Here is a 68,824-nt window from a genome sequence, read left to right as displayed (position 1 = left end):
ATCGGCAAGGAAAAGCTGCATTGTACTTTTGCATTTTTCTCCCAAACGAAAGACACTAGAATGAAAATTTTAAAGCCTCCTTTTAGTGCTTCATCTACACGTTATAGCCCTGCATTTTCCAATGCCTATCTCTTTGCAAAAGAGAGATATCGGCAAGGAAAAGCTGTATTGTACCTTTGCATTTTTCTCCCAAACGAAAGACACTAGAATGAAAATTGTAAAGCCTCCTGTTAGTGCTTCATCTACACGTTATAGCCCTGAATTTTCCAATGCCTATCTCTTTGCAAAAGAGAGATATCGGCAAGGAAAAACTGTATTGTACCTTTGCATTTTTCTCCCAAACGAAAGACACTAGAATGAAAATTTTAAAGCCTCCTGTTAGTGCTTCATCTACACGTTATAGCCCTGAATTTTCCAATGCCTAGCTCTTTGCAAAAGAGAGATATCGGCAAGGAAAAGCTGTATTGTACCTTTGCATTTTTCTCCCAAACGAAGGACACTAGAATGAAAATTTTAAAGCCTCCTGTTAGTGCTTCATCTACACGTTATAGCCCTGAATTTTCCAATGCCTATCTCTTTGCAAAAGAGAGATATCGGCAAGGAAAAGCTGTATTGTACCTTTGCATTTTTCTCCCAAACGAAAGACACTAGAATGAAAATTTTAAAGCCTCCTGTTAGTGCTTCATCTACACGTTATAGCCCTGAATTTTCCAATGCCTATCTCAGTGCAAAAGAGAGATATCGGCAAGGAAATGCTGTATTGTACCTTTGCATTTTTCTCCCAAACGAAAGACACTAGAATGAAAATTTTAAAGCCTCCTGTTAGTGCTTCATCTACACGTTATAGCCCTGCATTTTCCAATGCCTATCTCTTTGCAAAAGAGAGATATCGGCAAGGAAATGCTGCATTGTACCTTTGCATTTTTCTCCCAAACGAAAGACACTAGAATGAAAATTGTAAAGCCTCCTGTTAGTGCTTCATCTACACGTTATAGCCCTGCATTTTCCAATGCCTAGCTCTTTGCAAAAGAGAGATATTGGCAAGGAAAAGCTGTATTGTACCTTTGCATTTTTCTCCCAAACGAAGGACACTAGATTGAAAATTTTAAAGCCTCCTATTAGTGCTTCATCTACACGTTATAGCCCTGAATTTTCCAATGCCTATCTCTTTGCAAAAGAGAGATATCGGCAAGGAAAAGCTGCATTGTACTTTTGCATTTTTCTCCCAAACGAAAGACACTAGAATGAAAATTTTAAAGCCTCCTTTTAGTGCTTCATCTACACGTAATAGTCCTGAATTTTCCAATGCCTATCTCTTTGCAAAAGAGAGATATCGGCAAGGAAATGCTGTATTGTACCTTTGCATTTTTCTCCCAAACGAAGGACACTAGATTGAAAATTTTAAAGCCTCCTATTAGTGCTTCATCTACACGTTATAGCCCTGAATTTTCCAATGCCTATCTCTTTGCAAAAGAGAGATATCGGCAAGGAAAAGCTGCATTGTACTTTTGCATTTTTCTCCCAAACGAAAGACACTAGAATGAAAATTTTAAAGCCTCCTTTTAGTGCTTCATCTACACGTAATAGTCCTGAATTTTCCAATGCCTATCTCTTTGCAAAAGAGAGATATCGGCAAGGAAATGCTGTATTGTACCTTTGCATTTTTCTCCCAAACGAAAGACACTAGAATGAAAATTTTAAAGCCTCCTGTTAGTGCTTCATCTACACGTTATAGCCCTGCATTTTCCAATGCCTATCTCTTTGCAAAAGAGAGATATCGGCAAGGAAAAGCTGCAATGTACTTTTGCATTTTTCTCCCAAACGAAAGACACTAGAATGAAAATTTTAAAGCCTCCTTTTAGTGCTTCATCTACACGTAATAGTCCTGAATTTTCCAATGCCTATCTCTTTGCAAAAGAGAGATATCGGCAAGGAAATGCTGTATTGTACCTTTGCATTTTTCTCCCAAACGAAAGACACTAGAATGAAAATTTTAAAGCCTCCTGTTAGTGCTTCATCTACACGTTATAGCCCTGCATTTTCCAATGCCTATCTCTTTGCAAAAGAGAGATATCGGCAAGGAAAAGCTGTATTGTACCTTTGCATTTTTCTCCCAAACGAAAGACACTAGAATGAAAATTGTAAAGCCTCCTGTTAGTGCTTCATCTACACGTTATAGCCCTGAATTTTCCAATGCCTATCTCTTTGCAAAAGAGAGATATCGGCAAGGAAAAACTGTATTGTACCTTTGCATTTTTCTCCCAAACGAAAGACACTAGATTGAAAATTTTAAAGCTTCCTATTAGTGCTTCATCTACACGTTATAGCCCTGAATTTTCCAATGCCTATCTCTTTGCAAAAGAGAGATATCGGCAAGGAAAAGCTGTATTGTACTTTTGCATTTTTCTCCCAAACGAAGGACACTAGAATGAAAATTTTAAAGCCTCCTGTTAGTGCTTAATCTACACGTTATAGCCCTGAATTTTCCAATGCCTATCTCTTTGCAAAAGAGAGATATCGGCAAGGAAAAGCTGTATTGTACCTTTGCATTTTTCTCCCAAACGAAAGACACTAGAATGAAAATTTTAAAGCCTCCTGTTAGTGCTTCATCTACACGTTATAGCCCTGCATTTTCCAATGCCTATCTCTTTACAAAAGAGAGATATCGGCAAGGAAAAGCTGCATTGTACCTTTGCATTTTTCTCCCAAACGAAAGACACTAGAATGAAAATTGTAAAGCCTCCTGTTAGTGCTTCATCTACACGTTATAGCCCTGCATTTTCCAATGCCTAGCTCTTTGCAAAAGAGAGATATTGGCAAGGAAAAGCTGTATTGTACCTTTGCATTTTTCTCCCAAACGAAGGACACTAGATTGAAAAATTTTAAAGCCTCCTATTAGTGCTTCATCTACACGTTATAGCCCTGAATTGTCCAATGCCTAGCTCTTTGCAAAAGAGAGATATTGGCAAGGAAAAGTTGTATTGTACCTTTGCATTTTTCTCCCAAACGAAGGACACTAGATTGAAAATTTTAAAGCCTCCTATTAGTGCTTCATCTACACGTTATAGCCCTGAATTTTCCAATGCCTATCTCTTTGCAAAAGAGAGATATCGGCAAGGAAAAGCTGCATTGTACTTTTGCATTTTTCTCCCAAACGAAAGACACTAGAATGAAAATTTTAAAGCCTCCTTTTAGTGCTTCATCTACACGTAATAGTCCTGAATTTTCCAATGCCTATCTCTTTGCAAAAGAGAGATATCGGCAAGGAAATGCTGTATTGTACCTTTGCATTTTTCTCCCAAACGAAAGACACTAGAATGAAAATTTTAAAGCCTCCTGTTAGTCCTTCATCTACACGTTATAGCCCTGCATTTTCCAATGCCTATCTCTTTGCAAAAGAGAGATATCGGCAAGGAAAAGCTGTATTGTACCTTTGCATTTTTCTCCCAAACGAAAGACACTAGAATGAAAATTGTAAAGCCTCCTGTTAGTGCTTCATCTACACGTTATAGCCCTGAATTTTCCAATGCCTATCTCTTTGCAAAAGAGAGATATCGGCAAGGAAAAACTGTATTGTACCTTTGCATTTTTCTCCCAAACGAAAGACACTAGAATGAAAATTGTAAAGCCTCCTGTTAGTGCTTCATCTACACGTTATAGCCCTGCATTTTCCAATGCCTAGCTCTTTGCAAAAGAGAGATATTGGCAAGGAAAAGCTGTATTGTACCTTTGCATTTTTCTCCCAAACGAAGGACACTAGATTGAAAATTTTAAAGCCTCCTATTAGTGCTTCATCTACACGTTATAGCCCTGAATTTTCCAATGCCTATCTCTTTGCAAAAGAGAGATATCGGCAAGGAAAAGCTGCAATGTACTTTTGCATTTTTCTCCCAAACGAAAGACACTAGAATGAAAATTTTAAAGCCTCCTTTTAGTGCTTCATCTACACGTAATAGTCCTGAATTTTCCAATGCCTATCTCTTTGCAAAAGAGAGATATCGGCAAGGAAATGCTGTATTGTACCTTTGCATTTTTCTCCCAAACGAAAGACACTAGAATGAAAATTTTAAAGCCTCCTGTTAGTGCTTCATCTACACGTTATAGCCCTGCATTTTCCAATGCCTATCTTTTTGCAAAAGAGAGATATCGGCAAGGAAAAGCTGTATAGTACCTTTGCATTTTTCTCCCAAACGAAAGACACTAGAATGAAAATTGTAAAGCCTCCTGTTAGTGCTTCATCTACACGTTAAAGCCCTGAATTTTCCAATGCCTATCTCTTTGCAAAAGAGAGATATCGGCAAGGAAAAACTGTATTGTACCTTTGCATTTTTCTCCCAAACGAAAGACACTAGAATGAAAATTTTAAAGCCTCCTGTTAGTGCTTCATCTACACGTTATAGCCCTGAATTTTCCAAAGCCTAGCTCTTTGCAAAAGAGAGATATTGGCAAGGAAAAGCTGTATTGTACCTTTGCATTTTTCTCCCAAACGAAGGACACTAGATTGAAAATTTTAAAGCCTCCTATTAGTGCTTCATCTACACGTTATAGCCCTGAATTTTCCAATGCCTATCTCTTTGCAAAAGAGAGATATCGGCAAGGAAAAGCTGTATTGTACCTTTGCATTTTTCTCCCAAACGAAGGACACTAGAATGAAAATTTTAAAGCCTCCTGTTAGTGCTTCATCTACACGTTATAGCCCTGAATTTTCCAATGCCTATCTCTTTGCAAAAGAGAGATATTGGCAAGGAAAAGCTGTCTTGTACCATTGCATTTTTCTCCCAAACGAAGGACACTAGAAAGAAAATTTTAAAGCCTCCTGTTAGGCCATCATCTACACGACATAGCCCTGAATTTTCCAATGCGCAGCTCTTTGCAAAAGAGAGATATTGGCAAGGAAAAGCTGTCTTGTACCATTGCATTTTTCTCCCAAACGAAGGACACTAGAAAGAAAATTTTAAAGCCTCCTTTTAGGCCATCATCTACACGACATAGCCCTGAATTTTCCAATGCGCAGCTCTTTGCAAAAGAGAGATATTGGCAAGGAAAAGCTGTCTTGTACCATTGCATTTTTCTCCCAAACGAAGGACACTAGAAAGAAAATTTTAAAGCCTCCTGTTAGGCCATCATCTACACGACATAGCCCTGAATTTTCCAATGCGCAGCTCTTTGCAAAAGAGAGATATTGGCAAGGAAAAGCTGTCTTGTACCATTGCATTTTTCTCCCAATCGAAGGACACTAGAAAGAACATTTTAAAGCCTCCTGTTAGGCCATCATCTACACGACATAGCCCTGAATTTTCCAATGCGCAGCTCTTTGCAAAAGAGAGATATTGGCAAGGAAAAGCTGTCTTGTACCTTTGCATTTTTCTCCCAAACGAAGGACACTAGAAAGAAAATTTTAAAGCCTACTGTTAGGCCATCATCTACACGACATAGCCCTGAATTTTCCAATGCGCAGCTCTTTGCAAAAGAGAGATATTGGCAAGGAAAAGCTGTCTTGTACCTTTGCATTTTTCTCCCAAACGAAGGTCACTAGAAAGAAAATTTTAAAGCCTCCTGTTAGGCCATCATCTACACGACATAGCCCTGAATTTTCCAATGCGCAGCTCTTTGCAAAAGAGAGATATTGGCAAGGAAAAGCTGTCTTGTACCATTGCATTTTTCTCCCAAACGAAGGACACTAGAAAGAATATTTTAAAGCCTCCTGTTAGGCCATCATCTACACGACATAGCCCTGAATTTTCCAATGCGCAGCTCTTTGCAAAAGAGAGATATTGGCAAGGAAAAGCTGTCTTGTACCTTTGCATTTTTCTACCAAACGAAGGTCACTAGAAAGAAAATTTTAAAGCCTCGTTAGGCCATCATCTACACGACATAGCCCTGAATTTTCCAATGCGTAGCTCTTTGCAAAAGAGAGATATTGGCAAGGAAAAGCTGTCTTGTACCATTGCATTTTTCTCCCAAACGAAGGGCACTAGAAAGAAAATTTTAAAGCCTCCTGTTAGGCCATCATCTACACGACATAGCCCTGAATTTTCCAATGCGCAGCTCTTTGCAAAAGAGAGATATTGGCAAGGAAAAGCTGTCTTGTACCTTTGCATTTTTCTCCCAAACGAAGGTCACTAGAAAGAAAATTTTAAAGCCTCCTGTTAGGCCATCATCTACACGACATAGCCCTGAATTTTCCAATGCGCAGCTCTTTGCAAAAGAGAGATATTGGCAAGGAAAAGCTGTCTTGTACCTTTGCATTTTTCTCCCAAACGAAGGTCACTAGAAAGAAAATTTTAAAGCCTCCTGTTAGGCCATCATCTACACGACATAGCCCTGAATTTTCCAATGCGCAGCTCTTTGCAAAAGAGAGATATTGGCAAGGAAAAGCTGTCTTGTACCATTGCATTTTTCTCCCAAACGAAGGACACTAGAAAGAAAATTTTAAAGCCTCCTGTTAGGCCATCATCTACACGACATAGCCCTGAATTTTCCAATGCGCAGCTCTTTGCAAAAGAGAGATATTGGCAAGGAAAAGCTGTCTTGTACCTTTGCATTTTTCTCCCAAACGAAGGTCACGTTTGGGAGAAAAATGCAAAGGTACAATACAGTTTTTCCTTGCCGATATCTCTCTTTTGCAAAGAGATAGGCATTGGAAAATTCAGGGCTTTAACGTGTAGATGAAGCACTAACAGGAGGCTTTACAATTTTCATTCTAGTGTCTTTCGTTTGGGAGAAAAATGCAAAGGTACTATACAGCTTTTCCTTGCCGATATCTCTCTTTTGCAAAGAGATAGGCATTGGAAAATGCAGGGCTATAACGTGTAGATGAAGCACTAACAGGAGGCTTTAAAATTTTCATTCTAGTGTCTTTCGTTTGGGAGAAAAATGCAAAGGTACAATACAGCATTTCCTTGCCGATATCTCTCTTTTGCAAAGAGATAGGCATTGGAAAATTCAGGACTATTACGTGTAGATGAAGCACTAAAAGGAGGCTTTAAAATTTTCATTCTAGTGTCTTTCGTTTGGGAGAAAAATGCAAAAGTACATTGCAGCTTTTCCTTGCCGATATCTCTCTTTTGCAAAGAGATAGGCATTGGAAAATTCAGGGCTATAACGTGTAGATGAAGCACTAATAGGAGGCTTTAAAATTTTCAATCTAGTGTCCTTCGTTTGGGAGAAAAATGCAAAGGTACAATACAGCTTTTCCTTGCCAATATCTCTCTTTTGCAAAGAGCTAGGCATTGGAAAATGCAGGGCTATAACGTGTAGATGAAGCACTAACAGGAGGCTTTACAATTTTCATTCTAGTGTCTTTCGTTTGGGAGAAAAATGCAAAGGTACAATACAGTTTTTCCTTGCCGATATCTCTCTTTTGCAAAGAGATAGGCATTGGAAAATTCAGGGCTATAACGTGTAGATGAAGCACTAACAGGAGGCTTTACAATTTTCATTCTAGTGTCTTTCGTTTGGGAGAAAAATGCAAAGGTACAATACAGCTTTTCCTTGCCGATATCTCTCTTTTGCAAAGAGATAGGCATTGGAAAATGCAGGGCTATAACGTGTAGATGAAGCACTAACAGGAGGCTTTAAAATTTTCATTCTAGTGTCTTTCGTTTGGGAGAAAAATGCAAAGGTACAATACAGCATTTCCTTGCCGATATCTCTCTTTTGCAAAGAGCTAGGCATTGGAAAATGCAGGGCTATAACGTGTAGATGAAGCACTAACAGGAGGCTTTACAATTTTCATTCTAGTGTCTTTCGTTTGGGAGAAAAATGCAAAGGTACAATGCAGCTTTTCCTTGCCGATATCTCTCTTTTGTAAAGAGATAGGCATTGGAAAATGCAGGGCTATAACGTGTAGATGAAGCACTAACAGGAGGCTTTAAAATTTTCATTCTAGTGTCTTTCGTTTGGGAGAAAAATGCAAAGGTACAATACAGCTTTTCCTTGCCGATATCTCTCTTTTGCAAAGAGATAGGCATTGGAAAATTCAGGGCTATAACGTGTAGATGAAGCACTAACAGGAGGCTTTAAAATTTTCATTCTAGTGTCCTTCGTTTGGGAGAAAAATGCAAAAGTACAATACAGCTTTTCCTTGCCGATATCTCTCTTTTGCAAAGAGATAGGCATTGGAAAATTCAGGGCTATAACGTGTAGATGAAGCACTAATAGGAAGCTTTAAAATTTTCAATCTAGTGTCCTTCGTTTGGGAGAAAAATGCAAAGGTACAATACAGTTTTTCCTTGCCGATATCTCTCTTTTGCAAAGAGATAGGCATTGGAAAATTCAGGGCTATAACGTGTAGATGAAGCACTAACAGGAGGCTTTACAATTTTCATTCTAGTGTCTTTCGTTTGGGAGAAAAATGCAAAGGTACAATACAGCTTTTCCTTGCCGATATCTCTCTTTTGCAAAGAGATAGGCATTGGAAAATGCAGGGCTATAACGTGTAGATGAAGCACTAACAGGAGGCTTTAAAATTTTCATTCTAGTGTCTTTCGTTTGGGAGAAAAATGCAAAGGTACAATACAGCATTTCCTTGCCGATATCTCTCTTTTGCAAAGAGATAGGCATTGGAAAATTCAGGACTATTACGTGTAGATGAAGCACTAAAAGGAGGCTTTAAAATTTTCATTCTAGTGTCTTTCGTTTGGGAGAAAAATGCAAAAGTACATTGCAGCTTTTCCTTGCCGATATCTCTCTTTTGCAAAGAGATAGGCATTGGAAAATTCAGGGCTATAACGTGTAGATGAAGCACTAATAGGAGGCTTTAAAATTTTCAATCTAGTGTCCTTCGTTTGGGAGAAAAATGCAAAGGTACAATACAGCTTTTCCTTGCCAATATCTCTCTTTTGCAAAGAGCTAGGCATTGGAAAATTCAGGGCTATAACGTGTAGATGAAGCACTAATAGGAGGCTTTAAAATTTTTCAATCTAGTGTCCTTCGTTTGGGAGAAAAATGCAAAGGTACAATACAGCTTTTCCTTGCCAATATCTCTCTTTTGCAAAGAGCTAGGCATTGGAAAATGCAGGGCTATAACGTGTAGATGAAGCACTAACAGGAGGCTTTACAATTTTCATTCTAGTGTCTTTCGTTTGGGAGAAAAATGCAAAGGTACAATGCAGCTTTTCCTTGCCGATATCTCTCTTTTGTAAAGAGATAGGCATTGGAAAATGCAGGGCTATAACGTGTAGATGAAGCACTAACAGGAGGCTTTAAAATTTTCATTCTAGTGTCTTTCGTTTGGGAGAAAAATGCAAAGGTACAATACAGCTTTTCCTTGCCGATATCTCTCTTTTGCAAAGAGATAGGCATTGGAAAATTCAGGGCTATAACGTGTAGATGAAGCACTAGCAGGAGGCTTTAAAATTTTCATTCTAGTGTCCTTCGTTTGGGAGAAAAATGCAAAAGTACAATACAGCTTTTCCTTGCCGATATCTCTCTTTTGCAAAGAGATAGGCATTGGAAAATTCAGGGCTATAACGTGTAGATGAAGCACTAATAGGAAGCTTTAAAATTTTCAATCTAGTGTCCTTCGTTTGGGAGAAAAATGCAAAGGTACAATACAGTTTTTCCTTGCCGATATCTCTCTTTTGCAAAGAGATAGGCATTGGAAAATTCAGGGCTATAACGTGTAGATGAAGCACTAACAGGAGGCTTTACAATTTTCATTCTAGTGTCTTTCGTTTGGGAGAAAAATGCAAAGGTACAATACAGCTTTTCCTTGCCGATATCTCTCTTTTGCAAAGAGATAGGCATTGGAAAATGCAGGGCTATAACGTGTAGATGAAGCACTAACAGGAGGCTTTAAAATTTTCATTCTAGTGTCTTTCGTTTGGGAGAAAAATGCAAAGGTACAATACAGCATTTCCTTGCCGATATCTCTCTTTTGCAAAGAGATAGGCATTGGAAAATTCAGGACTATTACGTGTAGATGAAGCACTAAAAGGAGGCTTTAAAATTTTCATTCTAGTGTCTTTCGTTTGGGAGAAAAATGCAAAAGTACATTGCAGCTTTTCCTTGCCGATATCTCTCTTTTGCAAAGAGATAGGCATTGGAAAATGCAGGGCTATAACGTGTAGATGAAGCACTAACAGGAGGCTTTAAAATTTTCATTCTAGTGTCTTTCGTTTGGGAGAAAAATGCAAAGGTACAATACAGCATTTCCTTGCCGATATCTCTCTTTTGCAAAGAGATAGGCATTGGAAAATTCAGGACTATTACGTGTAGATGAAGCACTAAAAGGAGGCTTTAAAATTTTCATTCTAGTGTCTTTCGTTTGGGAGAAAAATGCAAAAGTACAATGCAGCTTTTCCTTGCCGATATCTCTCTTTTGCAAAGAGATAGGCATTGGAAAATTCAGGGCTATAACGTGTAGATGAAGAACTAACAGGAGGCTTTACAATTTTCATTCTAGTGTCTTTCGTTTGGGAGAAAAATGCAAAGGTACAATACAGCTTTTCCTTGCCGATATCTCTCTTTTGCAAAGAGATAGGCATTGGAAAATGCAGGGCTATAACGTGTAGATGAAGCACTAACAGGAGGCTTTAAAATTTTCATTCTAGTGTCTTTCGTTTGGGAGAAAAATGCAAAGGTACAATACAGCATTTCCTTGCCGATATCTCTCTTTTGCAAAGAGATAGGCATTGGAAAATTCAGGACTATTACGTGTAGATGAAGCACTAAAAGGAGGCTTTAAAATTTTCATTCTAGTGTCTTTCGTTTGGGAGAAAAATGCAAAAGTACAATGCAGCTTTTCCTTGCCGATATCTCTCTTTTGCAAAGAGATAGGCATTGGAAAATTCAGGGCTATAACGTGTAGATGAAGCACTAATAGGAGGCTTTAAAATTTTCAATCTAGTGTCCTTCGTTTGTGAGAAAAATGCAAAGGTACAATTCAGCTTTTCCTTGCCAATATCTCTCTTTTGCAAAGAGCTAGGCATTGGAAAATTCAGGGCTATAACGTGTAGATGAAGCACTAATAGTAGGCTTTAAAATTTTCAATCTAGTGTCCTTCGTTTGGGAGAAAAATGCAAAGGTACAACACAGCTTTTCCTTGCCAATATCTCTCTTTTGCAAAGAGCTAGGCATTGGAAAATGCAGGGCTATAACGTGTAGATGAAGCACTAACAGGAGGCTTTACAATTTTCATTCTAGTGTCTTTCGTTTGGGAGAAAAATGCAAAGGTACAATGCAGCTTTTCCTTGCCGATATCTCTCTTTTGCAAAGAGATAGGCATTGGAAAATTCAGGGCTATAACGTGTAGATGAAGCACTAACAGGAGGCTTTAAAATTTTCATTCTAGTGTCCTTCGTTTGGGAGAAAAATGTAAAGGTACAATACAGCTTTTCCTTGCCGATATCTCTCTTTTGCAAAGAGATAGGCATTGGAAAATTCAGGGCTATAACGTGTAGATGAAGCACTAATAGGAGGCTTTAAAATTTTCAATCTAGTGTCCTTCGTTTGGGAGAAAAATGCAAAGGTACAATACAGCTTTTCCTTGCCAATATCTCTCTTTTGCAAAGAGCTAGGCTTTGGAAAATTCAGGGCTATAACGTGTAGATGAAGCACTAACAGGAGGCTTTAAAATTTTCATTCTAGTGTCTTTCGTTTGGGAGAAAAATGCAAAGGTACAATACAGTTTTTCCTTGCCGATATCTCTCTTTTGCAAAGAGATAGGCATTGGAAAATTCAGGGCTTTAACGTGTAGATGAAGCACTAACAGGAGGCTTTACAATTTTCATTCTAGTGTCTTTCGTTTGGGAGAAAAATGCAAAGGTACTATACAGCTTTTCCTTGCCGATATCTCTCTTTTGCAAAGAGATAGGCATTGGAAAATGCAGGGCTATAACGTGTAGATGAAGCACTAACAGGAGGCTTTAAAATTTTCATTCTAGTGTCTTTCGTTTGGGAGAAAAATGCAAAGGTACAATACAGCATTTCCTTGCCGATATCTCTCTTTTGCAAAGAGATAGGCATTGGAAAATTCAGGACTATTACGTGTAGATGAAGCACTAAAAGGAGGCTTTAAAATTTTCATTCTAGTGTCTTTCGTTTGGGAGAAAAATGCAAAAGTACATTGCAGCTTTTCCTTGCCGATATCTCTCTTTTGCAAAGAGATAGGCATTGGAAAATTCAGGGCTATAACGTGTAGATGAAGCACTAATAGGAGGCTTTAAAATTTTCAATCTAGTGTCCTTCGTTTGGGAGAAAAATGCAAAGGTACAATACAGCTTTTCCTTGCCAATATCTCTCTTTTGCAAAGAGCTAGGCATTGGAAAATGCAGGGCTATAACGTGTAGATGAAGCACTAACAGGAGGCTTTACAATTTTCATTCTAGTGTCTTTCGTTTGGGAGAAAAATGCAAAGGTACAATACAGTTTTTCCTTGCCGATATCTCTCTTTTGCAAAGAGATAGGCATTGGAAAATTCAGGGCTATAACGTGTAGATGAAGCACTAACAGGAGGCTTTACAATTTTCATTCTAGTGTCTTTCGTTTGGGAGAAAAATGCAAAGGTACAATACAGCTTTTCCTTGCCGATATCTCTCTTTTGCAAAGAGATAGGCATTGGAAAATGCAGGGCTATAACGTGTAGATGAAGCACTAACAGGAGGCTTTAAAATTTTCATTCTAGTGTCTTTCGTTTGGGAGAAAAATGCAAAGGTACAATACAGCATTTCCTTGCCGATATCTCTCTTTTGCAAAGAGATAGGCATTGGAAAATTCAGGACTATTACGTGTAGATGAAGCACTAAAAGGAGGCTTTAAAATTTTCATTCTAGTGTCTTTCGTTTGGGAGAAAAATGCAAAAGTACAATGCAGCTTTTCCTTGCCGATATCTCTCTTTTGCAAAGAGATAGGCATTGGAAAATTCAGGGCTATAACGTGTAGATGAAGCACTAATAGGAGGCTTTAAAATTTTCAATCTAGTGTCCTTCGTTTGGGAGAAAAATGCAAAGGTACAATACAACTTTTCCTTGCCAATATCTCTCTTTTGCAAAGAGCTAGGCATTGGACAATTCAGGGCTATAACGTGTAGATGAAGCACTAATAGGAGGCTTTAAAATTTTTCAATCTAGTGTCCTTCGTTTGGGAGAAAAATGCAAAGGTACAATACAGCTTTTCCTTGCCAATATCTCTCTTTTGCAAAGAGCTAGGCATTGGAAAATGCAGGGCTATAACGTGTAGATGAAGCACTAACAGGAGGCTTTACAATTTTCATTCTAGTGTCTTTCGTTTGGGAGAAAAATGCAAAGGTACAATGCAGCTTTTCCTTGCCGATATCTCTCTTTTGTAAAGAGATAGGCATTGGAAAATGCAGGGCTATAACGTGTAGATGAAGCACTAACAGGAGGCTTTAAAATTTTCATTCTAGTGTCTTTCGTTTGGGAGAAAAATGCAAAGGTACAATACAGCTTTTCCTTGCCGATATCTCTCTTTTGCAAAGAGATAGGCATTGGAAAATTCAGGGCTATAACGTGTAGATTAAGCACTAACAGGAGGCTTTAAAATTTTCATTCTAGTGTCCTTCGTTTGGGAGAAAAATGCAAAAGTACAATACAGCTTTTCCTTGCCGATATCTCTCTTTTGCAAAGAGATAGGCATTGGAAAATTCAGGGCTATAACGTGTAGATGAAGCACTAATAGGAAGCTTTAAAATTTTCAATCTAGTGTCTTTCGTTTGGGAGAAAAATGCAAAGGTACAATACAGTTTTTCCTTGCCGATATCTCTCTTTTGCAAAGAGATAGGCATTGGAAAATTCAGGGCTATAACGTGTAGATGAAGCACTAACAGGAGGCTTTACAATTTTCATTCTAGTGTCTTTCGTTTGGGAGAAAAATGCAAAGGTACAATACAGCTTTTCCTTGCCGATATCTCTCTTTTGCAAAGAGATAGGCATTGGAAAATGCAGGGCTATAACGTGTAGATGAAGCACTAACAGGAGGCTTTAAAATTTTCATTCTAGTGTCTTTCGTTTGGGAGAAAAATGCAAAGGTACAATACAGCATTTCCTTGCCGATATCTCTCTTTTGCAAAGAGATAGGCATTGGAAAATTCAGGACTATTACGTGTAGATGAAGCACTAAAAGGAGGCTTTAAAATTTTCATTCTAGTGTCTTTCGTTTGGGAGAAAAATGCAAAAGTACATTGCAGCTTTTCCTTGCCGATATCTCTCTTTTGCAAAGAGATAGGCATTGGAAAATGCAGGGCTATAACGTGTAGATGAAGCACTAACAGGAGGCTTTAAAATTTTCATTCTAGTGTCTTTCGTTTGGGAGAAAAATGCAAAGGTACAATACAGCATTTCCTTGCCGATATCTCTCTTTTGCAAAGAGATAGGCATTGGAAAATTCAGGACTATTACGTGTAGATGAAGCACTAAAAGGAGGCTTTAAAATTTTCATTCTAGTGTCTTTCGTTTGGGAGAAAAATGCAAAAGTACAATGCAGCTTTTCCTTGCCGATATCTCTCTTTTGCAAAGAGATAGGCATTGGAAAATTCAGGGCTATAACGTGTAGATGAAGCACTAATAGGAGGCTTTAAAATTTTCAATCTAGTGTCCTTCGTTTGGGAGAAAAATGCAAAGGTACAATACAGCATTTCCTTGCCGATATCTCTCTTTTGCAAAGAGATAGGCATTGGAAAATTCAGGACTATTACGTGTAGATGAAGCACTAAAAGGAGGCTTTAAAATTTTCATTCTAGTGTCTTTCGTTTGGGAGAAAAATGCAAAAGTACAATGCAGCTTTTCCTTGCCGATATCTCTCTTTTGCAAAGAGATAGGCATTGGAAAATTCAGGGCTATAACGTGTAGATGAAGCACTAATAGGAGGCTTTAAAATTTTCAATCTAGTGTCCTTCGTTTGGGAGAAAAATGCAAAGGTACAATACAGCTTTTCCTTGCCAATATCTCTCTTTTGCAAAGAGCTAGGCATTGGAAAATGCAGGGCTATAACGTGTAGATGAAGCACTAACAGGAGGCTTTACAATTTTCATTCTAGTGTCTTTCGTTTGGGAGAAAAATGCAAAGGTACAATGCAGCATTTCCTTGCCGATATCTCTCTTTTGCAAAGAGATAGGCATTGGAAAATGCAGGGCTATAACGTGTAGATGAAGCACTAACAGGAGGCTTTAAAATTTTCATTCTAGTGTCTTTCGTTTGGGAGAAAAATGCAAAGGTACAATACAGCATTTCCTTGCCGATATCTCTCTTTTGCACTGAGATAGGCATTGGAAAATTCAGGGCTATAACGTGTAGATGAAGCACTAACAGGAGGCTTTAAAATTTTCATTCTAGTGTCTTTCGTTTGGGAGAAAAATGCAAAGGTACAATACAGCTTTTCCTTGCCGATATCTCTCTTTTGCAAAGAGATAGGCATTGGAAAATTCAGGGCTATAACGTGTAGATGAAGCACTAACAGGAGGCTTTAAAATTTTCATTCTAGTGTCCTTCGTTTGGGAGAAAAATGCAAAGGTACAATACAGCTTTTCCTTGCCGATATCTCTCTTTTGCAAAGAGCTAGGCATTGGAAAATTCAGGGCTATAACGTGTAGATGAAGCACTAACAGGAGGCTTTAAAATTTTCATTCTAGTGTCTTTCGTTTGGGAGAAAAATGCAAAGGTACAATACAGTTTTTCCTTGCCGATATCTCTCTTTTGCAAAGAGATAGGCATTGGAAAATTCAGGGCTATAACGTGTAGATGAAGCACTAACAGGAGGCTTTACAATTTTCATTCTAGTGTCTTTCGTTTGGGAGAAAAATGCAAAGGTACAATACAGCTTTTCCTTGCCGATATCTCTCTTTTGCAAAGAGATAGGCATTGGAAAATGCAGGGCTATAACGTGTAGATGAAGCACTAAAAGGAGGCTTTAAAATTTTCATTCTAGTGTCTTTCGTTTGGGAGAAAAATGCAAAAGTACAATGCAGCTTTTCCTTGCCGATATCTCTCTTTTGCAAAGAGATAGGCATTGGAAAATTCAGGGCTATAACGTGTAGATGAAGCACTAATAGGAGGCTTTAAAATTTTCAATCTAGTGTCCTTCGTTTGGGAGAAAAATGCAAAGGTACAATACAGCTTTTCCTTGCCAATATCTCTCTTTTGCAAAGAGCTAGGCATTGGAAAATGCAGGGCTATAACGTGTAGATGAAGCACTAACAGGAGGCTTTACAATTTTCATTCTAGTGTCTTTCGTTTGGGAGAAAAATGCAAAGGTACAATGCAGCTTTTCCTTGCCGATATCTCTCTTTTGCAAAGAGATAGGCATTGGAAAATGCAGGGCTATAACGTGTAGATGAAGCACTAACAGGAGGCTTTAAAATTTTCATTCTAGTGTCTTTCGTTTGGGAGAAAAATGCAAAGGTACAATACAGCTTTTCCTTGCCGATATCTCTCTTTTGCAAAGAGATAGGCATTGGAAAATTCAGGGCTATAACGTGTAGATGAAGCACTAACAGGAGGCTTTAAAATTTTCATTCTAGTGTCCTTCGTTTGGGAGAAAAATGCAAAGGTACAATACAGCTTTTCCTTGCCGATATCTCTCTTTTGCAAAGAGATAGGCATTGGAAAATTCAGGGCTATAACGTGTAGATGAAGCACTAATAGGAGGCTTTAAAATTTTCAATCTAGTGTCCTTCGTTTGGGAGAAAAATGCAAAGGTACAATACAGCTTTTCCTTGCCAATATCTCTCTTTTGCAAAGAGCTAGGCATTGGAAAATTCAGGGCTATAACGTGTAGATGAAGCACTAACAGGAGGCTTTAAAATTTTCATTCTAGTGTCTTTCGTTTGGGAGAAAAATGCAAAGGTACAATACAGTTTTTCCTTGCCGATATCTCTCTTTTGCAAAGAGATAGGCATTGGAAAATTCAGGGCTATAACGTGTAGATGAAGCACTACCAGGAGGCTTTAAAATTTTCATTCTAGTGTCTTTCGTTTGGGAGAAAAATGCAAAGGTACAATACAGCATTTCCTTGCCGATATCTCTCTTTTGCAAAGAGCTAGGCATTGGAAAATGCAGGGCTATAACGTGTAGATGAAGCACTAACAGGAGGCTTTACAATTTTCATTCTAGTGTCTTTCGTTTGGGAGAAAAATGCAAAGGTACAATGCAGCTTTTCCTTGCCGATATCTCTCTTTTGCAAAGAGATAGGCATTGGAAAATGCAGGGCTATAACGTGTAGATGAAGCACTAACAGGAGGCTTTAAAATTTTCATTCTAGTGTCTTTCGTTTGGGAGAAAAATGCAAAGGTACAATACAGCTTTTCCTTGCCGATATCTCTCTTTTGCAAAGAGATAGGCATTGGAAAATTCAGGGCTATAACGTGTAGATGAAGCACTAACAGGAGGCTTTAAAATTTTCATTCTAGTGTCTTTCGTTTGGGAGAAAAATGCAAAGGTACAATACAGCTTTTCCTTGCCGATATCTCTCTTTTGCAAAGAGATAGGCATTGGAAAATGCAGGGCTATAACGTGTAGATGAAGCACTAACAGGAGGCTTTAAAATTTTCATTCTAGTGTCTTTCGTTTGGGAGAAAAATGCAAAGGTACAATACAGCATTTCCTTGCCGATATCTCTCTTTTGCAAAGAGATAGGCATTTGAAAATTCAGGACTATTACGTGTAGATGAAGCACTAAAAGGAGGCTTTAACATTTTCATTCTAGTGTCTTTCGTTTGGGAGAAAAATGCAAAAGTACAATGCAGCTTTTCCTTGCCGATATCTCTCTTTTGCAAAGAGATAGGCATTGGAAAATTCAGGGCTATAACGTGTAGATGAAGCACTAATAGGAGGCTTTAAAATTTTCAATCTAGTGTCCTTCGTTTGGGAGAAAAATGCAAAGGTACAATACAGCTTTTCTTGCCAATATCTCTCTTTTGCAAAGAGCTAGGCATTGGAAAATGCAGGGCTATAACGTGTAGATGAAGCACTAACAGGAGGCTTTACAATTTTCATTCTAGTGTCTTTCGTTTGGGAGAAAAATGCAAAGGTACAATGCAGCATTTCCTTGCCGATATCTCTCTTTTGCAAAGAGATAGGCATTGGAAAATGCAGGGCTATAACGTGTAGATGAAGCACTAACAGGAGGCTTTAAAATTTTCATTCTAGTGTCTTTCGTTTGGGAGAAAAATGCAAAGGTACAATACAGCATTTCCTTGCCGATATCTCTCTTTTGCACAGAGATAGGCATTGGAAAATTCAGGGCTATAACGTGTAGATGAAGCACTAACAGGAGGCTTTAAAATTTTCATTCTAGTGTCTTTCGTTTGGGAGAAAAATGCAAAGGTACAATACAGCTTTTCCTTGCCGATATCTCTCTTTTGCAAAGAGATAGGCATTGGAAAATTCAGGGCTATAACGTGTAGATGAAGCACTAACAGGAGGCTTTAAAATTTTCATTCTAGTGTCCTTCGTTTGGGAGAAAAATGCAAAGGTACAATACAGCTTTTCCTTGCCGATATCTCTCTTTTGCAAAGAGCTAGGCATTGGAAAATTCAGGGCTATAACGTGTAGATGAAGCACTAACAGGAGGCTTTAAAATTTTCATTCTAGTGTCTTTCGTTTGGGAGAAAAATGCAAAGGTACAATACAGTTTTTCCTTGCCGATATCTCTCTTTTGCAAAGAGATAGGCATTGGAAAATTCAGGGCTATTACGTGTAGATGAAGCACTAACAGGAGGCTTTACAATTTTCATTCTAGTGTCTTTCGTTTGGGAGAAAAATGCAAAGGTACAATACAGCTTTTCCTTGCCGATATCTCTCTTTTGCAAAGAGATAGGCATTGGAAAATGCAGGGCTATAACGTGTAGATGAAGCACTAAAAGGAGGCTTTAAAATTTTCATTCTAGTGTCTTTCGTTTGGGAGAAAAATGCAAAAGTACAATGCAGCTTTTCCTTGCCGATATCTCTCTTTTGCAAAGAGATAGGCATTGGAAAATTCAGGGCTATAACGTGTAGATGAAGCACTAATAGGAGGCTTTAAAATTTTCAATCTAGTGTCCTTCGTTTGGGAGAAAAATGCAAAGGTACAATACAGCTTTTCCTTGCCAATATCTCTCTTTTGCAAAGAGCTAGGCATTGGAAAATGCAGGGCTATAACGTGTAGATGAAGCACTAACAGGAGGCTTTACAATTTTCATTCTAGTGTCTTTCGTTTGGGAGAAAAATGCAAAGGTACAATGCAGCTTTTCCTTGCCGATATCTCTCTTTTGCAAAGAGATAGGCATTGGAAAATGCAGGGCTATAACGTGTAGATGAAGCACTAACAGGAGGCTTTAAAATTTTCATTCTAGTGTCTTTCGTTTGGGAGAAAAATGCAAAGGTACAATACAGCTTTTCCTTGCCGATATCTCTCTTTTGCAAAGAGATAGGCATTGGAAAATTCAGGGCTATAACGTGTAGATGAAGCACTAACAGGAGGCTTTAAAATTTTCATTCTAGTGTCCTTCGTTTGTAAGTAGGAGTTGGGCTAGAGCTGGGGAGGGTCGCTGCTCGAGCATCCCCCTGTCAAGTAAAGGAGATTCAACTGAGGCAGCACAAGGGAACTCTCATCTGGGGACAACAACTACTTACCTGCCAGGTGAGATACTATGATCATGAAGATGCTTCTCCCAGGGCAAGGCTCACCCATTGCACTCTGGGTGTGCTGCCCCTGCGATTTCCCCAAATGTGGGAAACTTGACTGCATAATTTGTGTTTCCCCTGGTCGGCTCTCATATAATTCAGATCTCTTTGTCTCAGGTCTCTCTCCAGCCTAGTTTGCTGTCTGTTTCCACTTCTTTTTTCTTGAGCCCCTCCCTTCTATACCCTTGTGCACTATCCTGACTTCTCCCGTCTGCTTACTTTGTGCCTTCCAACGCACAATGCAAACTACAGGTAGTGCTGCAGGGCCCACACCCTTTTACTTGCTTTACAGAGCAGCTCTGGAGCTGTTACAGTGCCCAGCTGCTGCAAGAAATCAGCTTGAATGCTTCAGGGGCTGGGGCATAGCCAACATGAGCCCCACACCGAAGGAGGGTGGAGGTGTTTAATGCGAACTAGGGGTCATCCAAGCACCGCAAAAGGCTGCCATGCCCTGCACGCCCCTTTTCTCTTTTCATAAGCAGATGAGGGTTGAAGCCAACTTTGACCCACTGCTTGGATGACATCACCATATTCAAATCCATCTGCTGCAGGCCTTCCCCCAGGAATGCTTGCACTAGTTGTTGCATTTGGTTTGTTGTTTGGGGGTGCTTCAGTATTAGGCAGCCTTCTGCCCTCCCATGTTCATCTGAAAATATGTGTTCTCCCTGCAGTTGTTGTCCCCAGATGAGAGTTCCCTTGTGCTGCCTCAGTTGAATCTCCTTTACTTGACAGAGATGTGCCTGAGCAGCGGCCCTCCCCAGCCCTATCCCAAATCATACTTATTTTGCATAGGAGATACCATGGTCATGAAGATTGTTCTCCCAGGGTGAGGTTCATTCATTGCATTCTGGGTATGCTGACCCCTGTGATTTCCCCAAATGTGGGAAACTCGACTGCATTATTTGTGGTAGTGGGGGACTGTGTTTGTGCTTTCCTCTGGTCAGCTCTGGTAAAAGTCAGATTTCTTTGTCTCAGATCTTCCTCTAGCCTTGTTCTTCTTTCGAGAGTTCCCTTGTGCTGCCTCAGTTGGATCTCCTTCACTTGACAGGGGGTGCCCAAGCAGCAATCCTCCACAGCTCTAGCCCAACTCCTACTTACCTGCCAGGTGAGATACTATGATCTTCACTGTTAGGGCAATCAGGATGTGGAATTCCCTGCCAGGGAAGGTGGTAATGGTGGACTCTGTAATTGGATTTAAAAAAGGAATGGATACATTTCTGAATGAAAAAGCTATCCAAGGTTATAATACTTAAAATATCAACATGGTTAATCCAGGGGGAACATGAGTTGTAGTAGTTAACTAGTCATAAAACATTGTGACAGCTCCAGAGCTGTAACAGCTCCAGAGCTGCTCTGTAAAGCAAGTAAAAGGGTGTGGGCCCTGCAGCACTACCTGTAGTTTGCATTGTGCGTTGGAAGGCACAAAGTAAGCAGACGGGAGAAGTCAGGATAGTGCACAAGGGTATAGAAGGGAGGGGCTCAAGAAAAAAGAAGTGGAAACAGACAGCAAACTAGGCTGGAGAGAGACCTGAGACAAAGAGATCTGAATTATATGAGAGCCGACCAGGGGAAACACAAATTATGCAGTCAAGTTTCCCACATTTGGGGAAATCGCAGGGGCAGCACACCCAGAGTGCAATGGGTGAGCCTTGCCCTGGGAGAAGCATCTTCATGATCATAGTATCTCACCTGGCAGGTAAGTAGGAGTTGGGCTAGAGCTGGGGAGGGTCGCTGCTCGGGCACCCCCCTGTCAAGTGAAGGAGATCCAACTGAGGCAGCACAAGGGAACTCTCGAAAGAAGAACAAGGCTAGAGGAAGATCTGAGACAAAGAAATCTGACTTTTACCAGAGCTGACCAGAGGAAAGCACAAACACAGTCCCCCACTACCACAAATAATGCAGTTGAGTTTCCCACATTTGGGGAAATCACAGGGGTCAGCATACCCAGAATGCAATGAATGAACCTAACCCTGGGAGAACAATCTTCATGACCATGGTATCTCCTATGCAAAATAAGTATGATTTGGGATAGGGCTGGGGAGGGCCGCTGCTCAGGCACATCTCTGTCAAGTAAAGGAGATTCAACTGAGGCAGCACAAGGGAACTCTCATCTGGGGACAACAACTGCAGGGAGAACACATATTTTCAGATGAACATGGGAGGGCAGAAGGCTGCCTAATACTGAAGCACCCCCAAACAACAAACCAAATGCAACAACTAGTTCAAGCATTCCTGGGGGAAGGCCTGCCGCAGATGGATTTGCATATGGTGATGTCATCCATGCAGTGGGTCAAAGTTGGTTCAAACACCTTTGCAAAGTTCTATAAGTTTGATACCCTGGCTGAGGAGGACCTCCTGTTTGCTCAATCAGTGCTGCAGAGTCATCCGCACTCTCCTGCCCGTTTGGGAGCTTTGGTATAATCCCCATGGTCCTTACGGAGTCCCCAGCATCCTCTAGGACGTAAGAGAAAATAAGATTTTAAACCTACCGGTAAATCTTTTTCTCGTAGTCCGTAGAGGATGCTGGGTGCCCGTCCCAAGTGCGGTCTACTTCTGCAAGACTTGTATATAGTTATTGCTTACATAAGGGTTATATGTTAGTTTTCATCGGTCTTGGACTGATGCTATGTTGTTTTCATACTGTTAACTGGGTAGTATATCACAAGTTATACGGTGTGATTGGTGTGGCTGGTATGAATCTTGACCTTGGATTAACAAAAATCCTTTCCTCGTACTGTCCGTCTCCTCTGGGCACAGTTTCTCTAACTGAGGTATGGAGGAGGGGCATAGAGGGAGGAGCCAGTGCACACCCAGATCAAAAGTCTTTTTTAAAGTGCCCATGTCTGCTGCGGAGCCCGTCTATCCCCCATGGTCCTTACGGAGTCCCCATCATCCTCTACGGACTACGAGAAAAAAAAATTACCGGTAGGTTTAAAATGTTATTTTTTTCTCTGCAACCCACTGCTAAATTGTGCTTCCTAGCTGTTTTTTATAAAATCACTTAATTAAATCTAACTCTGATTACGTCAGAGAAGGCCAGGTACCCTACACCATAAGAGGGGGTATGAAATTTTGACTTGTCTTCTTAAAGATCACCAAAATCTGTTGACAAGGTCAATTACATCCCTGGGTGGGATTGAACCACCAACCTTTTGGTTAATAGCCCATGTAAGTGCAAGAAATCCTGAAGCACTCACTCATCATGGGAAAGTACCAATGTGTTTCTTACAAAAATTCTCCAGATTATTGACTTTTTAAAGTTTTTCTAGGAAACGTTCTAGATGAATGCTTATTAGCCTTTGTCAGTATTGACTTTTGCAAGGTGTCTCTGTGGCGCAATCGGTTAGCATGTTTGGCTATTAACCAAAAGGTTGGTGGTTCAATCCCACCCAGGGATGTAATTGACCTTGTAATCAGATTTTGGTGATCTTTAAGTAGACAAGTCAAAATTTCAAAAAACCCCCTTATGGTGTAGGGTACCTGGCCTTCTCTGATGTAATCAGAGTTAGATTTGATTAAGTGATTTTATAAAAAAACAGCTAGGAAGCACAATTTAGCAGTGGGTTGCAGAGAAAAAAAATTATGCTGGCAGAAAAGTACAATTGAGTGATTAAACAGCTCTTCATTTTCTGATTTTATGTTTATGCTAACAAATTTGCTCTCTGAAAAGTGTCCACAAAGCCAAGTCTCTGATTAACACCTTTGTAGGAATGGTTTTTCACCTATTACTGAATTAAACTTGCTTCATTGGAAAGGCATCAAAGATGCATCCTCATTTCAATGTCTACTGAAATAATACAGGTTGACACCAGGAAACGTCACTGCATCATTGCTGCTTCCTCATGGGGAAGTCTGTTTAATGTGAAAACAAGGTGATATCTAATCAGCACACAGGTAAGGAATTAAGAAAATCTTTCTTTATGGGTGAAGATGTTTCTCACAAATTGTTGTCCCAATGCATCATTGAAATTCAAGATGGAAGATGATTTTCATATATCACTTGTACATTTTGCATTGCTCTTCTGGTGACAATGTAGTTTGTTTTTGTCAATTACCATTTCAGTAATAGGGTAAAGAAAATTAAGTGGATTTTTTAAAGAAAACAATGCTGTCAATATACTATTAAAACAAATTAAAATGATAAAAGTTATTGTACTTTAAGTAAAAATAAAAGAGCCAAAATATCAATCCCAGTTTTTGATTACTTTAATTATAAAAAAAAAAATGCACATAGCAGAGGATAGTTTCGATCAATCGACCTCTGGGGTATGGGCCCAGCATGCTTCCATTGCACTACTCTGCTGCTCATGGAAGTGTAAGAGATCCTGAAGACTAAATTGATTAAAGGCCTAAAAGTACTTGACTATAAGGAAAGACTTACTAGGCTGAATATTTATACACTAGAAAAGAGGTGCCTAAGAGGAGATATTATTAATATCTTCAAATATGTAAAGATACATAACAAAGAGTTATCAGAGGAATTATTTATTAAAAGAACACGTGGTCACTCGCTGCGACTGGAGGAAAGTTCAGAACGCAATGGAGGAAAGGATTCTTCACTGTTAGGGCAATCAGGATGTGGAATTCCCTGCCAGGGAAGGTGGTAATGGCGGACTCTGTAATTGGATTTAAAAAAGGAATGGATACATTTCTGAATGAAAAAGCTATCCAAGGTTATAATACTTAAAATATCAACATGGTTAATCCGGGGGTAACATGAGTTATAGTAGCTAACTAGTCATAAAACATTATTCAGCAAGTATGTAGAATCATCACAACTTAAAACAGGTTGAACACGATGGGCAATTTGCCTCTATTCAACCTCAAAAACTATGTTACTATATTACTATGTTACTGTAGTATACAGAACACCACAATGTAATGAGCAGTGATAGTGAGCACTGATGAGGATACTAGAACTGACACTGAGCAGCAAGATGCAGCACTGGACTATTAGTAATGTACTGTAGTATGCTGAGCACCACAATGCAGCACAAGACAATGAGCAGTGATACTGAGCACTGATGAGGATACTACTGAGAACTGACACTGAGCAGGAGAGACACACTACTAGTATTACTGAGCAGCAATAAGTAACCACTGATACTGAGCACTGATATTGAGATTTCCACTGAGAGAACATAGCCACGTCCTCTCCGCTCTCTCTTCAATGCACGAGTAAAAATGGCAGCAACGCGCAGCTCTTTATATGGAATCCGAATCTCGCGAGAATCCGACAGCGGGATGATGACATTTTCCCTTGTTCAGGTTTTCCGAGTCAGGCGGGAACAACCGAGCCTGCCTTGGACCAGTGTAAACCACGTGGAGTTTGTGGGGAATTCGGTTCTCGGAGAACCGAACCCGCTCCTCTCTACCTTATACCCATCAATTTTTTTATTTTCAATCTAAGCCCCTGCAGTTTTCTGTAAGCATATGCTTCGCTATGATGATCAACAAGTCACAAGGGCAAACACTCAGGGTTTGAGGCGTAGATCTTAGGACCAGCTGCTACAAGCATGGCAGAGGTGTCACTATCACTGGTGACACCCAGAGAGGTGGCGAGGGAGATTGTAATGCAGTGCGCGCAGATAAGCAGCGCAATGGTAAAAAGGAGGCATGGTTTCATAGGTAGGGGCGTGGCCTGGTGGCCTGAATCTACATTTTGTTGCTCCGGGTGTCCCGGGGGTTGGGGGCTGCACCCGGGGACTAGTGTGTGAGCGGTGCTGGCTCCTGCACAGTGACAGGGCATGGCCACCCAGCATGACGCCTCCCTTCTTGACCATGCTGTAATTGCAGTCGCACTGCAGTTCAGCGTGATCATAAAAAATGGTGTAGGCTCCTGCTGGGGCAGACTGTATGTGCGCGCAGGAAGCCGCCACCATTTTTGTGATCACAGCGGCTGAATGTGATGTCATACAGCCGCTGTGACCATGCCTCCTGTGTCTCCTCTGTTGCAGACCCCATTTTGAAGCCTTGCCCCCGCACCGCTCCATCTCTGACTTGGAAATGGAGTGTTGCTGACCCACCTCTCCCCCCCTTCCCCGCCCCGATTGACAGGCAGAGGCGATCACATTCTCTGCGGGGTGCCGCAGAAAATGCAGGCACATGCGTATGCTCTTAGCAATTTTTGCAGTTGGATCGCTTATTGTGATTGCAATCCAACCTGAATCAGGCCCTATTACCTATCACAATGCGCTGCGGGCAGTACAAAATTGGGTTAATATAGGAGAAAAACCCCCAGACCTGTGCTCCTTAACTGTACCTGGTGGCTAGTGGAGCGGCTGCCCAGTAATCAGTATCCACCGCAGTGCGCACACGGCCCACCCCCTACGGCCTCGCTCCCCTTCATCAGCGGCCTCGTGATCCGGAAGGGTGGTGTGTGTGTGACTGACCTTAGGATGAAACCGGAGCCTCCGCTGCAGTGACCCAGCAACCAGGGCACGGGAGTATACAGCGCCGCTGGGAGTGATGAAGCTGCAGTAAAGATGTCTATTAGACCTAGCCTGCTGCAGCCCTTGTAGATTCTCATAAAACAAGTTCTTCTTTTCTTGTCAAAATTAATAGCTAAGAATAGGCTGCTTGAGGCAGGCCCCTGTTAAGTGGCCTGCTACTGAAGGCACCAACTACAAACTGAGCTCCCTGTTCATGGAAGCGGGGTTATAGAGGAGAATGCACTGAGCTTCTTGGGAACAGTCAAAAGCTTTGAGCCGGTTGGTGCCTCAGATCAAGATCCTACTCTACACCCCAATGTGAATCCTTGTGGAGTCCAGTGTACCCCACAGAAGAAATTAATGTGTCACACCCATTGGCAGCAACCTTAGAATAGCTGCTGACGGGCACAATTGAGAAAGGAAGGGGGGGGGGGACATTTGAATCCAGCACATAGATGCAATTCAAATATGTAATTTGTACCTTCCTATTTTAAAATATAATGGATGAACCTCACCCTGTGAGAACAATCTTCATGATCAAGAGATCTCATATGCAAAATAAGGATGAGTTGGGATAGGGCTGGGGAGGGTGGCTGCTCGGGCAGCCCCTCCCCCGTCAAGTTAAGGAGATTCAACTGAGGAAGCACAAGGGAACTCTCGTCTGGGGACAACAACTGCAGGGAGACCACATCTTTTCAGATGAACATGGGAGGGCGGAAGGCTGCCTAATACTGAAGCACCATATGCAACAACTAGTACAAGCATTCCTGGGGGAAGGTCTGCAGCAGACGGATTTGCATACGGTGATGTTATCCAAGCAGTGGGCCAAAGTTGACTGGAACCCTCATCTGCATATGAAAAGAGAAAAGGGGCATGCAGGGCATGGCGGCCTTTTGCAGTGCTTGGATGACCCCTAGTTCACATTAAACACCCCCACCCTCCTTTGGTGTGGGGCTCATGTTGGCCATGCCCCATCCCCTGAAGCATTCAAGCTGATTTCTTGCAGCAGCTGGGCACTGTAACAGCTCCAGAGCTGTTCTGTAAGGCAAGTAAAAGGGTGTGGGCCCTGCAGCACCACCTGTAGTTCGCATTGTGCGTTGGAAGGCACAAAGTAAGCAGACGGGAGGAGAAGTCAGGATAGTGCGCAAGGGCATTCTTTTCTCTTAGTCCGTAGAGGATGCTGGGGTCACATTAAGAACCATGGGGTATAGACGGGATCCGCAAGAGACATGGGCACTTTAAGACTTTCAAAGGGTGTGAACTGGCTCCTCCCTCTATGCCCCTCCTCCAGACTCCAGTTATAGGAACTGTGCCCAGGGAGACGGACATTTCGAGGAAAGGATTTATTGTTAAACTAAGGTGAGCATCTTACCAGCTCACACCTTAAGCATGCCGCAGAAAGTGGCATTCAACAGAACACAAGCCAACGGCATGAACAATTGCAGCAAAAAGCTGACCAGAACCATAACACAACATGTGTATAACCACAAGTAATAACTGCAGACACAGTATGGACTGGGACGGGTGCCCAGCATCCTCTACAGACTAAGAGAAAAGGATTTACCGGTAGGTATTAAAATCCTATTTTCTCATACGACCTAGAGGATGCTGGGGTCACATTAAGAACCATGGGGTTATACCAAAGCTCTTGAACGGGTGGGAGAGTGCGTACGACTCTGCAGCACCGAATGACCCAACTTAAGGTTATCATCAGCCAAGGTATCAAACTTGTAAAACTTAGCAAAAGTGTTTACTAAATAGCTGCTCGGCAAAGTTGCAATGCCGAGACTCCCCGACCAGCTGCCAAGGATGAACCCACCTTTCTAGTAGAATGGGTCTTCACCTACTTCAGTAACGGCAATCCTGCCGTGGAACGAGCATGCTGAATCTTACCACAGATCCAGCGCATAATGGTCTACATGGAAGCAGGACACCCAATCCTGATGGGAGCATACAGGACAAACAGAGCCTCTGTTTTCCTAATCTGAACCGTTCTGGTGACATAAATTTTCAAAGTTCTGACCACAGCCAGAGACTTTGACTCAACGAAGGTGTCAGTGGCCAAAGGCACCATGTGGAAAGATGAACCACCTTCGGCAGAAATTGTTGACGTGTCCTCAATTCTGCTCTATCTTCATGAAAGATCAAATAAAGGCTCTTGTGATACTGCATGGTTTGTACTGTTTTCCATGTGCTCCCAGATCTTTCAAGCAAGTAGCATGGTCAAGAAAGTTCTGTTTGAAAAGAAACAAACATTTACTGTCATTGTTATGCAAATAAACTTACATTAAAGCTAACAAGAAAGCACACTCGTTCTGTCTTTAAACTGATAAAAGAAACCCCAATAATATGGGGCATGCAAAAATTGAGATAAAACTCAGTTTTGCTCCTCTCCACGGAAATCTTTAATAAAAGGCGAAATATTTGTTAGTTCTGAAGAGAAACCAGAGCATGACCAAGATTCCACCTGTCGCCTGAGTGCCATGCCAGCAGTTCTCATTCAGATCAAAGTGAGCACCCAATTTGAATGAAAGAAAGCAGATTTCTCACCAGGCTTCCCCTTGCTATAAACATGGTTTGTACTCTTTTCCATGTGCTCCCAGATCTTTCAAGCAATTAGTATGGTCAAGAAAGTTCTGCTTGAAAAGAAACAGACATTTATAGTCATTGTTATGCAAATAAACTTACATTAAAGCTAACAAGAAAGCACACTCGTTCTGTCTTTAAACTGATAAAAGAAACCCCAATAATATGGGGCATGCAAAAATTGAGATAAAACTCAGTTTTGCTCCTCTCCACAGAAATCTTTAATAAAAGGCGAAAGATTTGTTCGTTCTGAAGAGAAACCAGAGCATGACCAAGATTCCACCTGTCGCCTAAATGCTGTGCCAGCAGTCCTCATTCAGATCAAAGTGAGCGCCCAACTTGAAAGAAAGCAGATTTCTCACCTGGCTTCTCCTTGCTATAAGCATGGTTTGTACTGTATTCCATGTGCTCCCAGATCTTTCAAGCAAGTAGCATGGTCAAGAAAGTTCTGTTTGAAAAGAAACAAACATTTACTGTCATTTCTATGCAAATGAGCTTACATTAAAGCTAACAAGAAAGCACACTCGTTCTGTCTTTAAACTGATAAAAGAAACCCCAATAATATGGGGCATGCAAAAATTGAGATAAAACTCGGTTTTGCTCCTCTCCACGGAAATCTTTAGTAAAAGGCGAAAGATTTGTTCGTTCTGAAGAGAAACCAGAGCATGACCAAGATTTTCATCTGAAAATATGTGTTCTCCCTGCAGTTGTTGTCCCCAGATGAGAGTTCCCTTGTGCTGCCTCAGTTGAATCTCCTTTACTTGACAGAGATGTGCCTGAGCAGCGGCCCTCCCCAGCCCTATCCCAAATCATACTTATTTTGCATAGGAGATACCATGGTCATGAAGATTGTTCTCCCAGGGTGAGGTTCATTCATTGCATTCTGGGTATGCTGACCCCTGTGATTTTCCCAAATGTGGGAAACTCGCTTTTATACCCTTGTGCACTATCCTGACTTCTCCTCCTGTCTGCTTACTTTGTGCCTTCCAATGCACAATGCAAACTACAGGTAGTGCTGCAGGGCCCACACCCTTTTACTTGCCTTACAGAGCAGCTCTGGAGCTGTTACAGTGCCAAGCTGCTGCAAGAAATCAGCTTGAATGCTTCAGGGGATGGGGCATGGCCAACATGAGCCCCACACCGAAGGAGGGTGGGGGTGTTTAATGCGAACTAAGGGTCATCCAAGCGCCGCAAAAGGCCGCCATGCCCTGCACACCCCTTTTCTCTTTTCATATGCAGATGAGGGTTCCAGCCAACTTTGGCCCACTGCTTGGATGACATCACCGTATGCAAATCCGTCTTCTGCAGAACTTCCCCCAGGAATGCTTGTACTAGTTGTTGCATTTGGTTTGTTGTTTGGGGGTGCTTCAGTATTAGGCAGCCTTCTGCCCTCCCATGTTCATCTGAAAAAATGTGTTCTCCCTGCAGTTGTTGTCCCCAGATGAGAGTTCCCTTGTGCTGCCTCAGTTGAATCTCCTTTACTTGACAGAGATGTGCCTGAGCAGCGGCCCTCCCCAGCCCTATCCCAAATCATACTTATTTTGCATAGGAGATACCATGGTCATGAAGATTGTTCTCCCAGGGTGAGGTTCATTCATTGCATTTTGGGTATGCTGACCCCTGTGATTTACCCAAATGTGGGAAACTCAACTGCATTATTTGTGGTAGTGGGGGACTGTGTTTGTGCTTTCCTCTGGTCAGCTCTGGTAAAACTCAGATTTCTTTGTCTCAGATTTTCCTCTAGCCTTGTTCTTCTTTCGAGAGTTCCCTTGTGCTGCCTCAGTTGGATCTCCTTCACTTTACAGGGAAGTACCCGAGCAGCGACCCTCCCCAGCTCTCGCCCAACTCCTACTTACCTGCCAGGTGAGATACTATGATCATGAAGGTGCTTCTCCCAGGGCAAGGCTCACCCATTGCACTCTGGGTGTGCTGCTCCTGCGATTTCCCCAAATGTGGGAAACTTGACTGCATAATTTGTGTTTCCCCTGGTCGGCTCTCGTATAATTCAGATCTCTTTGTCTCAGGTCTCTCTCCAGCCTAGTTTGCTGTCTGTTTCCACTTCTCTTTTCTTGAGCCGCTCCCTTCTATGCCCTTGCGCACTATCCTGACTTCTCCTCCTTTCTGCTTACTTTGTGCCTTCCAACGCACAATGCGAACTATAGGTAGTGCTGCAGGGCCCACACCCTTTTACTTGCCTTACAGAGCAGCTCTGGAGCTGTTACAGTGCCCAGCTGCTGCAAGAAATCAGCTTGAATGCTTCAGGGGCTGGGGCATAGCCAACATGAGCCCCACACCGAAGGAGGGTGGAGGTGTTTAATGCAAACTAGGGGTCATCCAAGCGCCGCAAAAGGCCGCCATGCCCTGCATAACCCTTTTCTCTTTTTATATGCAGATGAGGGTTCCAGCCAACTTTGGCCCACTGCTTGGATGACATCACCGTATGCAAATCCGTCTTCTGCAGACCTTCACCCTGGAATGCTTTTACTAGTTGTTGCATTTGGTTTGTTGTTTGGGGATGCTTCAGTATTAGGCAGCCTTCTGCCCTCCCATGTTCATCTGAAAATATGTGTTCTCCCTGCAGTTGTTGTACCCAGATGAGAGTTCCCTTGTGCTGCCTCAGTTGAATCTCCTTTACTTGACAGAGATGTGCCTGAGCAGCGGCCCTCCCCAGCCCTATCCCAAATCATACTTATTTTGCATAGGAGTTACCATGGTCATGAAGATTGTTCTCCCAGGGTGAGGTTCATTCATTGCATTCTGGGTATGCTGACCCCTGTGATTTCCCCAAATGTGGGAAACTCGACTGCATTATTTGTGGTAGTGGGGGACTGTGTTTGTGCTTTCCTCTGGTCAGCTCTGGTAAAAGTCAGATTTCTTTGTCTCAGATCTTCCTCTAGCCTTGTTCTTCTTTCGAGAGTTTCTTTGTGCTGCCTCAGTTGGATCTCCTTCACTTGACAGGGGGGTGCCCGAGCAGCGACCCTCCCCAGCTCTAGCCCAACTCCTACTTACCTGCCAGGTGAGATACTATGATCAGGAAGTTGCTTCTCCCAGGGCAAGGCTCACCCATTGCACTCTGGGTGTGCTGCTCCTACGATTTCCCCAAATGTGGGACACTTGACTGCATAATTTGTGTTTCCTCTGGTCGGCTCTCGTATAATTCAGATCTCTTTGTCTCAGGTCTTTCTCCAGCCTAGTTTGCTGTCTGTTTCCACTTCTTTTATCTTGAGCCCCTCCCTTCTATACCCTTGTGCACTATCCTGACTTCTCCTCCCGTCTGCTTACTTTGTGCCTTCCAATGCACAATGCAAACTACAGGTAGTGCTGCAGGGCCCACACAATCTTTTACTTGCCTTACAGAGCAGCTCTGGAGCTGTTACAGTGCCCAGCTGCTGCAAGAAATCAGCTTGAATGCTTCAGGGGATGGGGCATGGCCAACATGAGCCCCACACCAAAGGTGGGTGGGGGTGTTTAATGCGAACTAGGGGTCATCCAAGCACCGCAAAAGGCCGCCATGCCCTGCACGCCCCTTTTCTCTTTTCATATGCAGATGAGGGTTGAAGCCAACTTTGACCCACTGCTTGGATGACATCACCATATGCAAATCCATCTGCGGCAGGCCTTCCCCCAGGAATGCTTGCACTAGTTGTTGCATTTGGTTTGTTGTTTGGGGGTGCTTCAGTTTTAGGCAGCCTTCTGCCCTCCCATGTTCATCTGAAAATATGTGTTCTCCCTGCAGTTGTTGTCCCCAGATGAGAGTTCCCTTGTGCTGCCTCAGTTGAATCTCCTTTACTTGACAGAGATGTGCCTGAGCAGCGGCCCTCCCAGCCCTATCCCAAATCATACTTATTTTGCATAGGAGACACCATGGTCATGAAGCTTGTTCACCCAGGGTGAGGTTCATTCATTGCATTCTGGGTATGCTGACCCCTGTGATTTCCCCAAATGTGGGAAACTCGCCTGCATTTTTTGTGGTAGTGGGGGACTGTGTTTGTGTTTTCCTCTTGTCAGCTCTGGTAAAAGTCAGATTTCTTTGTCTCATATATTCCTCTAGCCTTGTTCTTCTTTCGAGAGTTCCCTTGTGCTGCCTCAGTTGGATCTCCTTCACTTGACAGGGGGGTGCCCGAGCAGTGACCCTCCCCAGCTCTAGCCCAACTCCTACTTACCTGCCAGGTGAGATACTATGATCATGAAGGTGCTTCTCCCAGGGCAAGGCTCACCCATTGCACTCTGGGTGTGCTGCTCCTGCGATTTCCCCAAATGTGGGAAACTTGATTGCATAATTTGTGTTTCCCCTGGTCGGCTCTCGTATAATTCAGATCTCTTTGTCTCAGGTCTCTCTCCAGCCTAGTTTGCTGTCTGTTTCCACTTCTCTTTTCTGGAGCCACTGCCTTCTATGCCCTTGCGCACTATCCTGACTTCTCCCGTCTGCTTACTTTGTGCCTTCCAACACACAATGCGAACTACAGGTAGTGCTGCAGGGCCCACACCCTTTTAGTTGCCTTACAGAGCAGCTCTGGAGCTGTTACAGTGCCCAGCTGCTGCAAGAAATCAGCTTGAATGCTTCAGGGGCTGGGGCATAGCCAACATGAGCCCAACACCAAAGGAGGGTGGGGGTGTTTAATGCGAACTAGGGGTCATCCAAGCACCGCAAAAGGCCGCCATGCCCTGCATGCCCCTTTTCTCTTTTCATATGCAAATGAGGGTTCCAGCCAACTTTGGCCCACTGCTTGGATGACATCACCGTATGCAAATCCGTCTGCTGCAGACCTTCCCCCAGGAATGCTTGTACTAGTTGTTGCATATGGTTTGATATTTGATGGTGCTTCAGTATTAGGCAGCCTTCTGCCCTCCCATGTTCATCTGAAAAGATGTGGTCTCCCTGCAGTTGTTGTCCCCAGACGAGAGTTCCCTTGTGCTTCCTCAGTTGAATCTCCTTAACTTGACGGGGGAGGGGCCGAGCAGCCACCCTCCCCAGCCCTATCCCAACTCATACTTATTTTGCATATGAGATCTCTTGATCATGAAGATTGTTCTCACAGGGTGAAGTTCATCCATTATATTTTAAAATAGGAAGGTACAAATTACATATTTGAATTGCATCTATGTGCTGGATTCAAATGTCCCCCCCCCCTTCCTTTCTCAATTGTGCCCATCAGCAGCTATTCTAAGGTTGCTGCCAATGGGTGTGACACATTAATTTCTTCTGTGGGGTACACAGGACTCCACAAGGATTCACATTGGGGTGTAGAGTAGGATCTTGATCTGAGGCACCAACCGGCTCAAAGCTTTTGACTGTTCCCAAGATGCTCAGTGCATCCTCCTCTATAACTCCGCTTCCATGAACAGGGAGCTCAGTTTGTAGTTGGTGCCTTCAGTAGCAGGCCACTTAACAGGGGCCTGCCTCAGGCAGCCTATTCTTAGCTATTCATTTTGACAAGAAAAGAAGAACTTGTTTTATGAGAATCTACAAGGGCTGCAGCAGGCTAGGTCTAATAGACATCTTTACTGCAGCTTCATCACTCCCAGCGGCGCTGTATACTCCCGTGCCCTGGTTGCTGGGTCACTGCAGCGGAGGCTCCGGTTTCTTCCTAAGGTCAGTCACACACACACCGCCCTTCCGGATCACGAGGCCGCTGATGAAGGGGAGCGTGGCCGTAGGGGGTGGACCGTGTGCGCACTGGCGTGGACACTGATTACTGGGCAGCCGCTCCACTAGCCACCAGGTACAGTTAAGGAGCACAGGTCTGGGGGTTTTTCTCCTATATTAAACCAATTTTGTACTGCCCGCAGCGCATTGTGATAGGTAATAGGGCCTGATTCAGGTTGGATTGCAATCACAATAAGTGATCCAACTGCAAAAATTGCTAAGAGCATACGCATGTGCCTGCATTTTCTGCGGCACCCCGCAGAGAATGCGATCGCCTCTGCCTGTCAATCGGGGCAGGGGGGGAGAGGGGGGTCAGCAACACTCCATTTCCAAGTCAGGGATGGAGCGGTGCGGGGGCAAGGCTTCAAAATGGGGTCTGCAATGGAGGAGACACAGGGGGCGTGGTCACAGCGGCTGTATGACATCACATTCAGCCGCTGTGATCACAAAAATGGTGGCGGCTTCCTGCGCGCACATACAGTCTGCACCAGCAGGAGGCTACACCATTTTTTATGATCACGCTGAACTGCAGTGCGACTGCAATTACAGCATGGTCAAGAAGGGAGGCGTCATGCTGGGTGGCCATAAGAGATGAGCGGGTTCGGTTCCTCGGAATCCGAACCCGCCCGAACTTCACCCTTTTTTGCACGGGTCCGAGCAGACTCGGATCCTCCCGCCTTGCTCGGTTAACCCGAGTGCGCCCGAACGTCATCATCCCGCTGTCGGATTCTCACGAGACTTGGATTCTATATAAGGAGCCGCGCGTCGCCGCCATTTTCACACGTGCATTGAGATTGATAGGGAGAGGACGTGGCTGGCGTCCTCTCCGTTTAGATTAGAAGATAGAGACGAGTGACATTTGATTTACTACTAATTTGGGGAGCAGTTGAACTTGTCAGGAGTACTCAGTAGTGCAGAGTTTTGCTGATAGTGACCACCAGTTTTATTATTTATAATCCGTTCTCTGCCTGAAAAAAAACGATACACATACCATATCTGTGCTCAGCCTCAGTGTGCTGCATGATATATCATCTATGTATATCTGACTGTGCTGAGTGCTCACTGCTCACACAGCTTAATTGTGGGGGAGACTGGGGAGCAGTTATAGCAGGAGTACAGTGCACACTTTTGCTGCCAGTGTGACCACCAGTATATTGTCTGCCTGAAAAAGTTAAACACTCCTGTGGTGTTTTTTTTTTATTCTATAAACGCATTCTGCTGACAGTGTCCAGCAGGTCCGTCATACATATATTATATAAATATTTATCTGCAGTAGTGTTATATTTTTTTTTTCATCTTTATCATCTCTATATTAGCAGACGCAGTACGGTAGTCCACGGCTGTGGCTATCTCTGTGTCGTCAGTGCTCGTCCATAATTGTATACCTACCTACCTGTGGTGGTTTTTTTTTTTCTATCTTCTTCATACTAGTAGTTTAGGAGTCTACTGACAGTGTCCACCAGGTCCATCATTATATTATATACCTACAGTAGTAATATATTTATTATATTATCTATACTAGCAGACGCAGTACGGTAGTCCACGGCTGTGGCTATATCTGTGTCGTCAGTGCTCGTCCATAATTGTATACCTACCTACCTGTGGTGGGGTTTTTTTTTTATCTTCTTCATACTAGTAGTTTAGCAGTCTGCTGACAGTGTCCACCAGGTCCGTCATTATATTATATACCTACAGTAGTAATATATTTATTATATTATCTATACTAGCAGACGCAGTACGGTAGTCCACGGCTGTACCTACCTCTGTGTCGTCAGTGCTCGTCCATAATTGTATACCTACCTGTGGTGGGGTTTTTTTTTCTATCTTCTTCATACTAGTAGTTTAGGAGTCTGCTGACAGTGTCCACCAGGTCCGTCATTATATTATATACCTACAGTAGTAATATATTTAGTATATTATCTATACTAGCAGACGCAGTACGGTAGTTCACGGCTGTACCTACCTCTGTGTCGTCACTCGTCCATAATTGTATACCTAACTGTGGTGGGGTTTTTTTTCTATCTTCTTCATACTAGTAGTTTAGCAGTCTGCTGACAGTGTCCACCAGGTCCATCATTATATTATATATACCTACAGTAGTTATATATATTTTTTTTTATATCATTAATTATCATCTCTATACTAGCAGACGCAGTACGGTAGGCCACGGCTGTGGCTATCTCTGTGTCGTCAGTGCTCGTCCATAATTGTATACCTACCTACCTGTGGTGGAAGTTTTTTTCTATCTTCTTCATACTAGTAGTTTAGCAGTCTGCTGACAGTGTCCACCAGGTCCGTCATTATATTATATATACCTACAGTAGTTATATATATATTTTTTTATATCATTAATTATCATCTCTATACTAGCAGACGCAGTACGGTAGTCCACGGCTGTAGCTACCTCTGTGTCGTCAGTCACTCGTCATCCATAAGTATACTAGTATCCATCCATCTCCATTGTTTACCTGAGGTGCCTTTTAGTTGTGCCTATTAAAATATGGAGAACAAAAATGTTGAGGTTCCAAAAATAGGGAAAGATCAAGATCCACTTCCACCTCGTGCTGAAGCTGCTGCCACTAGTCATGGCCGAGATGATGAAATTCCATCAACGTCGTCTGCCAAGGCCGATGCCCAATGTCATAGTACAGAGCATGTAAAATCCAAAACACAAAAGATCAGTAAAAAAAGGACTCAAAAATCTAAATAAAAATCGTCGGAGGAGAAGCGTAAACTTGCCAATATGCCATTTACCACACGGAGTGGCAAGGAACGGCTGAGGCCCTGGCCTATGTTCATGGCTAGTGGTTCAGCTTCACATGAGGATGGAAGCACTCAGCCTCTCGCTAGAAAAATGAAAAGACTTAAGCTGGCAAAAGCACAGCAAAGAACTGTGCGTTCTTCAAAATCACAAATCCACAAGGAGAGTCCAATTGTGTCGGTTGCGATGCCTGACCTTCCCAACACTGGACGTGAAGAGCATGCACCTTCCACCATTTGCACGCCCCCTGCAAGTGCTGGAAGGAGCACCCGCAGTCCAGTTCCTGATAGTCAGATTGAAGATGTCAGTGTTGAAGTACACCAGGATGAGGAGGATATGGGTGTTGCTGGCGCTGGGGAGGAAATTGACAAGGAGGATTCTGATGGTGAGGTGGCTTGTTTAAGTCAGGCACCCGGCGAGACACCTGTTGTCCGTGGGAGGAATATGGCCATTGACATGCCTGGTGAAAATACCAAAAAAATCAGCTCTTCGGTGTGGAAGTATTTCAACAGAAATGCGGACAACAGGTGTCAAGCCGTGTGTTGCCTTTGTCAAGCTGTAATAAGTAGGGGTAAGGACGTTAACCACCTCGGAACATCCTCCCTTATACGTCACCTGCAGCGCATTCATCATAAGTCAGTGACAAGTTCAAAAACTTTGGGCGACAGCGGAAGCAGTCCACTGACCAGTAAATCCCTTCCTCTTGTAACCAAGCTCACGCAAACCACCCCACCAACTCCCTCAGTGTCAATTTCCTCCTTCCCCAGGAATGCCAATAGTCCTGCAGGCCATGTCACTGGCAATTCTGACGAGTTCTCTCCTGCCTGGGATTCCTCCGATGCATCCTTGAGTGTAACGCCTACTGCTGCTGGCGCTGCTGTTGTTGCTGCTGGGAGTCGATGGTCATCCCAGAGGGGAAGTCGTAAGACCACTTTTACTACTTCCACCAAGCAATTGACTGTCCAACAGTCCTTTGCAAGGAAGATGAAATATCACAGCAGTCATCCTGCTGCAAAGCGGATAACTGAGGCCTTGGCATCCTGGGCAGTGAGAAACGTGGTTCCGGTATCCATCATTACTTCAGAGCCAACTATAGACTTGATTGAGGTACTGTGTCCCCGGTACCAAATACCATCTAGGTTCCATTTCTCTAGGCAGGCGATACCGAAAATGTACACAGACCTCAGAAAAAGACTCACCAGTGTCCTAAAAAATGCAGTTGTACCCAATGTCCACTTAACCACGGACATGTGGACAAGTGGAGCAGGGCAGACTCAGGACTATATGACTGTGACAGCCCACTGGGTAGATGTATTGACTCCCGCCGCAAGAACAGCAGCGGCGGCACCAGTAGCAGCATCTCGCAAACGCCAACTCTTTCCTAGGCAGGCTACGCTTTGTATCACCGCTTTCCAGAATACGCACACAGCTGAAAACCTCTTACGGCAACTAAGGAAGATCATCACAGAATGGCTTACCCCAATTGGACTCTCCTGTGGATTTGTGGCATCGGACAACGCCAGCAATATTGTGCGTGCATTATATCTGGGCAAATTCCAGCACGTCCCATGTTTTGCACATACCTTGAATTTGGTGGTGCAGAATTATTTAAAAAACGACAGGGGCGTGCAAGAGATGCTGTCGGTGGCCACAAGAATTGCGGGACACTTTCGGCGTACAGGCACCACGTACAGAAGACTGGAGCAACACCAAAAACGCCTGAACCTGCCCTGCCATCATCTGAAGCAAGAAGTGGTAACGAGGTGGAATTCAACCCTCTATATGCTTCAGAGGATGGAGGAGCAGCAAAAGGCCATTCAAGCCTATACATCTGACCACGATATAGGAGGTGGAATGCACCTGTCTCAAGCGCAGTGGAGAATGATTTCAACGTTGTGCAAGGTTCTGCAACCTTTTGAACTTGCCACACGTGAAGTCAGTTCAGACACTGCCAGCCTGAGTCAGGTCATTCCCCTCATCAGGCTTTTGCAGAAGAAGCTGGAGACATTGAAGGAGGAGCTAAGACAGAGCGATTCCGCTAGGCATGTGGGACTTGTGGATGGAGCCCTTCATTCGCTTAACCAGGATTCACGGGTGGTCAATCTGTTGAAATCAGAGCACTACATTTTGGCCACCGTGCTCGATCCTAGATTTAAAACCTACGTTGTATCTCTCTTTCCGGCAGACACAAGTCTGCAGGGGTTCAAAGACCTGCTGGTGAGAAAATTATCAAGTCAAGCGGAACTTGATCGGTCAACAGCTCCTCCTTCACATTCTCCCGCAATTGGGGGTGCGAGGAAAAGGCTCAGAATTCCGAGCCCACCCGCTGGCGGTGATGCAGGGCAGTCTGGAGCGACTGCTGATGCTGACATCTGGTCCGGACTGAAGGACCTGCCAACGATTACGGACATGTCGTCTACTGTCACTGCATATGATTCTCTCACCATTGAAAGAATGGTGGAGGATTATATGAGTGACCGCATCCAAGTAGGCATGTCAGACAGTCCGTACGTATACTGGCAGGAAAAAGAGGCAATTTGGAGGCCCTTGCACAAACTGGCTTTATTCTACCTAAGTTGCCCTCCCACAAGTGTGTACTCCGAAAGAGTGTTTAGTGCCGCCGCTCACCTTGTCAGCAATCTGCGTACGAGGTTACTTCCAGAAAATGTGGAGAAGATGATGTTCATTAAAATGAATTATAATCAATTTCTCCGTGGAGACATTGACCAGCAGCAATTGCCTCCACAAAGTACACAGGAAGCTGAGATGGTGGATTCCAGTGGGGACGAATTGATAATCTGTGAGGAGGGGGATGTACACGGTGATGAATCGGAGGATGATGATGAGGTGGACATCTTGCCTCTATAGAGCCAGTTTGTGCAAGGAGAGATTAATTGCTTCTTTTTTGGTGGGGGTCCAAACCAACCCGTCATTTCAGTCACAGTCGTGTGGCAGACCCTGTCACTGAAATGATGGGTTGGTTAAAGTGTGCATGTCCTGTTTATACAACATAAGGGTGGGTGGGAGGGCCCAAGGCAATTCCACCTTGCACCTCTTTTTTCTTTTATTTTTCTTTGCGTCATGTGCTGTTTGGGGAGTGTTTTTTGGAAGGGCCATCCTGCGTGACACTGCAGTGCCACTCCTAGATGGGCCAGGTGTTTGTGTCGGCCACTTGGGTCGCTGAGCTTAGTCACACAGCTACCTCATTGCGCCTCTTTTTTTCTTTGCGTCATGTGCTGTTTGGGGAGTGTTTTTTGGAAGGGCCATCCTGCGTGACACTGCAGTGACACTCCTAGATGGGCCAGGTGTTTGTGTCGTCCACTTGGGTCGCTGAGCTTAGTCACACAGCTACCTCATTGCGCCTCTTTTTTTCTTTGCGTCATGTGCTGTTTGGGGAGTGTTTTTTGGAAGGGCCATCCTGCGTGACACTGCAGTGCCACTCCTAGATGGGCCAGGTGTTTGTGTCGGCCACTTGGGTCGCTGAGCTTAGTCACACAGCTACCTCATTGCGCCTCTTTTTTTCTTTGCGTCATGTGCTGTTTGGGGAGTGTTTTTGGAAGGGCCATCCTGCGTGACACTGCAGTGCCACTCCTAGATGGGCCAGGTGTTTGTGTCGGCCACTTGGGTCGCTGAGCTTAGTCACACAGCTACCTCATTGCACCTCTTTTTTTCTTTGCGTCATGTGCTGTTTGGGGAGTGTTTTTTGGAAGGGCCATCCTGCGTGACACTGCAGTGCCACTCCTAGATGGGCCAGGTGTTTGTGTCGGCCACTTGGGTCGCTGAGCTTAGTCACACAGCTACCTCATTGCGCCTCTTTTTTTCTTTGCATCATGTGCTGTTTGGGGAGTGTTTTTTGGAAGGGCCATCATGCGTGACACTGCAGTGCCACTCCTAGATGGGCCAGGTGTTTGTGTCGGCCACTTGGGTCACTGAGCTTAGTCATCCAGCGACCTCGGTGCAAATTTTAGGACTAAAAATAATATTGTGAGGTGTGAGGTGTTAAGAATAGACTGAAAATGAGTGGAAATTATGGTTATTGAGGTTAATAATACTTTGGGATCAAAATGACTCCCAAATTCTATGATTTAAGCTGTTTTTTAGGGTTTTTTGAAAAAAACACCCGAATCCAAAACACACCCGAATCCGACAAAAAAAATTCGGTGAGGTTTAGCCAAAACGCGTTCGAACCCAAAACACGGCCGCGGAACCGAACCCAAAACCAAAACACAAAACCCGAAAAATTTCCGGTGCACATCTCTAGTGGCCATGCCATGTCACTGTGCAGGAGCCAGGACCGCTCACACACTAGTCTCCGGTGCAGCCCCCAACCCCCGGGACACCCGGAGCAGCAAAATGTAGATTCAGGCCACCAGGCCACGCCCCTACCTATGAAACCATGCCTCCTTTTTACCATTGCGCTGCTTATCTGCGCGCACTGCATTACAATCTCCCTCGCCACCTCTCTGGGTGTCACCAGTGATAGTGACACCTCTGCCATGCTTGTAGCAGCTGGTCTTAAGATCTACGCCTCAAGCCCTGAGTGTTTGCCCTTGTGACTTGTTGATCATCATAGCAAAGCAGATGCTTACAGAAAACTGCAGGGGCTTAGATTGAAAATAAAAAAAATTGATGGGTATAAGGTAGAGAGGAGCGGGTTCGGTTCTCCGAGAACCGAATTCCCCACGAACTCCACGTGGTTTACACTGGTACGAGGCAGGCTCGGTTGTTCCCGCCTGACTCGGAAAACCTGAACAAGGGAAAATGTCATCATCCCGCTGTCGGATTCTCGCGAGATTCGGATTCCATATAAAGAGCTGCGCGTTGCCGCCATTTTTACTCGTGCATTGAAGAGAGAGCGGAGAGGACGTGGCTATGTTCTCTCAGTGGAAATCTCAATATCAGTGCTCAGTATCAGTGGATACTTATTGCTGCTCAGTAATACTAGTAGTGTGTCTCTCCTGCTCAGTGTCAGTTCTCAGTAGTATCCTCATCAGTGCTCAGTATCACTGCTCATTGTCTTGTGCTGCATTGTTGTGCTCAGCATACTACAGTACATTACTAATAGTCCAGTGCTGCATCTTGCTGCTCAGTGTCAGTTCTAGTATCCTCATCAGTGCTCACTATCACTGCTCATTGCATTGTGGTGTTCTGTATACTACAGTAACATAGTAATATAGTAACATATAGTAACATAGTTTTTGAGGTTGAATAGAGGCAAATTGCCCATCGTGTTCAACCTGTTTTAAGTTGTGATGATTCTACATACTTGCTGAATAATGTTTTATGACTAGTTAGCTACTACAACTCATGTTACCCCCGGATTAACCATGTTGATATTTTAAGTATTATAACCTTGGATAGCTTTTTCATTCAGAAATGTATCCATTCCTTTTTTAAATCCAATTACAGAGTCCGCCATTACCACCTTCCCTGGCAGGGAATTCCACATCCTGATTGCCCTAACAGTGAAGATCATAGTATCTCACCTGGCAGGTAAGTAGGAGTTGGGCCAGAGCTGTGGAGGATTGCTGCTCGGGCACCCCCTGTCAAGTGAAGGAGATCCAACTGAGGCAGCACAAGGGAACTCTCGAAAGAAGAACAAGGCTAGAGGAAGATCTGAGACAAAGAAATCTGACTTTTACCAGAGCTGACCAGAGGAAAGCACAAACACAGTCCCCCACTACCACAAATAATGCAGTCGAGTTTCCCACATTTGGGGAAATCACAGGGGTCAGCATACCCAGAATGCAATGAATGAACCTCACCCTGGGAGAACAATCTTCATGACCATGGTATCGCCTATGCAAAATAAGTATGATTTGGGATAGGGCTGGGGAGGGCCGCTGCTCAGGCACATCTCTGTCAAGTAAAGGAGATTCAACTGAGGCAGCACAAGGGAACTCTCATCTGGGGACAACAACTGCAGGGAGAACACATATTTTCAGATGAACATGGGAGGGCAGAAGGCTGCCTAATACTGAAGCACCCCCAAACAACAAACCAAATGCAACAACTAGTACAAGCATTCCTGGGGGAAGTTCTGCAGAAGACGGATTTGCATACGGTGATGTCATCCAAGCAGTGGGCCAAAGTTGTCTGGAACCCTCATCTGCATATGAAAAGAGAAAAGGGGTATGCAGGGCATGGCGGCCTTTTGCGGCGCTTGGATGACCCTTAGTTCGCATTAAACACCCCCACCCTCCTTCGGTGTGGGGCTCATGTTGACAATGCCCCAGCCCCTGAAGCATTCAAGCTGATTTCTTACAGCAGCTTGGCACTGTAACAGCTCCAGAGCTGCTCTGTAAGGCAAGTAAAAGGGTGTGTAGTTTGCATTGTGCATTGGAAGGCACAAAGTAAGCAGACAGGAGGAGAAGTCAGGATAGTGCACAAGGGTATAAAAGGGAGGGGCTCAAGAAAAAAGAAGTGGAAACAGACAGCAAACTAGGCTGGAGAGAGACCTGAGACAAAGAGATCTGAATTATACGAGAGCCGACCAGGGGAAACACAAATTATGCAGTCAAGTTTCCCACATTTGGGGAAATCGCAGGGGCAGCACACCCAGAGTGCAATGGGTGAGCCTTGCCCTGGGAGAAGCACCTTCATGATCATAGTATCTCACCTGGCAGGTAAGTAGGAGTTGGGCTTGAGCTGGGGAGGGTCGCTGCTCGGGCACCCCCCTGTCAAGTGAAGGAGATCCAACTGAGGCAGCACAAGGGAACTCTCGAAAGAAGAACAAGGCTAGAGGAAGATCTGAAACAAAGAAATCTGACTTTTACCAGAGCTGACCAGAGGAAAACACAAACACAGTCCCCCACTACCACAAATAATGCAGTCGAGTTACCCACATTTGGGGAAATCACAGGGGTCAGCATACCCAGAATGCAATGAATGAACCTCACCCTGGGAGAATAATCTTCATGACCATGGTATCTCCTATGCAAAATAAGTATGATTTGGGATAGGGCTGGGGAGGGCCGCTGCTCAGGCACATCTCTGTCAAGTAAAGGAGATTCAACTGAGGCAGCACAAGGGAACTCTCATCTGGGGACAACAACTGCAGGGAGAACACATATTTTCAGATGAACATGGGAGGGCAGAAGGCTGCCTAATACTGAAGCACCCCCAAACAACAAACCAAATGCAACAACTAGTGCAAGCATTCCTGGGGGAAGGCCTGCCGCAGATGGATTTGCATATGGTGATGTCATCCAAGCAGTGGGTCAAAGTTGGCTACAACCTTCGTCTGCATATGAAAAGAGAAAAGGGGCGTGCAGGGCATGGCGGCCTTTTGCGGTGCTTGGATGACCCTTAGTTTGCATTAAACACCCCCACCCTCCTTCGGTGTGGGTCGCATGTTGGCCATGCCCCAGCCCCTGAAGCATTCAAGCTGATTTCTTGCAGCAGCATGGCACTGTAACAGCTCCAGAGCTGCTCTGTAAGGCAAGTAAAAGGGTGTGGGCCCTGCAGCACTACCTGTAGTTTGCATTGTGCATTGGAAGGCACAAAGTAAGCAGACAGGAGGAGAAGTCAGGATAGTGCACAAGGGTATAAAAGGGAGGGGCTCAAGAAAAAAGAAGTGGAAACAGACAGCAAACTAGGCTGTAGAGAGACCTGAGACAAAGAGATCTGAATTATACGAGAGCCGACCAGGGGAAACACAAATTCTGCAGTCAAGTTTCCCACATTTGGGGAAATCGCAGGGGCAGCACACCCAGAGTGCAATGGGTGAGCCTTGCCCTGGGAGAAGCACCTTCATGATCATAGTATCTCACCTGGCAGGTAAGTAGGAGTTGGGCTAGAGCTGTGGAGGGTCGCTGCTCGGGCACCCCCCTGTCAAGTGAAGGAGATCCAACTGAGGCAGCACAAGGGAACTCTCGAAAGAAGAACAAGGCTAGAGGAAGATCTGAGACAAAGAAATCTGACTTTTACCAGAGCTGACCAGAGGAAAACACAAACACAGTCCCCCACTACAACAAATAATGCAGTCGAGTTACCCACATTTGGGGAAATCACAGGGGTCAGCATACCCAGAATGCAATGAATGAACCTCACCCTGGGAGAACAATCTTCATGACCATGGTATCTCCTATGCAAAATAAGTATGATTTGGGATAGGGCTGGGGAGGGCCGCTGCTCAGGCACATCTCTGTCAAGTAAAGGAGATTCAACTGAGGCAGCACAAGGGAACTCTCATCTGGGGACAACAACTGCAGGGAGAACACATATTTTCAGATGAACATGGGAGGGAAGAAGGCTGCCTAATACTGAAGCACCCCCAAACAACAAACCAAATGCAACAACTAGTGCAAGCATTCCTGGGGGAAGGCCTGCAGCAGATGGATTTGCATATGGTGATGTCATCCAAGCAGTGGGTCAAAGTTGGCTTCAACCCTCGTCTGCATATGAAAAGAGAAAAGGGGCGTGCAGGGCATGGCGGCCTTTTGCGGCGCTTGGATGACCCCTAGTTCGCATTAAACACCTCCACCCTCCTTCGGTGTGGGGCTCATGTTGGCTATGCCCCAGCCCCTGAAGCATACAAGCTGATTTCTTGCAGCAGCTGGGCACTGTAACAGCTCTAGAGCTGCTCTGTACGGCAAGTAAAAGGGTGTGGGCCCTGCAGCACTACCTGTAGTTTGCATTGTGCATTGGAAGGCACAAAGTAAGCAGACGGGAGAAGTCAGGATAGTGCGCAAGGGCATAGAAGGGAGCAGCTCAAGAAAAGAGAAGTGGAAACAGACAGCAAACTAGGCTGGAGAGAGACCTGAGACAAAGAGATCTGAATTATACGAGAGCCGACCAGGGGAAACACAAATTATGCAGTCAAGTTTCCCACATTTGCGGAAATCTGTCACCAGAAGAGCAATGCAAAATGTACAAGTGATATATTAAAATCATCTTCCATCTTGAATTTCAATGATGCATTGGGACAACAATTTTGTGAGAAACATCTTCACCCATAAAGAAAGATTTTCTTAATTCCTTATCTGTGTGCTGATTAGATATTACCTTGTTTTCACATTAAACAGACTTCCACATGAGAAAGCAGCAAGGATGCAGTAACGTTTATGTTTCCTGGTGTCAACCTGTATTATTTCAGTAGACATTGAAATGAGGATGCATCTTGCTGCCTTTCCAATGTAGCAAGTTTAATTCAGTAATAGGTGAAAAAACATTCCTACAAAGGTGTTAATCAGAGACTTGGCTTTGTGGACACTTTTCAGAGAGCAAATTTGTTAGCATAAAAATAAAGTCAGAAAATGAAGAGCTGTTTAATCACTCAATTGGACTTTTCTGCCAGCATAATTTTTTTTTCTCTGCAACCCACTGCTAAATTGTGCTTCCTAGCTGTTTTTTATAAAATCACTTAATCAAATCTAACTCTGATTACATCAGAGAAGGCCAGGTACCCTACACCATAAGAGGGGGTTTGAAATTTTGACTTGTCTACTTAAAGATCACCAAAATCTGATCACAAGGTCAATTACATCCCTGGGTGGGATTGAACCACCAACCTTTTGGTTAATAGCCAAACATGCTAACCGATTGCACCACAGAGACACCTCGTAAAAGTCCATTCTGACAAAGGCTAATAAGCATTCATCTAGAACGTTTCCTAGAAAAACTTTAAAAAGTCAATAATCTGGAGAGTTTTTGTAAGAAACACATTGCTACTTTCCCATGATGAGTGAGTGCTTCAGGATCTCTTGCACTTACATGAGCAGCAGAGTACTGCAACGGAAGCATGCTGGGCCCATAACCCAGAGGTAGGCAGATTGAAACTATCTTCTGCTATATGCATTGTTTTTTGTTAATTAAAGTAATCCAAAACTGGGATTGATATTTTGGCTCTTTTATTTTTACTTAAAGTACAATAACTTTTACCATTTTAATTTGTTTTAATAGTATATTGACAGTATTGTTTTCTTTCAAAAATCCACTTAATTTTCTTTACCCTATTATTAAAATGGTAATTGACAAAAACAAACTACATTGTCACCAGAAGAGCAGTACAAAATGTACAAGTGATATATTAAAATCATCATTCCAGCTTGAATTTCAATGATGCTTTGGTGCAACAATTTTGTGAGAAACATCTTCACCCATAAAGAAAGATTTTCTTAATTCCTTACCTGTGTGCTGATTAGATATCACCTTGTTTTCACATTAAACAGACTTCCCCATGAGGAAGCAGCAAGGATGCAGTGACGTTTATGTTTCCTGGTGTCAACCTGTATTATTTCAGTAGACATTGAAATGAGGATGCATCTTGCTGCCTTTCCAATGAAGCAAGTTTAATTCAGTAATAGGTGAAAAACCATTCCTACAAAGGTGTTAATCAGAGACTTTACTTTGTGGACACTTTTCAGAGAGCAAATTTGTTAGCATAAACATAAAATCAGAAAATGAAGAGCTGTTTAATCACTCAATTGGACTTTTCTGCCAGCATAGTTTTTTTTCTCTGCAACCCACTGCTAAATTGTGCTTCCTAGCTGTTTTTTATAAAATCACTTAATCAAATCTAACTCTGATTACATCAGAGAAGGCCAGGTACCCTACACCATAAAAGGGAGTTTGACATTTTGACTTGTCTACTTAAAGATTACCAAAATCTAATCACAAGGTCAATTACATCCATGGGTGGGATTGAACCACCAACCTTTTGGTTAATAGCCAAACATGCTAACCGATTGCACCACAGAGACACCTCGTAAAAGTATATACTGACAAAGGCTAATAAGCATTCATCTAGAACGTTTCCTAGAAAAACTTTAAAAAGTCAATAATCTGGAGAGTTTTTGTAAGAAACACATTGGTACTTTCCCATGATGAGTGAGTGCTTCAGGATCTCTTGCACTTACATGAGCAGCAGAGTACTGCAACGGAAGCATGCTGGGCCCATAACCCAGAGGTAGGCAGATTGAAACTATCCTCTGCTATATGCATTGTTTTTTGTTAATTAAAGTAATCCAAAACTGGGATTGATATTTTGGCTCTTTTATTTTTACTTAAAGTACAATAACTTTTACCATTTTAATTTGTTTTAATAGTATATTGACAGTATTGTTTTCTTTCAAAAATCCACTTAATTTTCTTTACCCTATTATTAAAATGGTAATTGACAAAAACAAACTACATTGTCACCAGAAGAGCAGTACAAAATGTACAAGTGATATATTAAAATCATCTTTCCAGCTTGAATTTCAATGATGCTTTGGTGCAACAATTTTGTGAGAAACATCTTCACCCATACCCAAGACTTACTAGGCTGAATATGTATACACTAGAAAAGAGGTGCCTAAGAGGAGATATTATTAATATCTTCAAATATGTAAAGATACATAACAAAGAGTTATCAGAGGAATTATTTATTAAAAGAACACGTGGTCACTCGCTGCGACTGGAGGAAATTCAGAATGCAATGGAGGAAAGGGTTCTTCACTGTTAGGGCAATCAGGATGTGGAATTCCCTGCCAGGGAAGGTGGTAATGGCGGACTCTGTAATTGGATTTAAAAAAGGAATGGATACATTTCTGAATGAAAAAGCTATCCAAGGTTATAATACTTAAAATATCAACATGGTTAATCCGGGGGTAACATGAGTTATAGTAGTTAACTAGTCATAAAACATTATTCAGCAAGTATGTAGAATCATCACAACTTAAAACAGGTTGAACACGATGGGCAATTTGCCTCTATTCAACCTCAAAAACTATGTTACTATATGTTACTATATTACTGTAGTATACAGAACACCACAATGCAATGAGCAGTGATAGTGAGCACTGATGAGGATACTAGAACTGACACTGAGCAGCAAGATGCAGCACTGGACTATTAGTAATGTACTGTAGTATGCTGAGCACCACAATGCAGCACAAGACAATGAGCAGTGATACTGAGCACTGATGAGGATACTACTGAGAACTGACACTGAGCAGGAGAGACACACTACTAGTATTACTGAGCAGCAATAAGTAACCACTGATACTGAGCACTGATATTGAGATTTCCACTGAGAGAACATAGCCACGTCCTCTCCGCTCTCTCTTCAATGCACGAGTAAAAATGGCGGCAACGCGCAGCTCTATATATAATATCCGAATCTCGCGAGAATCCGACAGCGGGATGATGACATTTTCCCTTGTTCAGGTTTTCCGAGTCAGGCGGGAACAACCGAGCCTGCCTCAGACCAGTGTAAACCACGTGGAGTTCGTGGGGAATTCGGTTCTCGGAGAACCGAACCCGCTCCTCTCTACCTTATACCCATCAATTTTTTTTATTTTCAATCTAAGCCCCTGCAGTTTTCTGTAAGCATCTGCTTCGCTATGATGATCAACAAGTCACAAGGGCAAACACTCAGGGCTTGAGGCATAGATCTTTGGACCAGCTGCTACAAGCATGGCAGAGGTGTCACTATCACTGGTGACACCCAGAGAGGTGGCGAGGGAGATTGTAATGCAGTGCGTGCAAATAAGCAGCGCAATGGTAAAAAGGAGGCATGATTTCATAGGTAGGGGCGTGGCCTGGTGGCCTGAATCTACATTTTGTTGCTCCGGGTGTCCCGGGGGTTGGGGGCTGCACCCGGGGACTAGTGTGTAAGCGGTGCTGGCTCCTGCACAGTGACAGGGCATGGCCACCCAGTATGACACCTCCCTTCTTGACCATGCTGTAATTGCAGTCGCACTGCAGTTCAGCGTGATCATAAACAATGGTGTAGCCTCCTGCTGGTGCAGACTGTATGTGCGCGCAGGAAGCCGCCACCATTTTTGTGATCACAGCGGCTGAATGTGATGTCATACAGCCGCTGTGACCACGCCCCCTGTGTCTCCTCCATTGCAGACCCCATTTTGAAGCCTTGCCCCCGCACTGCTCCATCCCTGACTTGGAAATGGAGTGTTGCTGACCCCACTCTCCCCCCCTGCCCCGATTGACAGGCAGAGGCGATCGCATGCAGGCACATGCGTATGCTCTTAGCAATTTTTGCAGTTGGATTGCTTATTGTGATTGCAATCCAACCTGAATCAGGCCCTATTACCTATCACATAGCGCTGCGGGCAGTACAAAATTGGGTTAATATAGGAGAAAAACCCCCAGACCTGTGCTCCTTAACTGTACCTGGTGGCTAGTGGAGCGGCTGCCCAGTAATCAGTGTCCACCCCAGTGCGCACACGGCCCACCCCCTACGGCCACGCTCCCCTTAATCAGCGGCCTCGTGATCCGGAAGGGCGGTGTGTGTGTGACTGACCTTAGGAAGAAACCGGAGCCTCCGCTGCAGTGACCCAGCAACCAGGGCACGGGAGTATACAGCGCCGCTGGGAGTGATGAAGCTGCAGTAAAGATGTCTATTAGACCTAGCCTGCTGCAGCCCTTGTAGATTCTCATAAAACAAGTTCTTCTTTTCTTGTCAAAATTAATAGCTAAGAATAGGCTGCCTGAGGCAGGCCCCTGTTAAGTGGCCTGCTACTGAAGGCACCAACTACAAACTGAGCTCCCTGTTCATGGAAGCGGGGTTATAGAGGAGGATGCGCTGAGCATCTTGGGAACAGTCAAAAGCTTTGAGCCGGTTGGTGCCTCAGATCAAGATCCTACTCTACACCCCAATGTGAATCCTTGTGGAGTCCAGTGTACCCCACAGAAGAAATTAATGTGTCACACCCATTGGCAGCAACCTTAGAATAGCTGCTGACGGGCACAATTGAGAAAGGAAGGGGGGGGCATTTGAATCCAGCACATAGATGCAATTCAAATATGTAATTTGTACCTTCCTATTTTAAAATATAATGGATGAACCTCACCCTGTGAGAACAATCTTCATGATCAAGAGATCTAATATGTAAAATAAGTATGAGTTGGGATAGGGCTGGGGAGGGTGGCAGCTCGGGCAGCCCCTCCCCCGTCAAGTTAAGGAGATTCAACTGAGGAAGCACAAGGGAACTCTCGTCTGGGGACAACAACTGCAGGGAGACCACATCTTTTCAGATGAACATGGGAGGGCGGAAGGCTGCCTAATACTGAAGCACCATCAAATATCAAACCATATCCAACAACTAGTACAAGCATTCCTGGGGGAAGGTCTGCAGCAGACGGATTTGCATACGGTGATGTCATCCAAGCAGTGGGCCAAAGTTGGCTGGAACCCTCATCTGCATATAAAAAGAGAAAAGGGGCATGCAGGGCATGGCGGCCTTTTGCAGTGCTTGGATGACCCCTAGTTCGCATTAAACACCCCCACCCTCCTTTGGTGTGGGGCTCATGTTGGCCATGCCCCATCCCCTGAAGCATTCATGCTGATTTCTTGCAGCAGCTGGGCACTGTAACAGCTCCAGAGCTGCTCTGTAAGGCAAGTAAAAGGGTGTGGGCCCTGCAGCACCACCTGTAGTTCGCATTGTGCGTTGGAAGGCACAAAGTAGGCAGACGGGAGGAGAAGTCAGGATAGTACACAAGGGCATCCTTTTCTCTTAGTCCGTAAAGGATGCTGGGGTCACATTAAGAACCATGGGGTATAGACGGGATCCGCAAGAGACATGGGCACTTTAAGACTTTCAAAGGGTGTGAACTGGCTCCTCCCTCTATGCCCCTCCTCCAGACTCCAGTTATAGGAACTGTGCCCAGGGAGACGGACATTTCGAGGAAATGATTTATTGTTAAACTAAGGTGAGCATCTTACCAGCTCACACCTTAAGCATGCCGCAGAACGTGGCAGAACGTGGCATTCAACAGAACACAAGCCAACGGCATGAACAATTGCAGCAAGAAGGCCAGGTACCCTACACCATAACAGGGGTTTTCGAAATTTTGACTTGTCTACTTAAAGATCACCAAAATCTGATAACAAGGTCAATTACATCCCTGGGTGGGATTGAACCACAAACCTTTTGGTTAATAGCCGTACACACTAACTGATTGCGCCACAGCGACACTTTGCAAAAGTACATACTGACAAAGGCTAATAAGCATTCTCATGCTGCTTTCTCATGTGGAAGTCTGTTTAATGTGAAAACAAGGTGATATCTAATTAGCACACAGGTAAGGAATTAAGAAAATCTTTATTTAAGGGTGAAGATGTTTCTCACAAAATTGTTGCCCCAATGCATCATTGAAATTCAAGCTGGAAAGATGATTTTAATATATCACTTGTACATTTTGTATTGCTCTTCTGGTGACAATGTAGTTTGTTTTTGTCAATTACCATTTTAATAATAGGGTAAAGAAAATTAAGTGGATTTTTGAAAGAAAACAATACTGTCAATATACTATTAAAACAAATTAAAATGGTAAAAGTTATTGTACTTTAAGTAAAAATAAAAGCTAAAATATCAATCCCAGTTTTGGATTACTTTAAATGGACTGCAGATCTCTCTTGGCCTGGACCTATGGGGGTCAAATGCAGGACATTGCATGTCAGCCATGTTGTCACATCTCGGCTGAAAGAATACAAAATTATATATATACAGTCACTTGAAAACATTATTGGTGATTATTCCTGCAGGTAATCACCACACCTTAGATCACATATAATTTGTGATCCTCCTTTCTCTATTCAAACGTGACAGCAAGGCTCACCCATTGCACTCTGGGTGTGCTGCTCCTGCGATTTCCCCAAATGTGGGAAACTTGACTGCATAATTTGTGTTTCCCCTGGTCGGCTCTCGTATAATTCAGATCTCTTTGTCTCAGGTCTCTCTCCAGCCTAGTTTGCTGTCTGTTTCCACTTCTCTTTTCTTGAGCTGCTCCCTTCTATGCCCTTGCGCACTATCCTGACTTCTCCCGTCTGCTTACTTTGTGCCTTCCAATGCACAATGCAAACTACAGGTAGTGCTGCAGGGCCCACACCCTTTTACTTGCCGTACAGAGCAGCTCTGGAGCTGTTACAGAGCCCAGCTGCTGCAAGAAATCAGCTTGAATGCTTCAGGGGCTGAGGCATAGCCAACATGAGCCCCACACCGAAGGAGGGTGGAGGTGTTTAATGCGGACTAGGGGTCATCCAAGCGCCGCAAAAGGCCGCCATGCCCTGCACGCCCCTTTTCTCTTTTCACATGCAGACGAGGGTTGAAGCCAACTTTGACCCACTGCTTGGATGACATCACCATATGCAAATCCATCTGCTGCAGGCCTTCCCCCAGGAATGCTTGCACTAGTTGTTGCATTTGGTTTGTTGTTTGGGGTTGCTTCAGTATTAGGCAGCCTTCTGCCCTCCCATGTTCATCTGAAAATATGTGTTCTCCCTGCAGTTGTTGTCCCCAGATGAGAGTTCCCTTGTGCTGCCTCAGTTGAATCTCCTTTACTTGACAGAGATGTGCCTGAGCAGCGGCCCTCCCCAGCCCTATCCCAAATCATACTTATTTTGCATAGGCGATACCATGGTCATGAAGATTGTTTTCCCAGGGTGAGGTTCATTCATTGCATTCTGGGTATGCTGACCCCTGTGATTTCCCCAAATGTGGGAAACTCGACTGCATTATTTGTGGTAGTGGGGGACTGTGTTTGTGCTTTCCTCTGGTCAGCTTTGGTAAAAGTCAGATTTCTTTGTCTCAGATCTTCCTCTAGCCTTGTTCTTCTTTCGAGAGTTCCCTTGTGCTGCCTCAGTTGGATCTCCTTCACTTGACAGGGGGGTACCCGAGCAGCGACCCTCCCCAGCTCTAGCCCAAATCCTACTTACCTGCCAGGTGAGATACTATGATCATGAAGGTGCTTCTCCCAGGGCAAGGCTCACCCATTGCACTCTGGGTGTGCTGCTCCTGCGATTTCCCCAAATGTGGGAAACTTGACTGCATAATTTGTGTTTCCCCTGGTCGGCTCTCGTATAGTTCAGATCTCTTTGTCTCAGGTCTCTCTCCAGCCTAGTTTGCTGTCTGTTTCCACTTCTCTTTTTTTGAGCTGCTCCCTTCTATGCCCTTGCGCACTATCCTGACTTCTCCCGTCTGCTTACTTTGTGCCTTCCAATGCACAATGCAAACTACAGGTAGTGCTGCAGGGCCCACACCCTTTTACTTGCCGTACAGAGCAGCTCTAGAGCTGTTTCAGTGCCCAGCTGCTGCAAGAAATCAGCTTGTATGCTTCAGGGGCTGGGGCATAGCCAACATGAGCCCCACACCGAAGGAGGGTGGAGGTGTTTAATGCGAACTAGGGGTCATCCAAGCGCCGCAAAAGGCCGCCATGCCCTACACGCCGCTTTTCTCTTTTCATATGCAGACGAGGGTTGAAGCCAACTTTGACCGACTGCTTGGATGACATCACCATATGCAAATCCATCTGCTGCAGGCCTTCCCCCAGGAATGCTTGCACTAGTTGTTGCATTTGGTTTGTTGTTTGGGGGTGCTTCAGTATTAGGCAGCCTTCTTCCCTCCCATGTTCATCTGAAAATATGTGTTCTCCCTGCAGTTGTTGTCCCCAGATGAGAGTTCCCTTGTGCTGCCTCAGTTGAATCTCCTTTACTTGACAGAGATGTGCCTGAGCAGCGGCCCTCCCCAGCCCTATCCCAAATCATACTTATTTTGCATAGGAGATACCATGGTCATGAAGATTGTTCTCCCAGGGTGAGGTTCATTCATTGCATTCTGGGTATGCTGACCCCTGTGATTTCCCCAAATGTGGGTAACTCGACTGCATTATTTGTTGTAGTGGGGGACTGTGTTTGTGTTTTCCTCTGGTCAGCTCTGGTAAAAGTCAGATTTCTTTGTCTCAGATCTTTCTCTAGCCTTGTTCTTCTTTCGAGAGTTCCCTTGTGCTGACTCAGTTGGATCTCCTTCACTTGACAGGGGGGTGCCCGAGCAGCGACCCTCCCCAGCTCTAGCCCAACTCCTACTTACCTGCCAGGTGAGATACTATGATCATGAAGGTGCTTCTCCCAGGGCAAGGCTCACCCATTGCACTCTGGGTGTGCTGCCCCTGCGATTTCCCCAAATGTGGGAAACTTGACTGCAGAATTTGTGTTTCCCCTGGTCGGCTCTCGTATAATTCAGATCTCTTTGTCTCAGGTCTCTCTACAGCCTAGTTTGCTGTCTGTTTCCACTTCTTTTTTCTTGAGCCCCTCCCTTTTATACCCTTGTGCACTTTCCTGACTTCTCCTCCTGTCTGCTTACTTTGTGCCTTCCAATGCACAATGCAAACTACAGGTAGTGCTGCAGGGCCCACATCCTTTTACTTGCCTTACAGAGCAGCTCTGGAGCTGTTACAGTGCCAAGCTGCTGCAAGAAATCAGCTTGAATGCTTCAGGGGCTGGGGCATGGCCAACATGAGACCCACACGGAAGGAGGGTGGGGGTGTTTAATGCAAACTAAGGGTCATCCAAGCACCGCAAAAGGCCGCCATGCCCTGCACGCCCCTTTTCTCTTTTCATATGCAGACGAAGGTTGAAGCCAACTTTGACCCACTGCTTGGATGACATCACCATATGCAAATCAATCTGCGGCAGGCCTTCCCCCAGGAATGCTTGCACTAGTTGTTGCATTTGGTTTGTTGTTTGGGGGTGCTTCAGTATTAGGCAGCCTTCTGCCCTCCCATGTTCATCTGAAAATATGTGTTCTCCCTGCAGTTGTTGTCCCAGATGAGAGTTCCCTTGTGCTGCCTCAGTTGAATCTCCTTTACTTGACAGAGATGTGCCTGAGCAGCGGCCCTCCCCAGCCCTATCCCAAATCATACTAATTTTGCATAGGAGATACCATGGTCATGAAGATTATTCTCCCAGGGTGAGGTTCATTCATTGCATTCTGGGTATGCTGACCCCTGTGATTTCCCCAAATGTGGGTAACTCGACTGCATTATTTGTGGTAGTGGGGGACTGTGTTTGTGTTTTCCTCTGGTCAGCTCTGGTAAAAGTCAGATTTCTTTGTTTCAGATCTTCCTCTAGCCTTGTTCTTCTTTCGAGAGTTCCCTTGTGCTGCCTCAGTTGGATCTCCTTCACTTGACAGGGGGGTGCCCGAGCAGCGACCCTCCCCAGCTCAAGCCCAACTCCTACTTACCTGCCAGGTGAGATACTATGATCATGAAGGTGCTTCTCCCAGGGCAAGGCTCACCCATTGCACTCTGGGTGTGCTGCCCCTGCGATTTCCCCAAATGTGGGAAACTTGACTGCATAATTTGTGTTTCCCCTGGTCGGCTCTCGTATAATTCAGATCTCTTTGTCTCAGGTCTCTCTCCAACCTAGTTTGCTGTCTGTTTCCACTTCTTTTTTCTTGAGCCCCTCCCTTTTATACCCTTGTGCACTATCCTGACTTCTCCTCCTGTCTGCTTACTTTGTGCCTTCCAATGCACAATGCAAACTACACACCCTTTTACTTGCCTTACAGAGCAGCTCTGGAGCTGTTACAGTGCCAAGCTGCTGTAAGAAATCAGCTTGAATGCTTCAGGGGCTGGGGCATTGGCAACATGAGCCCCACACCGAAGGAGGGTGGGGGTGTTTAATGCGAACTAAGGGTCATCCAAGCGCCGCAAAAGGCCGCCATGCCCTGCATACCCCTTTTCTCTTTTCATATGCAGATGAGGGTTCCAGCCAACTTTGGCCCACTGCTTGGATGACATCACCGTATGCAAATCCGTCTTCTGCAGAACTTCCCCCAGGAATGCTTGTACTAGTTGTTGCATTTGGTTTGTTGTTTGGGGGTGCTTCAGTATTAGGCAGCCTTCTGCCCTCCCATGTTCATCTGAAAATATGTGTTCTCCCTGCAGTTGTTGTCCCCAGATGAGAGTTCCCTTGTGCTGCCTCAGTTGAATCTCCTTTACTTGACAGAGATGTGCCTGAGCAGCGGCCCTCCCCAGCCCTATCCCAAATCATACTTATTTTGCATAGGCGATACCATGGTCATGAAGATTGTTCTCCCAGGGTGAGGTTCATTCATTGCATTCTGGGTATGCTGACCCCTGTGATTTCCCCAAATGTGGGAAACTCGACTGCATTATTTGTGGTAGTGGGGGACTGTGTTTGTGCTTTCCTCTGGTCAGCTCTGGTAAAAGTCAGATTTCTTTGTCTCAGATCTTCCTCTAGCCTTGTTCTTCTTTCGAGAGTTCCCTTGTGCTGCCTCAGTTGGATCTCCTTCACTTGACAGGGGGTGCCCGAGCAGCAATCCTCCACAGCTCTGGCCCAACTCCTACTTACCTGCCAGGTGAGATACTATGATCTTCACTGTTAGGGCAATCAGGATGTGGAATTCCCTGCCAGGGAAGGTGGTAATGGCGGACTCTGTAATTGGATTTAAAAAAGGAATGGATAAATTTCTGAATGAAAAAGCTATCCAAGGTTATAATACTTAAAATATCAACATGGTTAATCCGGGGGTAACATGAGTTGTAGTAGCTAACTAGTCATAAAACATTATTCAGCAAGTATGTAGAATCATCACAACTTAAAACAGGTTGAACACGATGGGCAATTTGCCTCTATTCAACCTCAAAAACTATGTTACTATATGTTACTATATTACTATGTTACTGTAGTATACAGAACACCACAATGCAATGAGCAGGGATAGTGAGCACTGATGAGGATACTAGAACTGACACTGAGCAGCAAGATGCAGCACTGGACTATTAGTAATGTACTGTAGTATGCTGAGCACAACAATGCAGCACAAGACAATGAGCAGTGATACTGAGCACTGATGAGGATACTACTGAGAACTGACACTGAGCAGGAGAGACACACTACTAGTATTACTGAGCAGCAATAAGTATCCACTGATACTGAGCACTGATATTGAGATTTCCACTGAGAGAACATAGCCACGTCCTCTCCGCTCTCTCTTCAATGCACGAGTAAAAATGGCGGCAACGCGCAGCTCTTTATATGGAATCCGAATCTCGCGAGAATCCGACAGCGGGATGATGACATTTTCCCTTGTTCAGGTTTTCCGAGTCAGGCGGGAACAACCGAGCCTGCCTCGTACCAGTGTAAACCACGTGGAGTTCGTGGGGAATTCGGTTCTCGGAGAACCGAACCCGCTCCTCTCTACCTTATACCCATCAATTTTTTTTATTTTCAATCTAAGCCCCTGCAGTTTTCTGTAAGCATCTGCTTTGCTATGATGATCAACAAGTCACAAGGGCAAACACTCAGGGCTTGAGGCGTAGATCTTAGGACCAGCTGCTACAAGCATGGCAGAGGTGTCACTATCACTGGTGACACCCAGAGAGGTGGCGAGGGAGATTGTAATGCAGTGCGCGCAGATAAGCAGCGCAATGGTAAAAAGGAGGCATGGTTTCATAGGTAGGGGCGTTGCCTGGTGGCCTGAATCTACATTTTGTTGCTCCGGGTGTCCCGGGGGTTGGGGGCTGCACCGGGGACTAGTGTGTGAGCGGTGCTGGCTCCTGCACAGTGACATGGCATGGCCACTAGAGATGTGCACCGGAAATTTTTCGGGTTTTGTGTTTTGGTTTTGGGTTCGGTTCCGCGGCCGTGTTTTGGGTTCGAACGCGTTTTGGCTAAACCTCACCGAATTTTTTTTGTCGGATTCGGGTGTGTTTTGGATTCGGGTGTTTTTTTCAAAAAACCCTAAAAAACAGCTTAAATCATAGAATTTGGGAGTCATTTTGATCCCAAAGTATTATTAACCTCAATAACCATAATTTCAACTCATTTTCAGTCTATTCTTAACACCTCACACCTCACAATATTATTTTTAGTCCTAAAATTTGCACCGAGGTCGCTGGATGACTAAGCTCAGTGACCCAAGTGGCCGACACAAACACCTGGCCCATCTAGGAGTGGCACTGCAGTGTCACGCATGATGGCCCTTCCAAAAAACACTCCCCAAACAGCACATGACGCAAAGAAAAAAAGAGGCGCAATGAGGTAGCTGTGTGACTAAGCTCAGCGACCCAAGTGGCCGACACAAACACCTGGCCCATCTAGGAGTGGCACTGCAGTGTCACGCAGGATGGCCCTTCCAAAAAACACTCCCCAAACAGCACATGACGCAAAGAAAAAAAGAGGCGCAATGAGGTAGCTGTGTGACTAAGCTCAGCGACCCAAGTGGCCGACACAAACACCTGGCCCATCTAGGAGTGGCACTGCAGTGTCACGCAGGATGGCCCTTCCAAAAACACTCCCCAAACAGCACATGACGCAAAGAAAAAAAGAGGCGCAATGAGGTAGCTGTGTGACTAAGCTCAGCGACCCAAGTGGCCGACACAAACACCTGGCCCATCTAGGAGTGGCACTGCAGTGTCACGCAGGATGGCCCTTCCAAAAAACACTCCCCAAACAGCACATGACGCAAAGAAAAAAAGAGGCGCAATGAGGTAGCTGTGTGACTAAGCTCAGCGACCCAAGTGGACGACACAAACACCTGGCCCATCTAGGAGTGTCACTGCAGTGTCACGCAGGATTGCCCTTCCAAAAAACACTCCCCAAACAGCACATGACGCAAAGAAAAAAAGAGGCGCAATGAGGTAGCTGTGTGACTAAGCTCAGCGACCCAAGTGGCCGACACAAACACCTGGCCCATCTAGGAGTGGCACTGCAGTGTCACGCAGGATGGCCCTTCCAAAAAACACTCCCCAAACAGCACATGACGCAAAGAAAAATAAAAGAAAAAAGAGGTGCAAGGTGGAATTGCCTTGGGCCCTCCCACCCACCCTTATGTTGTATAAACAGGACATGCACACTTTAACCAACCCATCATTTCAGTGACAGGGTCTGCCACACGACTGTGACTGAAATGACGGGTTGGTTTGGACCCCCACCAAAAAAGAAGCAATTAATCTCTCCTTGCACAAACTGGCTCTATAGAGGCAAGATGTCCACCTCATCATCATCCTTCGATTCATCACCGTGTACATCCCCCTCCTCACAGATTATCAATTCGTCCCCACTGGAATCCACCATCTCAGCTCCCTGTGTACTTTGTGGAGGCAATTGCTGCTGGTCAATGTCTCCACGGAGAAATTGATTATAATTCATTTTAATGAACATCATCTTCTCCACATTTTCTGGAAGTAACCTCGTACGCCGATTGCTGACAAGGTGAGCGGCGGCACTAAACACTCTTTCGGAGTACACACTTGTGGGAGGGCAACTTAGGTAGAATAAAGCCAGTTTGTGCAAGGGCCTCCAAATTGCCTCTTTTTCCTGCCAGTATACGTACGGACTGTCTGACGTGCCTACTTGGATGCGGTCACTCATATAATCCTCCACCATTCTTTCAATGGTGAGAGAATCATATGCAGTGACAGTAGACGACATGTCCGTAATCGTTGGCAGGTCCTTCAGTCCGGACCAGATGTCAGCATCAGCAGTCGCTCCAGACTGCCCTGCATCACCGCCAGCGGGTGGGCTCGGAATTCTGAGCCTTTTCCTCGCACCCCCAATTGCGGGAGAATGTGAAGGAGGAGCTGTTGACCGATCAAGTTCCGCTTGACTTGATAATTTTCTCACCAGCAGGTCTTTGAACCCCTGCAGACTTGTGTCTGCCGGAAAGAGAGATACAACGTAGGTTTTAAATCTAGGATCGAGCACGGTGGCCAAAATGTAGTGCTCTGATTTCAACAGATTGACCACCCGTGAATCCTGGTTAAGCGAATGAAGGGCTCCATCCACAAGTCCCACATGCCTAGCGGAATCGCTCTGTCTTAGCTCCTCCTTCAATGTCTCCAGCTTCTTCTGCAAAAGCCTGATGAGGGGAATGACCTGACTCAGGCTGGCAGTGTCTGAACTGACTTCACGTGTGGCAAGTTCAAAAGGTTGCAGAACCTTGCACAACGTTGAAATCATTCTCCACTGCGCTTGAGACAGGTGCATTCCACCTCCTATATCGTGGTCAGATGTATAGGCTTGAATGGCCTTTTGCTGCTCCTCCATCCTCTGAAGCATATAGAGGGTTGAATTCCACCTCGTTACCACTTCTTGCTTCAGATGATGGCAGGGCAGGTTCAGGCGTTTTTGGTGTTGCTCCAGTCTTCTGTACGTGGTGCCTGTACGCCGAAAGTGTCCCGCAATTCTTGTGGCCACCGACAGCATCTCTTGCACGCCCCTGTCATTTTTTAAATAATTCTGCACCACCAAATTCAAGGTATGTGCAAAACATGGGACGTGCTGGAATTTGCCCAGATATAATGCACGCACAATATTGCTGGCGTTGTCCGATGCCACAAATCCACAGGAGAGTCCAATTGGGGTAAGCCATTCTGTGATGATCTTCCTCAGTTGCCGTAAGAGGTTTTCAGCTGTGTGCGTATTCTGGAAAGCGGTGATACAAAGCGTAGCCTGCCTAGGAAAGAGTTGGCGTTTGCGAGATGCTGCTACTGGTGCCGCCGCTGTTGTTCTTGCGGCGGGAGTCAATACATCTACCCAGTGGGCTGTCACAGTCATATAGTCCTGAGTCTGCCCTGCTCCACTTGTCCACATGTCCGTGGTTAAGTGGACATTGGGTACAACTGCATTTTTTAGGACACTGGTGAGTCTTTTTCTGAGGTCTGTGTACATTTTCGGTATCGCCTGCCTAGAGAAATGGAACCTAGATGGTATTTGGTACCGGGGACACAGTACCTCAATCAAGTCTATAGTTGGCTCTGAAGTAATGATGGATACCGGAACCACGTTTCTCACTGCCCAGGATGCCAAGGCCTCAGTTATCCGCTTTGCAGCAGGATGACTGCTGTGATATTTCATCTTCCTTGCAAAGGACTGTTGGACAGTCAATTGCTTGGTGGAAGTAGTAAAAGTGGTCTTACGACTTCCCCTCTGGGATGACCATCGACTCCCAGCAGCAACAACAGCAGCGCCAGCAGCAGTAGGCGTTACACTCAAGGATGCATCGGAGGAATCCCAGGCAGGAGAGAACTCGTCAGAATTGCCAGTGACATGGCCTGCAGGACTATTGGCATTCCTGGGGAAGGAGGAAATTGACACTGAGGGAGTTGGTGGGGTGGTTTGCGTGAGCTTGGTTACAAGAGGAAGGGATTTACTGGTCAGTGGACTGCTTCCGCTGTCGCCCAAAGTTTTTGAACTTGTCACTGACTTATGATGAATGCGCTGCAGGTGACGTATAAGGGAGGATGTTCCGAGGTGGTTAACGTCCTTACCCCTACTTATTACAGCTTGACAAAGGCAACACACGGCTTGACACCTGTTGTCCGCATTTCTGTTGAAATACTTCCACACCGAAGAGCTGATTTTTTTGGTATTTTCACCAGGCATGTCAATGGCCATATTCCTCCCACGGACAACAGGTGTCTCGCCGGGTGCCTGACTTAAACAAACCACCTCACCATCAGAATCCTTCTTGTCAATTTCCTCCCCAGCGCCAGCAACACCCATATCCTCCTCATCCTGGTGTACTTCAACACTGACATCTTCAATCTGACTATCAGGAACTGGACTCCTGTGGTGTTTTTTTTTTATTCTATAAACGCATTCTGCTGACAGTGTCCAGCAGGTCCGTCATACATATATTATATAAATATTTATCTGCAGTAGTGTTATATTTTTTTTTTCATCTTTATCATCTCTATATTAGCAGACGCAGTACGGTAGTCCACGGCTGTGGCTATCTCTGTGTCGTCAGTGCTCGTCCATAATTGTATACCTACCTACCTGTGGTGGGTTTTTTTTTTCTATCTTCTTCATACTAGTAGTTTAGGAGTCTACTGACAGTGTCCACCAGGTCCATCATTATATTATATACCTACAGTAGTAATATATTTATTATATTATCTATACTAGCAGACGCAGTACGGTAGTCCACGGCTGTGGCTATCTCTGTGTCGTCAGTGCTCGTCCATAATTGTATACCTACCTACCTGTGGTGGGGTTTTTTTTTTATCTTCTTCATACTAGTAGTTTAGCAGTCTGCTGACAGTGTCCACCAGGTCCGTCATTATATTATATACCTACAGTAGTAATATATTTATTATATTATCTATACTAGCAGACGCAGTACGGTAGTCCACGGCTGTACCTACCTCTGTGTCGTCAGTGCTCGTCCATAATTGTATACCTACCTGTGGTGGGGTTTTTTTTTCTATCTTCTTCATACTAGTAGTTTAGGAGTCTGCTGACAGTGTCCACCAGGTCCGTCATTATATTATATACCTACAGTAGTAATATATTTAGTATATTATCTATACTAGCAGACGCAGTACGGTAGTTCACGGCTGTACCTACCTCTGTGTCGTCACTCGTCCATAATTGTATACCTAACTGTGGTGGTTTTTTTTTTCTATCTTCTTCATACTAGTAGTTTAGCAGTCTGCTGACAGTGTCCACCAGGTCCGTCATTATATTATATATACCTACAGTAGTTATATATATTTTTTTTTATATCATTAATTATCATCTCTATACTAGCAGACGCAGTACGGTAGTCCACGGCTGTGGCTATCTCTGTGTCGTCAGTGCTCGTCCATAATTGTATACCTACCTACCTGTGGTGGAAGTTTTTTTCTATCTTCTTCATACTAGTAGTTTAGCAGTCTGCTGACAGTGTCCACCAGGTCCGTCATTATATTATATATACCTACAGTAGTTATATATATATATTTTTTATATCATTAATTATCATCTCTATACTAGCAGACGCAGTACGGTAGTCCACGGCTGTAGCTACCTCTGTGTCGTCAGTCACTCGTCATCCATAAGTATACTAGTATCCATCCATCTCCATTGTTTACCTGAGGTGCCTTTTAGTTGTGCCTATTAAAATATGGAGAACAAAAATGTTGAGGTTCCAAAAATAGGGAAAGATCAAGATCCACTTCCACCTCGTGCTGAAGCTGCTGCCACTAGTCATGGCCGAGACGATGAAATTCCATCAACGTCGTCTGCCAAGGCCGATGCCCAATGTCATAGTACAGAGCATGTAAAATCCAAAACACAAAAGATCAGTAAAAAAAGGACTCAAAAATCTAAATAAAAATCGTCGGAGGAGAAGCGTAAACTTGCCAATATGCCATTTACCACACGGAGTGGCAAGGAACGGCTGAGGCCCTGGCCTATGTTCATGGCTAGTGGTTCAGCTTCACATGAGGATGGAAGCACTCAGCCTCTCGCTAGAAAAATGAAAAGACTTAAGCTGGCAAAAGCACAGCAAAGAACTGTGCGTTCTTCAAAATCACAAATCCACAAGGAGAGTCCAATTGTGTCGGTTGCGATGCCTGACCTTCCCAACACTGGACGTGAAGAGCATGCACCTTCCACCATTTGCATGCCCCCTGCAAGTGCTGGAAGGAGCACCCGCAGTCCAGTTCCTGATAGTCAGATTGAAGATGTCAGTGTTGAAGTACACCAGGATGAGGAGGATATGGGTGTTGCTGGCGCTGGGGAGGAAATTGACAAGAAGGATTCTGATGGTGAGGTGGTTTGTTTAAGTCAGGCACCCGGCGAGACACCTGTTGTCCGTGGGAGGAATATGGCCATTGACATGCCTGGTGAAAATACCAAAAAAATCAGCTCTTCGGTGTGGAAGTATTTCAACAGAAATGCGGACAACAGGTGTCAAGCCGTGTGTTGCCTTTGTCAAGCTGTAATAAGTAGGGGTAAGGACGTTAACCACCTCGGAACATCCTCCCTTATACGTCACCTGCAGCGCATTCATCATAAGTCAGTGACAAGTTCAAAAACTTTGGGCGACAGCGGAAGCAGTCCACTGACCAGTAAATCCCTTCCTCTTGTAACCAAGCTCACGCAAACCACCCCACCAACTCCCTCAGTGTCAATTTCCTCCTTCCCCAGGAATGCCAATAGTCCTGCAGGCCATGTCACTGGCAATTCTGACGAGTTCTCTCCTGCCTGGGATTCCTCCGATGCATCCTTGAGTGTAACGCCTACTGCTGCTGGCGCTGCTGTTGTTGCTGCTGGGAGTCGATGGTCATCCCAGAGGGGAAGTCGTAAGACCACTTTTACTACTTCCACCAAGCAATTGACTGTCCAACAGTCCTTTGCAAGGAAGATGAAATATCACAGCAGTCATCCTGCTGCAAAGCGGATAACTGAGGCCTTGGCATCCTGGGCAGTGAGAAACGTGGTTCCGGTATCCATCATTACTTCAGAGCCAACTATAGACTTGATTGAGGTACTGTGTCCCCGGTACCAAATACCATCTAGGTTCCATTTCTCTAGGCAGGCGATACCGAAAATGTACACAGACCTCAGAAAAAGACTCACCAGTGTCCTAAAAAATGCAGTTGTACCCAATGTCCACTTAACCACGGACATGTGGACAAGTGGAGCAGGGCAGACTCAGGACTATATGACTGTGACAGCCCACTGGGTAGATGTATTGACTCCCGCCGCAAGAACAACAGCGGCGGCACCAGTAGCAGCATCTCGCAAACGCCAACTCTTTCCTAGGCAGGCTACGCTTTGTATCACCGCTTTCCAGAATACGCACACAGCTGAAAACCTCTTACGGCAACTGAGGAAGATCATCACAGAATGGCTTACCCCAATTGGACTCTCCTGTGGATTTGTGGCATCGGACAACGCCAGCAATATTGTGCGTGCATTATATCTGGGCAAATTCCAGCACGTCCCATGTTTTGCACATACCTTGAATTTGGTGGTGCAGAATTATTTAAAAAATGACAGGGGCGTGCAAGAGATGCTGTCGGTGGCCACAAGAATTGCGGGACACTTTCGGCGTACAGGCACCACGTACAGAAGACTGGAGCAACACCAAAAACGCCTGAACCTGCCCTGCCATCATCTGAAGCAAGAAGTGGTAACGAGGTGGAATTCAACCCTCTATATGCTTCAGAGGATGGAGGAGCAGCAAAAGGCCATTCAAGCCTATACATCTGACCACGATATAGGAGGTGGAATGCACCTGTCTCAAGCGCAGTGGAGAATGATTTCAACGTTGTGCAAGGTTCTGCAACCTTTTGAACTTGCCACACGTGAAGTCAGTTCAGACACTGCCAGCCTGAGTCAGGTCATTCCCCTCATCAGGCTTTTGCAGAAGAAGCTGGAGACATTGAAGGAGGAGCTAAGACAGAGCGATTCCGCTAGGCATGTGGGACTTGTGGATGGAGCCCTTCATTCGCTTAACCAGGATTCACGGGTGGTCAATCTGTTGAAATCAGAGCACTACATTTTGGCCACCGTGCTCGATCCTAGATTTAACCAGCGAGTATGCGCACGCACGGGAGAGCGCACGCATGCGCAGCAGGGACACATATGAGGTGCAAATATGGCAGTGTGCATCGTGATATTTTTCTGACTTTGACAGTCCACCCTTTGGCAGTCAACAATAACTGCCACTTCCTAAAACATTTCAAAAAGAGAAAAATATATGTCAGGGGTTAATACATTTACATGGTTGGGTAGGGGAGGAGAGGAGAAGGTAGGAAAAGGGTATGACCTAGTGAGATAGCAGAAGCATGTGTGTATGAATCCATGTTTGGGGGGTCATGTATCATCGTGCCGTACGTGTTTTAAATCAAGCTTCGAGGTATTGCGAAGTATACATTTGAATTCCTTCTTATCCCGTGGTACGGGTCTGTGGATGGGCTGTCAAACTTTACCAAGCTTTTTTCGGATTTTGGTTGTAACAAAAATGGGGAGCACATTTTAGTTGATGATACATGAATGGGGGAATATGTGATTGCTGATATCTGTGCCTGTATTCCCTATACTATGTGTGTAATTACCTGAAGGTTGTAGAGATGAAGAAAATACATAATTACGGTAAATGCAGTGGTATTCTATGTCAGGTTAATGAACATTCGTCGATTGAGGTCTTGTTTGGTGTCTGTTGAATGCAGTCTTCTTTGTGCTTTTGCCCATAAGGTGCGAGCAAAAAGCTTTGTCAATGTCCATAGATTTACAAAAGTGTTGGGCTAGCGTAATTTTAAAATTTCTAGGGAAACTGGGGATCTATGGCATAGTTCATCAAAAATCTGTGTATAAGGTTGTCAAAACTTCTTCTTTAATCCATCTGTTGTCTGTATATCGGCTCATCAAATTCCTCGTCCAAGTGGGTCTTTTTACCTCAGAGGAAAACGGAAAAACAGATGAAAGAAACGGACCGTAGAAATCGCATTACAATTTCCTCACTCCTTAAACTCATCACCCTGGTACTTCGTTTGCACTTCGTTAAAGCCTGACCGCATCTAAATATCAAGCCAATCGTTATGATAACACCTAAGATACATAGGAGAAACTTCCCTACATCCATTATAACTCCTTGAGCCCATTCTCCTAAACCGGAGAACCAATTTCGCGGGTTCAACCATGACACCCAACTAGTCAGCTCATTACTCACAGCAGCAAGGGTGAGATTGTGTCTCCTGCGAAATTCCCACTTCAATTGGAGAATATCGTCCATCTTTTGGTCTATGACCTCGACCGGGTCCTCGGTACTATTCGTTATATATGTGCAGCATTTCACGCCGTACTGCGTTGCCAGTGTGACACAATATCCACCTGTTACTGCTGTGAGATAATTGAGAATCATTCTATGCTGAACTAGTTCTGTTTTATAAGCTTGAAGTTCTCTTCCAGTATACCTAAATGTGTCATCATACATTTCTGTGATATTGTCTAACAAATTTGCGAGCGCAGATATGTATTTATAATTCAACACTCCTCTGGCGGTGCGAGTGAGGTCTAACGCAAGTAGAAACTGAATCCCGGTTGATTCATGGATCATGTCAGAGGCCGGGTGCTCTGTTCTTTCTATCAGGTGCCGTTTAACTACGTGCTCGTAATGGGTGTGAGTATAAGGAGTTTGGGCAACACGGTGTATGTCTTTCATTTTGGCATGTGATACAGTCATTACCTCAAGCAATACTTTTCCAATATAACACAATCCTTCAGAGTTTGGGGCAAGCCACTTATACGCCTTCCTCCCGCATATGAAATATGCATCATCGGGGAGAACATATGGGACGGAGTAGGACATAACCATATTACACATTTTCCATGTGAAATCTCCTAACCCTAATTCTCCCATCTGTCTAGTACACGTATCAGCTTGTACGATATGTGCACAGTATCCTGGTGATACCTCTCCAACTCTCGTAATCCTACTTCCTAGGGTATACCTATACCGGAAAGATTTTCCTCTACTGGCTATGTGGCGTATAAGCTCTGTATCTGTCGGCATTCTATCTGCTCTATATGAAAAGGTCATGGTTTGGTTACTCCATGACACTTCCCAATTTCCCGGCTTTCGGGGATTGGAAATGTTAAAACATATGAGGGATCTATCCACATGATATTGGTGGAGCTTCAAACTAGGAGGACTGGAGATATTAAACCTCCTGTCCACCGGTCTCCCACCACTTAGCTCAAGTACCTCCCCTATCGTTAAAGGAAATGGTACTAGTCCTGATTTGCTATGACCTTGAGGTACTTGAGAGCATACCCAACAATCTGTTTGATTTAACACGCTACCCACTAAGGAGTGATAGTCACTCAAGGGATGCCGGTCCATGTGGATATTAAAACTGGATTGGCATTTCTTAATGCACCCATCCTCGACTACGTTGTCACAGAGCCTACAGATACAGTTTTCTTCAGCTAACAATCCTTCACAATTCCTTCTATTGTCAATGCTATCGGATCGTTTTCTGATACTCGCCTTTGCTTGTTGATTATGTTGTTCTCGGAAAACTACGCCTCCATCTCTGTCATCAGAACCCATTCCAGAATCTCTCTCGACCTCCATGGTACTCTCGCCGGAACAGACTGCTCTGGTCAACATCATGGTCAACAGGAAAATCCGGATCACAGTCTCTTGGGGCAAGTCCATCTTATAGGAGGAAACGAAGAAGAATGAGAAGGGGGGGAAAATAATTTGAGGGAGAGGGGATGGGAAGTTGGAGAAAAACAATAAAAGGGAACAGG

The 68,824-nt window shown here is 44.2% G+C and overlaps 24 non-coding genes and 3 pseudogenes across 24 annotated transcripts; 16 read left to right on the top strand and 11 right to left on the bottom strand.

The window, feature by feature from the left end:
- Nucleotides 1–19,560: 19,560 nt before the first annotated feature.
- Nucleotides 19,561–19,702, top strand: LOC135043782 (U1 spliceosomal RNA; annotated as a pseudogene).
- Nucleotides 19,703–20,394: 692 nt separating this feature from the next.
- Nucleotides 20,395–20,558, top strand: LOC135043789 (U1 spliceosomal RNA). Its single transcript, XR_010236597.1, has one exon. It is a non-coding gene; the product is annotated as a U1 spliceosomal RNA (small nuclear RNA).
- Nucleotides 20,559–21,181: 623 nt separating this feature from the next.
- On the bottom strand, nt 21,182–21,323 carry LOC135043781 (U1 spliceosomal RNA; annotated as a pseudogene).
- A 152-nt stretch (nt 21,324–21,475) lies between these two features.
- On the bottom strand, nt 21,476–21,639 carry LOC135043750 (U1 spliceosomal RNA). The gene has a single exon (XR_010236563.1). It is a non-coding gene; the product is annotated as a U1 spliceosomal RNA (small nuclear RNA).
- A 6,748-nt stretch (nt 21,640–28,387) lies between these two features.
- On the bottom strand, nt 28,388–28,503 carry LOC135043756 (U5 spliceosomal RNA). The gene has a single exon (XR_010236569.1). It is a non-coding gene; the product is annotated as a U5 spliceosomal RNA (small nuclear RNA).
- Nucleotides 28,504–28,789: 286 nt separating this feature from the next.
- LOC135043753 (U5 spliceosomal RNA) lies at nt 28,790–28,905 on the bottom strand. The gene has a single exon (XR_010236566.1). It is a non-coding gene; the product is annotated as a U5 spliceosomal RNA (small nuclear RNA).
- A 282-nt stretch (nt 28,906–29,187) lies between these two features.
- On the bottom strand, nt 29,188–29,303 carry LOC135043804 (U5 spliceosomal RNA). The gene has a single exon (XR_010236607.1). It is a non-coding gene; the product is annotated as a U5 spliceosomal RNA (small nuclear RNA).
- Nucleotides 29,304–29,447: 144 nt separating this feature from the next.
- Nucleotides 29,448–29,575, top strand: LOC135043795 (U1 spliceosomal RNA; annotated as a pseudogene).
- A 593-nt stretch (nt 29,576–30,168) lies between these two features.
- LOC135043766 (U1 spliceosomal RNA) lies at nt 30,169–30,332 on the top strand. Its single transcript, XR_010236579.1, has one exon. It is a non-coding gene; the product is annotated as a U1 spliceosomal RNA (small nuclear RNA).
- A 152-nt stretch (nt 30,333–30,484) lies between these two features.
- On the top strand, nt 30,485–30,647 carry LOC135043776 (U1 spliceosomal RNA). Its single transcript, XR_010236588.1, has one exon. It is a non-coding gene; the product is annotated as a U1 spliceosomal RNA (small nuclear RNA).
- A 674-nt stretch (nt 30,648–31,321) lies between these two features.
- LOC135043758 (U1 spliceosomal RNA) lies at nt 31,322–31,485 on the top strand. The gene has a single exon (XR_010236571.1). It is a non-coding gene; the product is annotated as a U1 spliceosomal RNA (small nuclear RNA).
- Nucleotides 31,486–31,637: 152 nt separating this feature from the next.
- On the top strand, nt 31,638–31,800 carry LOC135043787 (U1 spliceosomal RNA). Its single transcript, XR_010236595.1, has one exon. It is a non-coding gene; the product is annotated as a U1 spliceosomal RNA (small nuclear RNA).
- A 675-nt stretch (nt 31,801–32,475) lies between these two features.
- LOC135043769 (U1 spliceosomal RNA) lies at nt 32,476–32,639 on the top strand. Its single transcript, XR_010236582.1, has one exon. It is a non-coding gene; the product is annotated as a U1 spliceosomal RNA (small nuclear RNA).
- A 152-nt stretch (nt 32,640–32,791) lies between these two features.
- Nucleotides 32,792–32,954, top strand: LOC135043785 (U1 spliceosomal RNA). The gene has a single exon (XR_010236593.1). It is a non-coding gene; the product is annotated as a U1 spliceosomal RNA (small nuclear RNA).
- Nucleotides 32,955–42,696: 9,742 nt separating this feature from the next.
- Nucleotides 42,697–42,860, bottom strand: LOC135043760 (U1 spliceosomal RNA). The gene has a single exon (XR_010236573.1). It is a non-coding gene; the product is annotated as a U1 spliceosomal RNA (small nuclear RNA).
- A 655-nt stretch (nt 42,861–43,515) lies between these two features.
- LOC135043772 (U1 spliceosomal RNA) lies at nt 43,516–43,678 on the bottom strand. The gene has a single exon (XR_010236585.1). It is a non-coding gene; the product is annotated as a U1 spliceosomal RNA (small nuclear RNA).
- A 152-nt stretch (nt 43,679–43,830) lies between these two features.
- On the bottom strand, nt 43,831–43,994 carry LOC135043767 (U1 spliceosomal RNA). Its single transcript, XR_010236580.1, has one exon. It is a non-coding gene; the product is annotated as a U1 spliceosomal RNA (small nuclear RNA).
- Nucleotides 43,995–44,668: 674 nt separating this feature from the next.
- LOC135043784 (U1 spliceosomal RNA) lies at nt 44,669–44,831 on the bottom strand. The gene has a single exon (XR_010236592.1). It is a non-coding gene; the product is annotated as a U1 spliceosomal RNA (small nuclear RNA).
- Nucleotides 44,832–44,983: 152 nt separating this feature from the next.
- LOC135043763 (U1 spliceosomal RNA) lies at nt 44,984–45,147 on the bottom strand. Its single transcript, XR_010236576.1, has one exon. It is a non-coding gene; the product is annotated as a U1 spliceosomal RNA (small nuclear RNA).
- A 1,381-nt stretch (nt 45,148–46,528) lies between these two features.
- On the bottom strand, nt 46,529–46,602 carry TRNAN-AUU (transfer RNA asparagine (anticodon AUU)). Its single transcript has one exon. It is a non-coding gene; the product is annotated as a tRNA-Asn (tRNA).
- A 6,778-nt stretch (nt 46,603–53,380) lies between these two features.
- On the top strand, nt 53,381–53,544 carry LOC135043761 (U1 spliceosomal RNA). The gene has a single exon (XR_010236574.1). It is a non-coding gene; the product is annotated as a U1 spliceosomal RNA (small nuclear RNA).
- A 152-nt stretch (nt 53,545–53,696) lies between these two features.
- LOC135043773 (U1 spliceosomal RNA) lies at nt 53,697–53,859 on the top strand. Its single transcript, XR_010236586.1, has one exon. It is a non-coding gene; the product is annotated as a U1 spliceosomal RNA (small nuclear RNA).
- A 671-nt stretch (nt 53,860–54,530) lies between these two features.
- LOC135043762 (U1 spliceosomal RNA) lies at nt 54,531–54,694 on the top strand. Its single transcript, XR_010236575.1, has one exon. It is a non-coding gene; the product is annotated as a U1 spliceosomal RNA (small nuclear RNA).
- Nucleotides 54,695–54,846: 152 nt separating this feature from the next.
- On the top strand, nt 54,847–55,009 carry LOC135043783 (U1 spliceosomal RNA). The gene has a single exon (XR_010236591.1). It is a non-coding gene; the product is annotated as a U1 spliceosomal RNA (small nuclear RNA).
- Nucleotides 55,010–55,682: 673 nt separating this feature from the next.
- LOC135043768 (U1 spliceosomal RNA) lies at nt 55,683–55,846 on the top strand. Its single transcript, XR_010236581.1, has one exon. It is a non-coding gene; the product is annotated as a U1 spliceosomal RNA (small nuclear RNA).
- Nucleotides 55,847–55,998: 152 nt separating this feature from the next.
- On the top strand, nt 55,999–56,161 carry LOC135043771 (U1 spliceosomal RNA). The gene has a single exon (XR_010236584.1). It is a non-coding gene; the product is annotated as a U1 spliceosomal RNA (small nuclear RNA).
- Nucleotides 56,162–56,816: 655 nt separating this feature from the next.
- On the top strand, nt 56,817–56,980 carry LOC135043759 (U1 spliceosomal RNA). Its single transcript, XR_010236572.1, has one exon. It is a non-coding gene; the product is annotated as a U1 spliceosomal RNA (small nuclear RNA).
- The last annotated feature ends 11,844 nt before the right edge of the window (nt 56,981–68,824 follow it).

This window comes from Pseudophryne corroboree, unplaced genomic scaffold (genome assembly GCF_028390025.1).
Source record: "Pseudophryne corroboree isolate aPseCor3 unplaced genomic scaffold, aPseCor3.hap2 scaffold_880, whole genome shotgun sequence".
Classification (NCBI taxonomy): domain Eukaryota; kingdom Metazoa; phylum Chordata; class Amphibia; order Anura; family Myobatrachidae; genus Pseudophryne; species Pseudophryne corroboree.
Note: the sequence above shows the minus strand (reverse complement) of the source record. Positions and strands in the feature narration are given on the sequence as shown.